General features: G+C 36.1%; 1 protein-coding gene across 1 annotated transcript; it reads left to right on the forward strand.

Annotated features, from left to right (window-relative positions):
- The first annotated feature begins 38038 nt into the window (after positions 1–38038).
- ADAM29 (ADAM metallopeptidase domain 29) lies at positions 38039–40825 on the forward strand. The gene has a single exon (XM_047090464.1). The coding sequence runs from the start codon at positions 38120–38122 to the stop codon at positions 40823–40825; it is 2706 nt and encodes a 901-aa protein (XP_046946420.1). The 5' UTR covers positions 38039–38119.
- The last annotated feature ends 31264 nt before the right edge of the window (positions 40826–72089 follow it).

Genomic DNA, 72089 nt, shown 5'->3' on the forward strand with positions numbered 1-72089 from the left:
AATCTACTTGGGTTTGATCGAATTTGCACCTGAGAGATGCATTTGAAAAGTCTGATTAATGTGCCTCATTCTAACCCATTGCTTTTTACTGTGGGCTGCACAACTGTTGAGATGTTTTAAGGTAATTTAGTTAAGCTTCATCTCTAGAGATTCTGACTCAGAAGTTCTAGGGTTTTATGTATTCTACGGGAGATGTTGGCGCATAGATAAAATTGGAAGCCATTGTTAGAGTTCAATTTATCAGCATTTTATCTAGTGAGTCTGTTCTTTGGAAATGAGATCTTCAGCTTGGCCCACAACTAACGTTTCTGATAGTAGATGCAAAAAGATAGGCTAAAAGTGACATAAACAATACCCTATTTCCTTAGAAAGATGTACCTGCTAAGTAGAAGTAATCCTTTCAATTAACTATTTACTATATATTAAATTACTTGAATGTATAGATAAGGAAAAATAGATGGACACATACATACATACACACATACTATAGTTTATAAATATATTTGCATATCAGAGGCTTCATAGACATGAAGAGAAAGGATTGCCGGATCTGTGGATTTTTTTTCTTTAGTTTCCAAAGTACCTCAGCTACACCACAAGGCATCCTTATCTGGAAAAGCCAGTTAATCTCCTGGATAAGGTCTCTATTTTGTCACCTCTCAACTGAAACAGTTTTATAACACATACATAATAGAAGTGTCTGCATGTAGTACAAGACATATCATAAGAAATGCATTGAATGCCTATTATATGCCAAGGTACCTTCCCATAGGAAATTCAGTTCATAGTGAGAGTAAAATATGTAAATAAGAAAAAAAATAAGCAAAATAAGCACATGTACACACAGTACATTTTTAAAGCGCTTTGAGATTTGGAACCACAGGGAACAATTCTTGGAAGAGGTTACAAATGGATTTCCTTTCTGTCATATTTCTTTATTCAAATGTAATATAATACAATCTAACGTTGATAACAGTTACGTCTTTTGTGAAAAACCAGACCCCAGAGAACAATGCAGGCTGAGTAATATAGCATGGAATTTGTGCAGCATTCCAGAGAATTAAAGTACATGCTTCATTATCATTAAAACTATACATAGTAAAACAAAACAAAACAAAAACAAAAACAAAAAATAACAAAAAAAACCTATAAATAAAATCTTACAATTGGAGTTTATCTCTCACAATAAATATATTCTTATAAAAATTACATTTTGATTAGTGGGCAAGCACAGAATAAGTACAGGATTTAACATTATGATTAAAAATACATTTTGTAGAGTCAATTCTCCATTTCACAGAAGCACATATTGATTTTTCAATATTAGGTATGCAAATATGTTGGGACAAAAGTCATGTCAATACTCACAGATGTATTTTTGTTGAATACCTATGTTCCCTTTGAAATGGGAGCATCAGAAATGAATGAGATGTAGGCCCACCTCTTAAGGAGCTTGCTTATACTTCTTACTGAATTAAAATGTTTTCCCTTAAAATAAGCCTATTACCTTATGCATAGTTAGAAATAAGATTTTTTTTCCCTTTTGCTACTTTCCAATACACTTGAAGATTAGGGTATCTGGGAAACAAAATAAAATTTACAAAATTTGGCAGGTTAATCTGGTTGTCCTAATACATATAGAGGTTTTTATTAAATGGGTTCACAGTGTGGCAGTCCCGTTGATTACTCCCTTCTTTGAATGTCTAATACACTACTTTGCTTCATCATCCATTCAATAATTATTAGAAATGCTGTATAGCACTTTGATAAAAAAATGGACTTCTGAGTCATGATATTTGGGTTTGCTTTTCGACTGTATGAATCACATAGTTATGTGAAGTAATGTGAAGACTTAGTTTCATCATTTGGAAGTTGGGCATAATCATAGAACTTTTAAGATTGCCTGGGAGAATCAATTCAATAACCTACATTGGACTCATTTCAAAGTTACGCTTCATCTCCCTGCTCACGTTCTCTAACTAGAGACTTGCATTTTATGTATTGTTAGTGGCACAATCACTAACCTAGTCTCTCAACCTACACCTAGGAACTCTTTAAGTCTCTGAATTCCCTTGGGGCGCCTGGGTGGCGCAGTCAGTTAAGCGTCTGACTTCAGCCAGGTCACGATCTCGCGGTCCGTGAGTTCGAGCCCCGCGTCGGGCTCTGGGCTGATGGCTCGGAGCCTGGAGCCTGTTTCCGATTCTGTGTCTCCCTCTCTCTCTGCCCCTCCCCCGTTCATGCTCTGTCTCTCTGTCCCAAAAAAAAAAAAAAAAAAAATTTGAATTCCCTACTGGGCTTACCAACTAGTTAAAATTAAATCAATTTTTGGGGCGCCTGGGTGGCGCAGTCGGTTAAGCGTCCGACTTCAGCCAGGTCACGATCTCGCGGTCCGTGAGTTCGAGCCCCGCGTCGGGCTCTGGGCTGATGGCTCAGGGCCTGGAGCCTGTTTCCGATTCTGTGTCTCCCTCTCTCTCTGCCCTTCCCCCGTTCATGCTCTGTCTCTCTCTGTCCCAAAAATAAATAAACGTTGAAAAAAAAAATTAAATCAATTTTTAATATCTCTTGGCAATGTCTTCTCTGTTCTTATAACTCCTCTTGTACATTTCCTCAAATGTGAATTACTGAAGAAGCCTTCATACACATTGTTTAAAATGAATGGTCTAAAATACCTATCTTAAGAGATTTGTCTTAGTCCATTTGGGCTCCTGGAACAAAATTACCAGTTTAAACAACAAATATTTATTTCCCACAATTCTTGAGGCTGAGAAGTTTAATAAGGATGCCAGCAGATTCAGTGTCTAGTGAGAGCCTGCTTTCTGTTTCACAGATGGTGTCTTCCCTTAATGTTCTCACACGGTGGAAAAAAACAGCTCTCAGGGCTTTCTTTTATAAGGGCACTAATCCCATTCTTGAGGGCTCCACTTCCAATGCCTAATTACCTCCTACACGCCATCACATTAGGGGTTATGATTTCAACATATGCATGTTGGGGAAACAAATAATCTATCACATTCCATACATAGCTTCCCCCCAAATTTATTCTTTCTCACGTGAAAAATACATTCATTTTATTCTAGTAGTTCCAAAAGGTTTAACTCTTTTTAGCATTAACTCTAAATTTCCAAATGTCATCTAAATATCATCTAAGTTAGATGGTGTGAGACTCAGGGCATGATTTGTCCTGAGGCAAATTTTCTCTTTAGCTGTGAATGCATGATATCAAACAAGTTATGTACTTCCAAAATACAGTGTGCGGCAGGCATAAAATATGGCATTCCCATTCCAAAATGATGAAATAAGAAAGAAGAAAGGGATCATGGATCTCAAGTAAATCTAAAACCTAATAGAGGAAATTCTACTAACTTCCATTAAAACTTAAGGCTCAAAAACAATCCTCTTTGGCTAGATGCTCTGCCTTTCAGACTCAGTGGGGCAGAGATCCCACTTTGTGGACCCACTGGAGTGGAGAACCTGTTTTTTGGAGCCACTGGACAGCATGTCACTCCCACATCCCAATGGGGTGCTGTTCATGCGGTGGTTTTCTTGTTTTTTCTTTTCTTTTCTTTTCTTTTCTTTTCTTTTCTTTTCTTTTCTTTTTTTACCTTTTTTTAATGTTTATTTATTTTTGAGAGAGAAAGAGAGAGAGACAGACCATGAACAAGGGAGACACAGAACCTAAAGCAGGCTCCAGGCTCTGAGCTGTCAGCACAGAGCCCCAAGCAGGACTCAAACCCAAGAAATTTGGAGATCATGACCTGAGCCAAAGTCAGATGCCTAACTGACTGAGCCACCATGGCGTTCCCATGAAGTGGTTTTCTGAGGTGACCTCACCCCTGCATGCTTCTGTTGTCAGGATGGGAGTTGAGCTGGATCCCCATAGCTCCCTTGGATTGTTGGCCCCATCCTTTGAAACTAAGATGGACGTAGCCCTGTACCTGGGGCCTGTGTACTCTAGGTCTTTGATGGGAATGGCAGCCACAATGATCTCTGAATCACCTTTGGCATCCTTCTCTTGCCTTGAAGAGTAGTGTATGTTTACATGCAAATAGCTTTATGAGCCCCCAGGTGCCCCACAAATATTATAGTTCATCCACTCTACTAGTGAGAAAAAAATTTTTTTTTCCAGTTGGGGCAATTTTAAATAATGCTGCTGTAAGCATTTTTGTAGTTGTTTTTGGTTGAGATAAACACTTGAACTTGATGAATGCAATCCATCTCTGAATACTAAATATTTTTCTGAATTAATGTAGAATTCTATACTAATTAGAATTGTTTTAAAAGTTTTCTTCTGTTACTGAATTATCTCAGTTCCCTTCAGCATTATCAATTGTTGCCACATTGGTCTTTTTTAGTATTGTAAGTTTTTCTCATACCTCAGGTCACCTTTAGTTATCTGTACTTACTTTTGAATGCAGGATATATAAGTTCAGTACAGATAGTTTTAAAGGGTTATTTTTGTAGACACTTATCAAATTTCTTCATTGTACAATTGCATGGTTGATATGTCAACAATAATGTACTCATAACTTAACTCTAGTGTGAGTAGAAAGCCAATAGGCATAAAAAGGAAAGCTTTGACATGTTAAATCATGGAAGACTTACTCCGGGCATTATATCCACATTAGGGTGTCCTGACCTTACCATGTGGTCAGTCAGTCTTCAACCAGTTCTTTGGTTCCAACCTGTGGTATATATTTCCCCATTCACACTGAAGTGAGCCAGTAGTTATCGGGAACACATATACAGATAGATATTTGTTTACATATCATTATTATTTCTATCTCAATTTTCACTTTTTTTCTTCCTCTTTCTGGAACTTTTAATGAGAGTGTGGTTTTGATTGCCCACTTTGACTCTTCTTTGAGTTCTGGCTATAACACTATGGCTACGTATGTATTCTGTCTTTCAAACATTTATTATTTTGGTCTTTTTTAAAATAAGTTTTTGTTTCTTTTTTAAGTAAGTTTGCATTTAAATTCTAGTTAGTTAGCATACAAGGTAATATTAGTTTCAGGTGTACAATTTAGTGATTTAACACTTACATACAACACCCGGTGCTCATCACAAGTGCCCTCCTTAATGGCCATCACCTATTTAAACCACCCCCCCACCCCCCCTCTGGTAGCCATCAGTTTTTTTTCTCTATATTTAAGAGTCTGTTTTATGGTTTGCCTCTCTTTTTCTCCTATGATCATTTGCTTTCTTTCTTAAATTCCACATATGAGTGAAATCATATGATACTTATCTTTCTCTAACTTATTTCACTTAGCCTAATACACTCTAGCTCCATCCATGTCATTGCAAATGGTGAGATTTCATTCTTTTTGATGGCTGAGTAATATTCCATTGTATATGTACACCACTTCTTTATCCTTTTATCAGTCGATGGACATTTGGGCTCTTTCCATAATTTGGCTATTGTAAATGCAGTTATACACATCAAAAATCTCCCACCCCAGTGGGTCCTGAAGGTGTAACTGTAGAGGCAGCTTTTAGGCAACAGGCTTGAGCAATGGAAACTTGATCAAGGCAAAAGGTCCCACAGTGACCACCAAGCCGAATGCAAATAGGCTGATTAAGTGACCTACCTGGAAATAGCCATACAACCTAACTAACCAATGGGCTACTTACAACCAGACATAGTTACAAAAATAGGGAAAATTCTATACCTTCCCATACTCCCTCACTCCCCCCTACAACTGTGGCCCTTACCACTGCCTCCTAGTAGACAATCTCAGCCTTGCTATCCTGCCCACCTGCTCCCTCATGGTGTATTTAATAAACCTCTATCTCCTTTGTTCTGCTTCCAGTGAATTCTTTCACTGCCCTCATTGCTGGCTTCCACCTGATTGGGTAGCTCCACATTTGGGGGCCCCCATCTGATCGGGAGAGATACCACAGTAACTGCCACCCCAATTTTCAAAACTCAGAACCTAAATGAAAATAGATCCTCTACCTAACTGAGCACCTTGAAATGTTCTTGACTCTGATATTCTCTATTCTCTGTTTAGAACTGGTAGTTTCTTCCTTAATGTGCCCAAGACTATTGATGCTTTAGACCATTTCTTAAGGCATGTCATAATCTAGTATCACATTCTACAGCCAATTACCTTTAGACTCACCTCAACATTCTCTTCAGCATCCCCTTTGTACTAGAAGTCATTCCTCTCAACCAAATGCCTTCTCTCAACCTCTCCCAATGGATATTCAATGTCTCATTCTTCGAAAGTCATTCCATCATTCAAACTTAAGCACACATCTTTCCCTTACCAGTTCTCTGCAGCTACATTAACGGTTGCTTCTTCAACATTTGTATATATTGCATTCAGGAATCAATTTGATCTCATTAATATATATTTACTTGTGCTTTTGTTTAATATTTTCATAAATATGTATTCAAATTTCTAAAAAGAGATTTTATTTACTGTGACATATAAGACCCAATAAGAAAAAATGCCCATAGATAAATCTCTCCAAATCCATATATGTTTTTTAAAATGGGGAGTGCCGTGGGGCTCTGTGCTGACAGCTCAGAACCTACTTGGGATTCTCTCTCTCCCTCTCTCTCTGCCCCTCCCCTGCTCATGCTCTCTCTTTCTCTCTCTAAATAAATATACCTTTAAAAAAATGTTTTAGGGGCACCTGGGTGGCTCAGTCGATTAAACGTCCAACTTCAGCCCAGTCTCATGATGTCCTGTTGGTGGGTTGGAGCCCTCCTCCCGCTCTGTGCTGATAGCTCAGAGCCTGGAGCCTCCTTTGGATTCTGTATCTTCCTCTCTTTCTATGACTCCCCCACTCGTGCTCTGTCACTTTCTCTCAAAAAATAAATAAACATTTAAAAAAAGTGCTTTAAAAATATGGGGAGGGAGTGTGTGAAAATGAGTTAGGACTATAGCTTTCTTTTGATTTATGTTTGCATACTATATATTTTTCCATTCTTTCACTTTGAGTTTGCTAGTGTCTTTAGGTTTGAAGTGAATTTCTTATAGACAGCATATTGAGAGTCTTGTTTTCTATTCATTCAGCCACTTTGTCTTTTCATTATAGAATCCAGCCCATTTTCTTGTGTGTGTGTGTGTGTGTGTGTGTGTGTGTGTGTGTGTGTTTTCTTTAGTGTAATGTTTAGATTCTTTCCTCATTTTCTTTTGTGTATTTACTATCAATTTTTTTCTCTGAAGCTACCATGAGTTTTTTTCTGAAAGATTGCCACCATCCTAGCTTACATTTTTTTCCACTGCATTTGTGTAATATTTTAATGACTACATAAAGAGTTTGCACAGCTGTAATGTCTCTCTGAGCTTACCCTTAACATTTAGATAAACTTAAGGTTTTTTCCCGCCCAATTTTAGTACTTCATAAATAATCAAATAAAATTGTGGGAAATTTAATTAAATCTAGGCATAGTTAACATCAGGCTGTGTCAGATATTTTATGATTTTGTGGCTATCAGGCTGATCATAGCAAGATATATTTGCTGATCTTCTTTGGGCTAATAATCTAGATAATTAGTCAGCTAGTGGTATGTAAATATTAATACTATTCATATAATTCTTTAGGAAATAACTCTATAGGAGGAAAATGGTGAATTTTGAAAGGAACAGGGGAAACATGTTATAATAATAATATTATTATTTTGCAACTGATAATATAGGCTTTCCAATGACAACAGAAGATATTTCTGGAAATACTGGTTTCAGAGTCTATGAAATAAAGCTTTTGTAATGAAAATAGTTGATGTAGTTTAGGGAAAACCTTCATAGAAAAGTATTTATTATTTATTAAATGTAATAACTGTTATGCCTTTCACTCATGTATTCTAATTTACTAATCAGGGATTTTCAAATTCATGTTTGGCAATATCTACTAGAAAATATATAAGTTTGAAGAAAAAGGTTTATCTATTATAAAGTTTTAAAAACTAAATGTTTTGATTAGTCATTGATTATTCCTATATAAAAAAGGCAGCTTAATGTTTTAAACATGAAAGTGTAATTTATTAAGGTGTATTTTTATTTTTCAAAATAATTTTTTTCTTTTTTATTTATATATCCATCTATTGTTTATATATTTTGTATTTATAGATAACATTGATTAATAGATTTGAAAGGGAAAACTTACAAGATTACAAGCTTTTAAATAAAATCCAAAGTTTTTTTAATGTCATTTAATTTTGATAAAGAGAGTGCATGCAGGGGCAGGGCAGAGAGAGATTGAGAGAAAGCATCCCATGCAGGCTCTGCACTGTCAGCACAGAGCCTGACTCGGGGCTCGAGATCATGAACTGTGAGATCATGACCTGAGCTAAAATCGAGTTGGACGCTTAACCAGCTGAGCCACCCAGGCATCCCAACAAAGTTCAAATTTTTAAAAGGGTATGTTTGCATTATACATCAATGTCATTGAGATAATAGCTGATATGTATGTACTTTTACTCATTTTTAAATTACTTTTCAATCTTATGTTATCATAGGTCATTGGGATTTCCCTTTCTCCAGAGTGAGACTCACAAGTAGGTTAAATCACAACAAGACGTTGAATCATAACCATTCATAGAACTGTTACATGTACTGAATTTTGACGTTCCAATTTATATGTTGAAACCCTAATCCCAGATGTGATGGTACTTGGAGATAAGCCCTTGGGAGGTAATTAGGTTTAGATGAGTTCTTGAGGGTGGGATTCTCAGGATAGGATTAGTGCTTTTATGAGAAGAGATGTGAGAGAGCATGTTTTTGATCTGTCTCTGTGAACACGCAGTGAGAAGGTGGTCTTCTGCAAGCCAGGAAGAAAGCTCTGACGATGTTGAACATGTTGGCACCTTGATCCTAGACTTCCTAGTTTCTAGAATTGTCAGCAATTGGTTTCTCTTATTTCAGTTACCCAGTCTTTGGTATTTTGCTCTAACAACCTGAGGGAAGACAGATTTTGGTACTGAGAAGTAGGAGTGCTAAAAAAAAAAAAAAAATACCTCAAAATGTGGAAGCAGCTTTGGTACCAGGAAATGATTAGAATCTGGAAGAATTTTGAGAACCATGCTAGAAATGTGGACATTAAGAGAGAGCCTGAGGAGAACTCAACATACATGCATTTATCAATCAATAAAAAGCATTAAAGAGAAAGTTTCCATCTTCCTCAATAATACATAAATAATAATGTATAGTATGTTGGTTAGAAATATAGTTGCAAATGTTAAAGGTCACTCTGGTGAGGTCTTACATGGAAATGGGAAACGTTATTGAAAACTGTTGGAAAGGCAATTTTGTTATAAAGTGGCAAAGATCTCTATGGAATTATCTATGTATTTTGGTGTTTACTGGAAGGTAAAACTTGGGTGATGAAATTAGATATTTATCCTACAGAGTTATAAGCATTTCTAAGCACTGAAGGAGTGACTTGGTTTCTCCTGACTAAGTAAAATAAGAGAAGAGGGACTATTAAGGGAAGAAGAGATTGTTAAGCAAAAAGAAACCATTATTTAAATGCTTCAGAAATTTCTCAGGGCACCTGGGTGGTTCAGTGTGTTAAATGTTTGAGTCTTGATTTTGGCTCAGATCATGATCACATGGTCGTGGGATTGAGCCCCCAAGTTGGGCTCTGCACTGAGTATGGAGCCTGTTTAGGATTCTCTCTCTCCCTCTCTCTGTTCCCCTCAAAATAAACATTTGAAAAAAAATAAAATAAATATTTAAAAAATTCTCAGCCTGTACATATTGCAAAAATATGAGGCAACATTTTCAGAAAACACTTGGAGTGTGGCTGGAATATCACTTGATAAGGAGATTATGAGGTCATATAAGCAATAACATTGCCACTTGAACTGAACAGGATTAAGAGAAAAAATGCACTTGATCTTAGCCAAAAGGCCGAGAAGTGATTAAGAGAAAAAATGCATGAAGGCTGCAAGATTTCTAGATTCTGCAGGACTAAACTGTGGAACTATTTGGTGTGAACATTTTCTTTCTTGCTCTTTCTTTCTTTCTTTTTTTCTTCCTTCCTCCTCCCTCCCTCCCTCCCTCCCTCCCTCCCTCCCTCCCTCTCTCTTTTTTTTTTTTCTTCTTTATTTCTTTTTTAACATATGCTTTCTTCTCAACTTGCTGATGTCTACCTCTGGCTGTTCCTCACATGACATTTTATTTATGCATGTACATTCATGGTTTTTCTGTGTCTTATTTATTTTCTTTTTATACATACAATCACATGGTATTAGGACTCACACTAAGAGCCTCATTTTAACTTAGTTAACTCCTTAAATTTTTTTTAAAAAATTGTAATTGCAGTATAGTTAACAGCGTTGAGTTAGTTTCAGGTGTACAATATAGCAATTTAACACTCCCATATATTACTTGGTGCTCATCAAGATAAGTGTACTTTTTTTAACTTAATTTTTTTTAATTTATATCCAAATTAGTTATCATATAGTGCAACAATGATTTCAGGTAGATTCTTTAGTGCTCCTTACCCATTTAGCCCATCCCCCCTCCCAAAACCCCTCCAGTAACCCTCTTGTTTGTTCTCCATATTTATGAGTGTCTTCTGTTTTGTCCCCCTCCCTGCTTTTATATTATTTTTGTTTCTCTTCCCTTATGTTCATCTGTTTTGTCTCTTAAAGTCCTCTTATGAGTGAAGTCATATGATTTTTGTCTTTCTCTGACTAATTTCACTTAGCATAATACCTTCCAGTTCCATCCACGTAGTTGCAAATGGCAAGATTTCATTCTTTTTGATTGCCAAGTAATACTACATTGTATATATATACCACATCTTCTTTATCCATTCATCCATCGATGAACATTTGGGCTCTTTCCATACTTTGGCTATTCTTGATAGTACGGCTCTAAATATTGGGGTGCGTGTGTCCCTTCGAAACAGCACATCTGTATCCCTTGGATAAATACCTAGTAGTGCAATTGCTGGGTCGTAGGGTAGTTGTATTTTCAGTTTTTTGAGGAACCTCCATACTGTTTTCCAGAGTGGCTGCACCAGCTTGCATTCTCACCAACAATGCAAAAGAGATCCTCAAGATAAGTATGCTCTTAATTCCCTTCTATTTCATCCATTTACGTACCCACCTCCCCTCTGGAGTCTGAGAAAGACAAAAACCATATGGTTTCACTCACATGCAGAATTTAAGAAGCAAAACAAATGAACAAAGGGAAAAAAGAGACAAACCAAAATACAGAATCTTAATTAAGTTTTTAAAAGCCAAATGTTTAAATATAATCACCTTCAAAGGTACTGAGGGTTAGGACTTCAACATGTGAATTTTGAGAAGACATATTTCAGTTCATAGCAAGTTCCTTTAATTTTTAAAAACATAGTTTATGGAAAAAATATTATACGGGACAATACTAGTATTTAATCAACAAATAACATATTACATCCCACTTCCATCAGATAGTCTGCTAATTTAGTTACAAAAAGTAGTTGAAGGGGAAGAATAAATAAGGCCAAATCATGTTTTAATTTTTATTATTTTTCTCTAAACAAGTTTTTTCATTTTGTTTCTGCCATTTAAAACATCATATTTAACAAAATTATTATACAGTTTTAAAAGTATATTTGAAACAGTGATCTAAGTACGATGTACCCCCTTATTACCCAAATTATCAAGATCCTGTTATATGTAATTTACATATACCTTTCTTTGCTCTAAAGCATTTAAACAAATTCCACACATCAGTTTACAAGTGAACTCTGAAAAAAGTGTATATTGGTATACAACAGTAAAACTAGTATTATTTCAAACAAAATTATCAAGTGGTTCGTTGATTTGAACTAATACTGAATCGATAATCAAATTTTTCTGAGGTCATAAAAATACACCATTTGTTTATGTGCATCAGGACCCATGGTGGTCCATATATTATATTTACATTAGGTTGTATCTCTTAAGTTTCTTGTATTTTAATTCTGTCTCCCCTCCCTACTTTTGGTGTTGTTGCTGTCAATGCCATTGATTTATTGAAGAAACCAACACAGTTGTCCTATAGAATATATCATGTCCTGGGGCACCTGAGTGGTTTAGTCAGTTGAACATCTGAGTCTTGATTTCAGCTCAGGTCATGATCCCAGAGTGGTGGGATCAAACCCTGCATCAAGCCCCACATTAGGCTCTGTGCTGAGTGTGGAGCCTGCTCAGGATTCTCTCTTTCCCTCTGCCCCACTCACTTTCTGTCTCTCTCTAAAAGAAAGAAAGAAAGAAAAAGAAAGAAAGAAAGAAAGAAAGAAAGAAAGAAAGAAAGAAAGAAAGAAAGAAAGAAAGAAAGAAAGAAAGAAAATATATATATATATCTCACATCCTGCATGTGCTGTTAATTTTTTCAGGTGCATTTAAAATTTTTCCTGTTCATCTGTTTTTTCCATGTAAATTGAAATTGACTCTCATTCATTGTTAATTCCAATTTTGCCAGATGGAGTGAAGGCATAATACTTTCCATGAGGCCCTTTAGAATTCTGACATGAAGGTTTAAAAATAGTAAACAGTTACAGTTAGGGTTTCTTCCTTAGGAATCATCTCTGCCACCAACATTTGTAGTTGCAGCCCTGGTCCTGTGAGCACCACCTCAAGTAGGAGGAAATTTTAGAAGTTGAGGTGACGTAGGGGAGAAAGAAAAAAAAAACAGTTGTTAAAATACGTGTGTCCTCCCCAACTTGGCGTGAACTGCATAGTCATATAGCTCCTGGTGCTCTTCCAAAGTCAGTCCCAGGGGAAAAGAGTCTCCCTGCTTTTGAATTTCTCCTTTTTGCATTTCCCAGGTATGTACCTTCCATGAGACTGTATAGACCATTTCCATTTTATTTTGTACCTCTTCTAGGCATTGTCATTCCTATGAGAGCATTTCTCTGACATCACCCAAAATATTATAGGTATTTCAGGTTTCAAGATAATTTATGTACTTCAGTCATAAGGGCATCTTCAATTAATGTCTGATAGCAAGGTAATAAATGTCCATCAAATGGAAATTCTTTAGTCCAGAGTTCCAGCGATTGATCGTTGTCGGGAGACACTAGCAAGCATTTGCTGTAATCCCCGTTCTTAGCTCCACAAAGGGCTATCACAGAGAATTTGTTCCTACCAGCATGCCAGCTTTTATTCGGTTTGGGCTCAGGCAATTATACTGGTTCCCATTTAGCATGTCCAATTAATATTGCTTGAAGGGCAGACTTCAAGGGCATCATTCCCCAGTCACATGCATTGTCTATCCCCATAATACAATTAGGTTAAAAAAAAAAAGACACAATTACTTCACATAAAGCCTGTTCACATGACCAATTATCTTACAAACCTTACCTTAATTCCATCAATCCTTACATTCCTAACTATAGAATAGAACTTCATCGATAGATTTTGATTTTATAGTAGGAGATAGGGGAAATGCTCCTCAGCCAGACATAATATCCATTCCCATAAGAACTTATTTCCATACATTCAGGTAAAAGAAACACTACATGTTTACATAAAACCTATTTAAACATTCCCACTTTTGTAATGCTATCAACCCATATAATTTTTGGTTCTTTTAACCTAATCGTAGCCTGAGTCAAGGCGCATACAATGGATTTTGTACCACAGTGCATGGAGCTCATATATCAAGGAATCCTGGGAACTTCTCTTCTCCATCCCCTGACCATTTAATCCTCTCACCAGCAAAAGGCTTTAGGTTCCCAGCTAGGGGTGGAGCCAAGAGACCCTGGCTCTTTTGTCAATCTTTATCTGGTCAATTTGTCCTACCACTATCCCAAGCAAGTGCTGGTCAGGTTTCTCATTGTAATCTCTGCCTCTGGCTTTTTAAATTTCTCCAAGCTGGGGTAAATATAGCAGACTTGTTTGGGGACCCTTAATGTTAGGGAACCTGTTAGGGGCCTGTCCAACCTTTGTTAATGCTGTATTAAAACCTTTGCTTTAACCCCATCAATGCCTGCATTACTCATTGCATTATTTTGTTTTTAAATTAATGTTTGTTTATATATTTATTTGGAGAGAGAGAGAGAGAGCATGAGCACGCACGTGCACGTACGCATGCAAGCTGGGGAGGAGCAGAACCTTGAGATCATGACCTGAGCCAAAATCAACTTCACCACTCAAGCCACCCAGGAGCCCCACTCATCACATTTTTTTTTTCTTTCTTTCTTTTTCTTTCTTTCTTTCTTTCTTTCTTTCTTTCTTTCTTTCTTTCTTTCTTCGTTTCTCTCTTTCTAATGTTTATTTATTTTTGAGAGAGAGAGAGAGCAGGGGAGGGGCAGAGAGAGAAGGAGACACAGAATCGGAAACAGGCTCCAGGCTCTGAGCTGTCAGCACAGAGCCCGACACGGGGCTGAACTTACCAACTGGGAGATCATGATCTGAGCGGAAGTCGGCCGCTTAATGGACTGAGCCACCCAGGTACCCCTCATCGCGTTTCTTAATAACTATCTAAAGGTTTCCATCCTTCTGGGGTAAGACTCCTGACTATTCCTTTTCTGTTTCCTCTTTGCTACATTCTTACCAGTATGTGCTTTATTCACTTTCGTTAGTAATAACTGTTTTATTCCACATTGTTAAAAATAATCCCTTGACTTTCTTCTCTCCTTTCTCTTTTCTCCTGTTAATCAACCTAATGTTTTTGTTGGTATCTGAAGATCCAGGAGGAGAAGCTCAGAGAGAAACTTTCATAAAGGTTTCTGAACTGCCTTTCAGTTGTGCTGTAAAGTTTCATGGGGTCTCTCTTAACCACAGCATTTATCGTGGCCTGTGTAATGGGCATATTTGGTGGGTGATTATCCCAATTATCACAGAGCATGGTACACCTGGCTTGCTACATATGAACCATATCAGCTGCTTCATCTGGAGTGTTCCACTTGGCATTTATAGGGGTAGACAGTTTCCCCTCTAAGGGTAAACAGACCTTATGGTGGCTTTTGTCCAGCCTATCAAGCTGGCTGTTTCCTTGGGAATAACCTGCTCTATACCTAGATCATGGAAAGTCATCTATGATTGTTCCATAATGAGCTATGGATCTTGTATCAACCCAAGCATACTCTTCCATCCTGTAGCATTCAACACCGGAGAAAATCCCCCTGAATTACTCTTAAAATCCATTTTGGTAAATGTTCTGATTGCTATACACAAAATGAAACAACTCCTTCACACCATATCCCTGATTTTAATAGTTGGTTTTGCTCCCACCTGACGTGGACCATTTTCCTAGTCTTACGGATACATTCTATTGACCCTAATAATTTTTTTTCCCACAGAAGCCAGCTTTAAGGTTAGTGGCTGAAGCTTATATTAAAATCTGAATATGGTCTAGCATCCATATTTGAGCCAACACTCTCTTTTAATTTCATTTTAGCTATTATGGATACCAGTAACCAAGCGATTAAATTTTTCTCCTTTTTCTTGTTATTTTGCATTTCCTTAGGCATCTGGTGAACCAACTCCCCAGGAGTCTGATCCATCTCTAAGTTCGATTAGTAACTTTTACCTTTATGGTAATCCGTTATGGATTGCTGCACAGCTGGTGCTGTATACCGGGGGGGGGGGGGGGGAACCACGTGGCCACTCAGGAATTAAAGATTCCTCATTTCTTGCCCTTTTATCTTTCTCTTCCCAAACCTCATATTTCTGTTAGCTAGGGCCATGCTAATAAACACTACCTCTCTGATATCAAATGTAAAGGAAACAAAACAGAACAAAACACTCCCCTACCATCAATACTCTATTCACAGAATAGTCTATTTCACTTCTTCTGATCACCAAATATGTGGGCTTAATTCTCACACCAAGCAACTCTGCAACGCCAACTGAGTGTTCTCCAATTTGACTTAACTCTGATGCTGTCTACCCAGAGATAGTATCAGATCCCACAGATTATGTGCTCAGTTCCACAAGACACCCCCTCCCTACCCTCCTCATAGTCAACACCAATCTCAAGTTCTGGTTATCATGTGTGTTTTGGACCAATGGACTATAAATCAGAAATTTCCATGGACACCCCCTTGTACTTGATTTATGTGCTAAAGAAACTCACAGAACTCAGGAGAACATTTTACTTACTAGGTCATGAGTTTATTATAAAGGATATAACTCAAGAATTGTCAGATTGAAGAGCTGTGTAAGGCAAAGTATGTGGAGAATTGCATGGAGCTTCCATGTCCCTTCTGGCCATGCCACTTTTCCACCTCCATCTGACCAATAACCTGGAAGCTGAGTGGTATCATTTTTATTGTATGATGTTTTGACGGGTACAATAGAAAAATGATAAGAACTTTACATTTCAAGAAGAAAAATTCACCAAGAAAGAGAATAGGTACAGATTATAAGATAATGGAATGAGTTCCTAGAAAGATGAATGGAATAAGAAGAGTGTGGTGGGTAGAATAATTGCCTTCCCAAAATATTTGTGTCCTAATCTCTGAAGCCTGAAAATATGCTAATCTACTTAGGAAAGGAAAAGTAAGGTTGCATATGCAATCAAAATTGGTAATCAAATGATCTCAAAATAGATTATCTTGCAAAGCTACAAAACTTTCCATAATATATTTCCATTGCACTATACTTATCCCATCCTTCTTATGTTTGGCATCATATAAATCCCACTCTTTCCTATCACAAAAATGTCCTTATGTATTTATCCTTCTGGAAATCTATGATAATTTAAGTATACTTATCAGGGAACATGATTTCTAGATCTGACAGTGTATATATATGTGATTTTACAAAGTACAGCACCATTGTTTCACCAAAATCAGAAAAGAAAGGATTATCAGTCTATATTATTCAGAATATTCCAGATATATATGCTGTCTCTACATACGATCTTCCTAGCCCTAGAAAGAAAACTACATATTCCCCCCAAAACATCCCATCCATGAATTAAAAGTACAACTTCAAAAAAAAGGGAAGTCTGTATCCTTTTATGTAACCATATTAACAAAAGAAAAAAACCTGATTATTGAAAATATTCTAATTATTAACTATCTGGTAAGATCATATTATCATTGCAACATTTATTTGGAAGTTCTTTACTACACCGAAATTAACAATCAGTAGGACTTACTGTGGTGTGTGGAATACAGAAAGATTTGGCATCTAGGGACATTTTGTCCGTTGGTTTGAGTTATTTTGAAAATGATACTTATAAGCCTTAACTGATGAAGAACTGATGAAGAATTTGGTATAGAAAGATTTTTTTTGACCACTACATTAAGAATTATTAGTTCCCTAGCTGCTTTCTCCAATAGTTGTACCCAGAATATTTTTAACACATAACTTCTCCTTAAGATTTAGATTATTGCTCTTCACATACATTTGAACTTCCTTATCTCTCTCCCTTATTTCATTTTAGTTTATTAATTTAGGCTTCTCCAATCTTTCAGATTAGTCACAGTAATGTTTTCTTCTGTAGCTTAAATTAGGGTAAGTGTAAAATTGCGTAATTACCCCATCCCTTATTGGAAATCTAGAATATATTTGACTCTAAAATCTCTGGGCAAAAAAATATATTGATATCTAGAAATGAATCTAAAATGTAGTTCAGTTAGGCATCATTTAGATCACAATAACTCATGAACTGTAAAACTGATATTTGAGCTCTTAAATATGACTTCTAAGGGTTTTGTAAATTTCCAATAATTATGTAATTAAAAGCTTCAGGTTTAACCTACTAATCTATTTCTCAGGTTTTACTATTAAAATAGCAAAAAAGATAAAATGGTTCAATTTGATCTTAATGAAAATAATAAACATAAAATATTCCATTATAATTTATAATTTATAATACTTGTTTCTATGGTTATCGTGAGTCTTTTGTAATAGCAGAGACAATTTTGTAAGGATATAGTTTCTACATAAGCATTAGTCCCTTTAATTAAAACTCAACTACACATTTTTTGATTTATGGATTCACAAGGATTTAATACTGGTGAAATCCCAAACCTTATGGCTTTTATTATGTTGATTTATGCTCATTCACACCCAGTTTATTGACAGCTTTTATTATGAATCATTCTTGAATTTTCTTAAATTATTTTTCTGCATCATGAGAGGATTGTGTCACTTTTCTCTTTCATTTTATGAATGTGATGTTACACATATATTGATTTGCATTTGTTGAACCATACTTGCACCCCAGGGATGAACACACTGTGATCATGGTGTATATTTTCAATGTGATGTTTAATTCAATTTGCTAGTATCTTTTTGAAACTTTTTGCAACTATGTACTTCAGGGATATTGGCCTAGAGTTTTCTTTTCTTGTAGTGTCCCACAAGACCTTGATATCAAGTTTGGCCTAGTAAAACAGTTTGGGGACTATTCCCTGGTTTTCAACTTTTCTAATAGTTTGAGAAGGATTAGTATTAATTCTACACGTTTGCTAGAATTCACCAGTGAAAACATCTGGCCCTGGGATATTATTTTGTTGGAAGGTTTTTCATTATTGCTTTAGTAATTAGGTATTATCCTTATTTAATGGTCTGCTCAGATTTTCTATTTCTTCATAATTCAGTGTTGGTAGATTGTATGTTTCTACAAATGTATCTATTTCTTCTAGGTTATATAATTGTGGGTGTAGAGTTATTCATGGTGATTTTTAAAGATCCTTAGTATTTCTGTGGTATCAGTGATATCGTCTCTTCTTTTATTTCTGATTTTATTTACTTGAGTCTTCTCTCCTTATCTTTTTAATGGAAACCTCTTTATCATTATATAATGATTTTTTTGTCTGTTTTTATCAATTTTAACTTAAGGTCCATTTCTTCTGATATAAGCATAACCATCCCTGCTTTCTTTTGGTTACCATTGCTTGAAATATATTTTTCTATTCCTCCACTCTGTGCATGTGTGTCCTTAAAGCTAAAGAAGGTCTTTTGTATGCAGCATACCATTGAATCTTTTTTTTTAATAACTTCAGCTATTCTATTTCTTAATTAGGAACTTAATCCATTTATACTAAAGCAATTATTGATAAGTAAAGATCTACTGTTGCCATTTTATTGTCTTCTGTTTTGCAGATCCTTTGTTTCTTGCCTTCTTTCTTGCTCTCTTCCTTTGTGATTTGATAACATTTTCTAGTGGTATGATTTTACTCCTTTATCATAATCTTTTTGTGTATCTGCAGGTGTTTCCTTTGTGGTTACCATGAGGCTTACATAAAATATACTTGTAACATTCTATTTTAGACCAGATCAGGCATGTTCAGGGTGGTATGGCTGTAGACTATAACATTCTATTTTAAGCATATAATAACTTTAATAGCATACAGAAACTTTATACTTTCATGTCTGCACTACCCCTTCATATGTTAGGTTATTGATGCTACATTTTACATTTTATTTATATTATAGATTGAACAACAAAGTATTGTTGTTATGTTTACTTTTAATATTAACAATTTTTAGATCAAAGCGTCAACACGGTGGAGAAGTAGGGGGACTTGAAGTTCCCTCATTCCTCAAACACAGTAGTATTGAGACCAGAAGACAGAATTCCAGGAATCTGGGTTACAGAGTAACAGAAACATTTCCAGGGGCCCACAGGAATAACTTGACGGGTGATAGACATTTTTAATCTATTATTTTTACACCTTTTCTGTATCTCCTTTTTTTTTCCCCCCCCTTTCTCTCTGGATTAAGCTGTATAGTTTCTCTGATTCTCTGCCTGGTCAATTTTCTTTTCTCTTCCTTTCCCTTGCCCCTGTCATTTCTCTCTTTGTATGAGATAAGACTTCTTCCACCACCACCCCTTTTAAAAATTTTTTCCAGGGTTACTTCGATGAACAAATCAAAGCACACCTGGTGGAAGGTCCAAACCACCACTACAAGTAGGGAGATAAAGCAACAACAACAGAGAGCACTCAATGGACTCCAAAAACACCTTTTGAAGGGCCAGGCCCTAAACTGTGTATGACCCCTTTTTACTATAGTAGTACTCACAGGAGCAGGACTGATAACAAAATATTAAAATACATATGGGATAGAAAACTAGCCAAAAATGATGAAACAGAAGAATTCTTCTCAAAAGAAGCTCAAAGAAGAAATGACAGCTAGAGAGTTGCTCAAAATAGATATGAACAATATATCTGATCAAGACTTTAGAATAATAGTCATAAGATTAATAGCTGGGTTTGAAAAAAGCATAGAACATAGCAGAGAATCTATTGCTGCAGAGATCAAGGAACTAAGAAATAGTCACCATGAATAAGAAATGTTGTAAATGAGGCAGAAAATAAACTAGTTGCACCGACAGCAAGGATGGAGGAAACAGAACAGAGGATAAGTGAAATAGATGATAGGATTATGGAAAATTATGAAGCCAAGAAAAGGAGAGATAAGAAAATACTAGCCCATGAGGGAACAATTAGAGAACTAAGTGATTCAGTGAGACATAATATCTGTATCAAGGAGTTCCAGAAGAAGAAGAGAGAGAGAGAAAGGAGAAGAGGGTTTACTTGAACAAATTATAGCTGAGAACCTCCCTAATCTGGGAAAGGAAGTAGACATCTAAATTCAGAAGGCACAGAGAATTCCCTTAAGATTTAACAAGAATAGGTCTTCACCATGGCGTATCTTAGTGAAACTGGCAAAATACAAACATAACAAGAGAATTCTGAAAGCAGCTAGGGAAAAATTAGTCTTTTTAAAATTTATTTATTTTTAAAATTTTTTAAATGTTTATTTTTGAGAGAGACAGAGACAGAATGTGAGTGGGTTAGGGGCAGAGAGAGAGGGAGACACAGAAGCAGAAGCAGGCTCCAGGCTCTGAGCTGTCAGCACAGAGCCCGACGTGGGGCTCGAACTCACAAGCTGTGAGATCATGACCTGAGCTGAAGTTGGATGCTCAACCGACTGAGCCACCCAGGCGCCCCGGAAAAATTAGTCTTAGCCTACAAGGTTAGATACATAAGGGTAGTGGCAGACCTGTCCACTGAAACTTGTCAGGCCAGAAAGGAGTGGCAGGAAATAATCAATACGCTGAATGGGAAAAATAGACAGCAAGAATCCTTTATCCAGCAAGGCTGTCATTCAGAATAGAAGGAGAGATAGAGGCTTTCCCAGACAAACAAAAACTGAAAGTGTTCATGACCACTAAATCAGCCCTGCAAGAGAGTCTAAGGGGTCTCTGTGAGTGAAATACTGCAAAGACTACAAAGAACTAGAGACATCACCACAAGCATGAAACCTACAGATAACACAAGGACCCTAACTCCATATCTTTCAGTAATAACTCTAAATATAAATGAACTAAATGCCCTAATCAAAAGGCATAGAGTATCAGAATGGATAAAAAAAAAAAAAAAAAACAAGATCCATCTATATGCTGTCTACCAGAGACCCATTTTAGACCTAAGGACACCTTCAGATTGAAAGTGAGGGGATGCAGAACCATCTATCATGCTACAGGAAGTCAAAAGAAAGCTGGAGTAGCCATACTTATACCAGACAAACTAGATTTTAAACTAAAGGCTGTAACAAGAGATGAAGAAGGGCATTATATCATAATTACAGGGTCTATCCATTAAGATCTAACATTTGTAAATGTTTATTCCCCCAACTTGAGAGCACCCAAGTATGTAAATCAATTAATCACAAACATAAGCAATCTATTGATAACAATACGGTAATTGCAGGGGACTTTAATACTCCATTTACAACAATGGACATATCTAGGTAGAAAATCAATAAAGAAACCATGACCTTGAATGATACACTGGACCAGACAGACTTGACAGATACATTCAGAACTTTTCATCCAAAAGCAGCAGAATACACATTCTTCTCGAGTACACATGGAACATTTTTCATGATAGATCACATACTGGGTCACAAAACAGCCCTCAATATATATAACAGAATTGATATCTTACCATACACACTTTCAGATCACAGTTTCAGAAACTTGAAACCAACGACAAGAAAAAACTTGGAAAGCCTCCAAATGCATGGAGGTTAAAAGAATGAATGGGCCAACCAGACATTTAAGAAGAAATTTAAAAATATATGGAAGTAAATGAAAATGAAAACACAACAAATCCAGGCCTATCTCAAGAAACAAGAAAAATCCCAAATATTAAATCTAAAAGCACACCTAAAGAAACTAGAAGCAGAACAGCAAAGAAACCACAAAGCCAGCAGAAAAAGAGAAATAATAAAGGTTAGAGCAGAAATAAACATTATATAATTTTTTAAAAAGAGTAGAACAGATCAATGAATCTAAAAATTTGTTTTTTTAAAAAAATAAATAAAATTGATAAACCCTTAGCCAAACTTATCAAAATGAAAAGAGAGAATCCAAATAGGTGAAATCATCAATGAAAAAGGAGAGATCACAATAAACACCACAGAAATACAAACAATTATTAGAGAATACTATGAAAAATTATATGCCAACAAACTGGACAACCTGGAAGAAATGGACAAATTCCTAGACATACACATACTACCAAAGCTCAAATGGGAAGAATCAGAAAATTTGAACAGACTCATAACCAGTGAATAAACTGAATCAATTATCAAAAATCTCCCAACAAATAAGAGTCCTGGGCCAGATGGCTTCCCAGTGGAATTCTACCAGATATTTAAAGCAGAGTTAATACCTATCCTTCTCAATCTGTTCCAAAAAATAGAAATGGAAGGAAAGCTTCTGGACTCACTCTGTGAAGCCAGCATTACCTTGATTCCCAAACCAGACAGAGATCCCACATAAAAGGAGACTCACAGGCCAATAGCCCTGATGAACATGGATGCAAAAATTCTCAACAAGATACCAGAAAATCAAATTGAACAGCATATAAAAAGAATTATCCACCATGGTCAAGTGGAATTCACTCCTGGGCTGTAGGATGGGTTCAATATTTGCAAATCAATCAGTGTGATACATCACATAAATAAAATAAAGGATAAGAACCATATGATCCTGTCAATAGATGCAGAAAAAGCATTTGACAAAATATAGCATCTTTTCTTAATAAAAACCCTCAAGAATGTCAGGATAGAAGAAACATACCTTAACATCACAAAGGCCATGTATGAAAAGCCCATAGCTAATATCATCCTCTATGAGGAAAACCTGAGAGCTTTCCCCCTGAGATCAGGAATATGACAGGGATGTCCACTCTCACCACTGTTGTTTAAGATAGTGTTGGAAGTCCTAGCCTTAGCAATCAGAAAACAAAATGAAATAAAAGGCATCAAAATTGGCAAAGAAGTCAAACTCGCACTTTGTACAGAGGATATGATACTCTACATGGAAAACCTGAAAGACTCCACCAAAAAGCTGCTAGAACTGATACAAGAATTCAGCAAAGCTGCAGGATACAAAATCAATGTATATAAACATATAAAATATCTATATGCTGAAAACTATAGAAAACTTACAAAAGAAATTGAGGAAGACCCAAATAAATGGAAAAACCTTCCATGCTCATGGATTGGAAGAACAAATATTGTTAAAATGTCAATACTACCCAAAGCAATCTACACATTCAATGCAAACCCAATCAAAATTGCACCAGCATTCTTCTCAAAGCTAGAACAAACAATCCTAAAATTTGTATAGAGCCACAAAAGACCCTGAACAGCCAAAGTAGTGTTGGAAAAGAAAACCAAAGCAAGAGGCATCACAATCCTGGATGTTAGCCTCTACTACAAAGCTGTAATCATCAAGATAGTATGGTATTGGCACAAAAACAGACACAAAGGCCAATGGAATAGAGAACCCAGAATTGGACCCACAAATGTATGACCAACTAATCTTTGACAAAGCAGGAAAGAGTATCCAATGGAGAAAAGACAGTCTCTTTAGCAAATGGTGCTAGGAGAACCGGACAGCAACATGCAGAAGAATGAAACTGGACCACTTTCTTACACCATACACAAAAATAAACTCAAAATGGATGAAGGACCTAAATGTGAGACATGAAACCATCAAAACCCTAGAGGAGAAAACAGGTAACAACCACTTTGACCTTAGCCGCAGTAATTTCTTACTCCACACGTCTCCGAAGGCAAGGGAAATAAAAGCAAAAATGAACTGTTGGGACCTCATCAAGATAAAAAGCTTCCACTGCAAGGAAACAATCAACAAAACTAAAAGACAACCTACAGAATGGGAGAAAATATTTGCAATGACATATCTGATAAAGGGTTAATATCCAAAATCTATAAAGAACTTACCAAACTCAACACCTGAAAAACAAATAATCCAGTGAAGAAATGGGCAGAAGACATGAAAAGACACTTTTCCAAAGAAGACATCCAGATGCTCACCATCAGGGAAACACAAATCAAAACCACATTGAGATAATACCTCATGCCTGTCAGAGTTGCTAAAATCAATAACTCAGGAAGCAACAGATGTTGGCAAGGATGTGGAGAAACAGGAACCCTCTTGCACTGTTGGTGGGAATACAAATTGGTGCAGTTGCTCTAAAAAGCAGGGTGGAGTTTCCTCAAAAAATTAACAATATAATTAGCCTACAACCCAGAAATATCACTACTAGCAATTTATACAAAGTATACAGGAGTGCTAATTCATAGGGGCACATGTATCCCAATGTTTATAGTAGTGCTTTCAACAATAACCAAAGTATGGAAAGAGCCCAAATGTCCATCAATGATGAATGGATAAAGAAGATGTGGTTTACATATACAATGGAATACTACTTGGCAATGAGAAAGAATAAAATCTTGCCATTTGCAGCAGTGTGGATGGAACTGGAGGATATTATACTAAGTGAAATAAGTCAGTCAGAGAAAGACAGATATCATATGCTTTCACTCACATGTGGAACTTGAGAAACTTAACAGAAGACCATGGGGAAAGAGAAGGGGAAAAATAGTTTCAAACAGAGAGGGAGGCAAACCATAAAAGACTCTGAAATACAGAGAACAAACTGAGAGTTGGTGGGGGTTGCGGGGGAGAGGGGAAAATGGGTAATGGGCATTGAGGAGGGCACTTGTTCAGATGAGCGTTGGGTGTTGTACGTAAGTAATGAATCATGGGAATCTACCCCCAAAGCCAAGAGCACAGTTTTATGTTAGCTAACTTGACAATAAATTATATTTTAAAAAATAAATAAATAAATTACATAAATAAATAAAAGGCAGGAAAAGAAAAAATATTAAAAAAAACTTTAAATATAGATTTGTAAGTTATTTATGTACCATCATTACATTATTAGAGTTTATGTCTTAGACTACATATATATCACCAGTGACTTTTACACATTCCTATATTTTTGTAAGAATAATTAACATCTTTTTATTTCCACTTGAAGGACACCCTTTATCGTTTGTCAGATAGTTCATGGATCTGTGTTTCTGGAGATGACCAGTTTTTGGAGACTTATTAGTTTTCTTTGTTGATGTCACGTTTATCTGATTCTTCATGAGTTAGTTCCTTGCACTTGTATCTTCACACTTGAGTAAGCAATCTCTTCCTCTAGACTTCACAGATTTGCTTTGGCAGGGATAGTCCTTCACCAGTCACTTTAGCTTGGGACTCTATATGCATCAGCAGATCATGTCCTTGGGCAGCCAAGGCTGGCTATTGTAGTTTTCATTTGGGTGAGGTTATTGCCCATTCTCTGAGCCCGGGGGACTGTTGCTGGCTGGGCTCCATAGTTGGATGGGCATGGTGACTGGGTTTTGTTTTCAGGCAGGGTACTGCTGGTTTGTTTCTCTTTCCAAGTGTGACTATAGGATTGGCTCTGTGGCTACCCCAGAATTTCTGGTCATACTTTCTGGTCAGGTGAGACTGGAAGTTATATTCAGCAGTCAGGCTAGACTTCAAATTTGCTTCTCTGTGCAAGGCCGTAGGATGGGCTCTGTGGCCACTACAGCTCATTTGCTGGGGATGTGAGTGGGAACTGCCCAAAGATCCTTGTTTAGATGGGGCTACCAGCTTGGCCCTACAGATGAACAGAACTACTGATTGAGTTCTCTCTTTGGGTGCTGCCACAAGTGTAGCTGTAGAATGGACTACACAGTTGCCTGGATTCTCTGGTTAAGTTTTTTGGTCGGGTGGAGTTGGGGCTGTCTCCAGCTGTAGGTGGAACTTGAAATGTATTTTACTGCCTGCGTGGGGCCATAGCACAAGATCCATATCTGGCATACCTGATGAATCAAACCAGGTAAAATTGCACACTGAGCTCTCTGGCTAGATACAGCCACTGGCTTGGCTCTACAGATGGGATGAGATGCTAACCGGCATCTCTGCTCAAATGGAGTTGCCTAGAGGAATGTATTTTGCCAAGGTCTTAGTACTGGTTGCTGTAATCCCTGCTCCCTTCTCTATCTTATCCTCAGTGACCAAGTCCCACAGATTTCCCCAGTGATCCTTATGAGGTAAGACAAAAGTGGCTTCCTGGGAATTACCCTGCAATGCTTGTGGAGCTTGATGTACACCTTGGACTCCTTAATCCCTACTAGAGAAAATGTAGGCCCAAGTGGGCCTTCTCTGGAAAATGTGCTGGCCCAGGGTAAGGATTGCTGGCCAAGGATCAAGGTAATTTAGTAAGAGTGTAGCCACTGCTCTTTGTTTTATAATGTGGTCTCTCTTGGTCTCTGTGTTCTAAGGGGTTGCTTCAGCCTCAGCCCTTGGTTCTGAAACTTTTGCAATGGTGTTTTGTCTTTGGATAGTTGCTAGTTGGTTTTCCTGTGAGGGGAGCTGAAGTCAGAAACAACCCATGTCTCCACTTAATAATATCAGACTCTAAAATGCATTTTCAAGATAACTTTTGTATATAGTGTGCAGTAAGGGTTTAAATTCACCTTTTTGTATGTGTACTATTGTTCTAATATCATTTTCTGAATATATAGCCTTGGCAACTTTTACTTGCCAATCAAAGATTAAATGACTATGGGGGTAAGGGCACCCGGGTGACTCAGTTGGCTGAGCATCCCACTTCAGCTCAAGTCAGGATCTCATGGTTCTTGAGTACAAGCCTGCATTGATCTCACTGTTGTCAGAGTAGAGCCTGCTTCATATCTTCTGTCTTCCTCTCTCTCTGCCCCTCCCGTCCTGTGCTCCCTTTCTCAAAAGTAAATAAACCTTTAAAAAAGGATTATAGGGGTTAATATTTATCTCTGCATCTTCAGTTCTGTTTTATTTATCTACATGTTTATCCTCACACCTTTACCGCACTTTTTTGATAGCTGCAGGTTTATATTTTCGAATCAGGAAGTGGTAATCCTCCAACCTTGTTTTTTCTCCGAATTGTTTTGACTATTTCAGGTGTTTTGTTTTTCATGTAAATTTTAGAATTACTCAATATCTAAAAAAAATCCCTGATGAAATTTCGATAGGGATTGAGGTGACTCTATACATTGAGAATGATTTCCACCTTAATAGTAGTGAATCTACTAGCGAATGAACATAGAATATCTATTTTATTTAAATCTTCTTTTGCTTCACTCAGGAAAGATTTGCAATTTTTAGTGTACAAATCTTGATTTTTTTTCCTGTCTTTGTTAAATGTTTCTAAATACTTAAATTTTTTTATGCTACTGTTGCACAAATTGTGTTCTTAATGTGAATTTTTGATTGTTCATTGCTCATAGAAATGTATTTAATTTTTTTATATTGATCTTGTATCCTGTGGTATTTCTGTACTTAGTTTAAGTTTTTGGTGTGTTTCCTAGTACTTTTGGTATACAGGATCATGCCATTCGCAAGAAGTTTTACTTCTTTCCAATCTAAATGCCTTTTATTTCCTTTTTTGCTTAATTGCACTATGTTTGTTGCATTATGCTAAATTATTTCCATATAGTAAGTATGCTTTTTTCCAGGCAAGTTACATGGGAGGAGTTCTAAATTTGTGTTTTCTTATTTTTCTTTATATTTCCTGTTTTCATTGCATAATCAGTGAATTATCATAATTTTAAAAATTTTACTTTTCTTTTATCCATATTCTTTTGATTATTTTCCAATTATTTCAATGGAAATTACTCCAAATGTTGTATATGGGAAGGAAAATGGTACTCGTGCTGAAGAAAAAAGTGTTTTATATGGTATAAATCAATTTATGTTATATGTGTACAAGTAACATATTTATACATGTGTGTAAACAAACACACACACATAACTAAATGGTAATAAATAACCTGTTAATTTGCATATAAACTCAATCTGTTTATTATCTTTTTTGCTTCAGAATTTACATTCTTGTTCTTAACATGATAGTATACTATTGTAGGATGAATTACACCACTAAAACAGTCATACGTTGGTCCAAACTCCAAGTACGTCATAATGTGACTATATTTGGAGATCCTTTAAGGATCCTTAAAGATCCTTGAAAAGAGGTCATTAAGGTGTGCTCTAATCCAATATGACTGGCATCCTTATAAGAAAGGGAAATTTGACACAGACATTTACAGAGTGAAGGTGATGTGAAAATTCAGCCAGAAGAGAGCTTAAAGGTAGCTTGGGAGAGAAATGATCCAGAACCTTCCCTCATGCCCCTCAGCAGAATCAACCCTGCCAATACCTTGATCTCAGATTTCCAGCCTCCAGAACTGTGAGAAAATAAATTTCCATTGTTTCAGCCCCCAGTCTGTAGTACTTTAATATGGCAGCCCTGGCAGACTAACACATACTTGAATCCCAACAGAGTAGTGTACATCTGTCTGAAAAGAATTATATTTTTGTCACTTTAATTTCTTTAATAACTAGGACAGTGATGGTTCTTCAGCCCTTAATTGAAAGTCATCAAGTGTCAGAGAAGGGATTCTCTGCTGTTCCTCTAATTCTAGATGTTCCAATTGATGTGTAGAAACAATTGTCATATTTTTAATGCTAAGAAATTTTTGTAATTGCATTGGTTTTCTTATATATTACATCTATATATTATTATACATCTATATATAATGTATATTATATATATCTCCATATATAGATATAGATATAGATATAGATATAGGTATAGGTATAGATATAGATATAGATATAGATATAGATATAGATATATGCAGGTCAGACTTAAAGAATCACAGGGTCAAGGCAACCTCTCCATGCTCTACACTTAGCTTTGAGATAACCCTCTAGGCTTTATACCGTAATTTTCTGGGAAGATAGGCAATTATCAGACTTTCTGATGCAATCATTTCTTGTCCATGGCATAAAATTAGTTACTCAAGTATAATAAGATCTGTGCTTAGTAACTCAAGCTTCTTAATTCATAACACCTAATTAAGTAATTGACAGAATAAACAGACATGTAAATGTTACGTGTGACTCAGCCCAACTCAGTGCATTCATATGTATTTCTAGACAGTTGTTATTTGTAAGATATTTTGTGTGGCATAATGGTTCTAGGAAAAGGATACCTTAATTGGGAGAAATAAAAATCATGATCTTTTACTTCATGTAATATAAATTAGTTTGAGATAAGGTTATAGATCTAAGTAAGTTTATACTTATTTGCTTAAATAAGATTTATGTAAACCTTGCTATACAAGAGAGGCTATGGTGAAAGAGATAAATAAGTCACCAATGTGGTATCTAAATAATGTTTTTAGCCTCTTTGAACTTCCCACATTCTCTTCATTGTTCTCTGTTAGGTGACAACCTTGCTTCAGAATTTACTAAGAAATATAATCCAACAGAGAAGAAAATCTCTCATAGTACCACAGATAAATCTAGAAATAAAAGGTCTGAGGATTTCTTCACCCTAGCAAAAACCATTTTATTTCATTTGGTTTGATATTTCATTTTAAAACATCATTCTCTTTGGTTTTCTCCAATATCCTCTCCAGTTTTTTTCAAAGATTTTTTCCTTTGAGTATATGACTCTGACTCCCTCATCCCCTTCTCCACTTTACTGGCTCCCTGGTCCAACATTATAATTTGTCCTTTCTCTACTGGCTCAATCTTTTCTGTACACACTATGCTGTGTCTCCAACATCTAAAATCACAGCCTTTACTACAAACACTCCTCTTCCTATAGCCTTTCATAACCTTGACAGTACAATTGCTCTAAGGGATATCTTTACACATGTGCTCTCTTCTTTCTTTCATGCCCTAGGGTGCCTATCAAAAAGGGAAAACTCTTCTTATCAAGGTACTGCATAATTTCTAATCCATCATGTCACAGGGGCAGTCCACTCCTCATCTTCCTGACATGGAAGACTTTTTTTTCCTGGTTTTCATGAAAACACAATCTCTCATTACTAATCCATTGTCGGCTTTGTTGCTTCTTCTCCTTTGCTTTCTTTTTTTTTTTTCTTCAATATATGAAATTTATTGTCAAATTGGTTTCCATACAACACCCAATGCTCATCCCAAAAGTGCCCTCCTCAATACCCATCACCCACCACCCCCCTCCCTCCCACCCCCCATCAACCCTCAGTTTGTTCTCAGTTTTTAAGAGTCTCTTACGCTTTGGCTCTCTCCCACTCTAACCTCTTTTTTTTTTCCTTCCCCTCCCGCATGGGTTTCTGTTAAGTTTCTCAGGATCCACATAACAGTGAAAACATATGGTATCTGTCTTTCTCTGTATGGCTTTTTTCACTTAGCATCACACTCTCCAGTTCCATCCATGTTGCTACAAAGGGCTATATTTCATTCTTTCTCATTGCCACGTAGTACTCCATTGTGTATATAAACCACAATTTCTTTATCCATTCATCAGTTGATGGACATTTAGGCTCTTTCCATAATTTGGCTATTGTTGAGAGTGCTGCTATAAACATTGGGTTACAAGTGCCCCTATGCATCAGCACTCCTGTATCCCTTGGATAAATTCCTAGCAGTGCTATTGCTGGGTCATAGGGTAGGTCTATTTTTAATTTTTTGAGGAACCTTCACACTGTTTTCCAGAGTGGCTACACGAATTTGCATTCCCACCAACAGTGCAAGAGGGTTCCCTTGTCTCCACATCCTCTCCAGCATCTATAGTCTCCTGATTTGTTCATTTTGGCCACTCTGACTGGCGTGAGGTGATATCTGAGTGTGGTTTTGATTTGTATTTCCCTGATGAGGAGCGACGTTGAGCATCTTTTCATGTGCCTGTTGGCCATCTGGATGTCTTCTTTAGAGAAGTGTCTATTCATGTTTTCTGCCCATTTCTTCACTGGGTTATTTGTTTTTCGGGTGTGGAGTTTGGTGAGCTCTTTATAGATTTTGGATACTAGCCGTTTGTCCGATAGGTCATTTGCAAATATCTTTTCCATTCCGTTGGTTGCCTTTCAGATTTGTTGATTGTTTCCTTTGCTGTGCAGAACCTTTTTATCTTCATAAGGTCCCAGCAGTTCATTTTTGTTTTGTTTTGTTTTTTTTTGTTTTTTTTTTATTTTTAGGACAGAGAGAGACAGAGCATGAACGGGGGAGGGGCAGAGAGAGAGGGAGACACAGAATCGGAAACAGGCTCCAGGCTCCGAGCCATCCGCCCAGAGCCTGACGCGGGGCTCGAACTCACGGACCGCGAGATCGTGACCTGGCTGAAGTCGGACGCTTAACCGACTGCGCCACCCAGGCGCCCCTCATTTTTGCTTTTAATTCCCTTGCCTTTGGGGATGTGTCAAGTAAGAAATTGCTATCGCTGAGGTCAGAGAGGTCTTTTCCTGCTTTCTCCTCTACGGTTATGATGGTTTCCTGTCTCACATTCAGGTCCTTATCCATTTTGAGTTTATTTTTGTGAATGGTGTGAGAAAGTGGCCTAGTTTCAATCTTCTGCATGTTGCTGTCCAGTTCTCCCAGCTCCATTTGTTAGAGAGACTGTCTTTTTTCCATTGGATGTTCTTTCCTGCTTTGTCAAAGATTAGTTGGCCATACATTTGTGGGTCTAGTTCTGGGGTTTCTATTCTATTCCATTGGTCTATGTGTCTGTTTTTGTGCCAATACCATGCTGTCTTGATGATGACAGCTTTGTAGTAGAGGCTAAAGTCTGGGATTGTGATGCCTCCCGCTTTGGTCTTCTTCAAAATTACTTTGGCTATTCAGGGCCTTTTGTGGTTCCATATGAATTTTAGGATTGCTTGTTGTAGTTTCGAGAAGAATGCTGGTGCAATTTTGATTGGGATTGCATTGAATGTGTAGATAGCTTTGGGTAGTATTGACATTTTAACAATATTTATTCTTCCAATCTATGAGCACGGAATGTTTTTCCATTTCTTTAAATCTTCTTCAATTTCCTTCATAAGCTTTCTATAGTTTTCAGCATACAGATCTTTTACATCTTTGGTTAGGTTTATTCCTAGGTATTTTATGCTTCTTGGTGCAATTGTGAATGGGATCAGTTTCTCTATTTGTCTTTCTGTTGCTTCATTGTTAGTGTATAAGAATGAAACTGATTTCTGTACATTAATTTTGTATCCTGAAACTTTGCTGAATTCATGTATCAGTTCTAGCAGACTTTTGGTGGAGTCTATCGGATTTTCCATGTATAGTATCATGGCATCTGCAAAAAGTGAAAGCTTGACTTCATCTTTGCCAATTTTGATGCTTTTGATTTCCTTTTGTTGTCTGATTGCTGATGCTAGAACTTCCAACACTATGTTAAACAACAGCGGTGAGAGTGGACATCCCTGTCATGTTCCTGATATCAGGGAAAAAGCTCTCAGTTTTTCCCCATTGAGGATGATGTTAGCTGTGGGATTTTCATGAATGGCTTTTATGATGTTTAAGTATGTTCCTTCTATCCTGACTTTCTTGAGGGTTTTTATTAAGAAAGGGTGCTGAATTTTGTCAAATGCTTTTTCTGCATAGATTGACAGAATCATATGGTTCTTATCTTTCCTTTTATTAATGTGATGTATCACGTTGATTGATTTGCGAATGTTGAACCAGCCCTGCAGCCCAGGAATGAATCCCACTTGATCACGGTGAATAATTCTTTTTATATGCTGTTGAATTCGATTTGCTAGTATCTTATTGAGAATTTTGCATCCATATTCATCAGGGATATTGGCCTGTAGTTCTCTTTTTTACTGGGTCTCTGTCTGGTTAGGGATCAAAGTAATACTGGCTTCATAGAAGGAGTCTGGAAGTTTTCCTTCCCTTTCTATTTTTTGGAATAGCTTGAGAAGGATAGGTATTATCTCTGCTTTAAACATCTGGTAGAACTCCCCTGGGAAGCCATCTGGTCCTGGACTCTTGTTTATTGGGAGATTTTTGATAACTGATTCAATTTCCTCGCTGGTTATGGGTCTGTTCAAGCATTCTATTTCCTCCTGATTGAGTTTTGGAAGCGTGTGGGTGCTTAGGAATTTGTCCATTTCTTCCAGGTTGTACAGTTTGTTGGCATATAGTTTTTCATAGTATTCCCTGATAATTGCTTGTATCTCTGAAGGATTGGTTGTAATAATTCCATTTTAATTCATGATTTTATCTATTGGGTCATCTCCCTTTTCTTTGTGAGAAGCCTGGCTAGAGGCTTATCAATTTTGTTTATTTTTTAAAAAAACCAACTCTTGGTTTCATTGATCTGCTCTACAGTTTTTTTTAGATTCTATATTGTTTATTTCTGCTCTGATCTTTATTATTTCTCTTCATCTGCTGGGTTTAGGCTGTCTTTGCTGTTCTGCTTCTATTTCCTTTAGGTGTGCTGTTAGATTTTGTATTTGGGATTTTTCTCGTTTCTTGAGATAGGCCTGGATTGCAATGTATTTTCCTCACAGGACTGCCTTCGCTGCATCCCAAAGCGTTTGGATTGTTGTATTTTCATTTTCATTTATTTCCATGTATTTTTAAATTTCTTCTCTAATTGCCTGGTTGACCCACTCATTCTTTAGTAGGGTGTTCTTTAACCTCCATGCTTTTGGAGGTTTTGCAGACTTTTTCCTGTGGTTGATTTCAAGCTTCATAGCACTGTGGTCTGAAAGTAGGCATGGTATGATCTGAATTCTTGTATACTTATGAAGGGCTGTTTTGTGACCCAGTATGTGATCTATCTTGGAGAATGTTCCATGTGCACTCAAGAAGAAAGTATATTCTGTTGCTTTGGGATGCAGAGTTCTAAATATATGTCAAGTCCATCTGATCCAATGTATCATTCAGGGCCCTTGTTTCTTTATTAACCGTGTGTCTAGATGATCTATCCATTGCTGTAAGTGGAGTGTTAAAGTCCCCTGCAATTACCATATTCATATCAATAAGGTTGCTTATGTTTGTGAGCAATTGTTTTATATATTTGGGGGTTCCCATGTTCCATACATAGACCTTTATAATTGTTAGCTCTTCCTCGTGGATAGACCCTGTAATTATTATACAATGCCCTTCTTCATCTCTTGTTACAGCCTTTAATTTAAAGTCTAGTTTGTCTGATATAAGTATGGCTACTCCAGCTTTCTTTTGACTTCCAGTGGCATGATAAATAGTTCTCCATCCCCTCACTTTCAATCTGAAGGTGTCCTCAGGTCTAAAATGGGTCTCTTGTAGACAGCAAATAGATTGGTCTTGTTTTTTATCCATTCTGATACCCTATGTCTTTTGGTTGGCACATTTTGTCCGTTTACATTCAGTGTTATTATAGAAAGATATGGGTTTAGAGTCATTGTGATGTCTGTAGGGTTCATGCTTGTAGCGATGTTTCTGATAGTTTGTCTCACAGGATTCCCCTTAGGATCTCTTGTAAGGCTGGTTTAGTGGTGACGAATTCCTTCAGTTTTTGTTTGTTTGGGAAGACCTTTATCTCTCCTTCTATTCTAAATGACAGACTTGTTGGATAAAGGATTCTCGGCTGCATATTTTTTCTGGTCATCACATTGAAGATTTCCTGCCATTCCTTTCTGGCCTGCCAAGTTTCAGTTGAGAAATCGGTCACGAGTCTTATCGGTCTCCCTTTATATGTTAGAGAATGTTTCTCCCTAGCTGTTTTCAGAATTTTCTCTTTATCCTTGTATTTTGCCAGTTTCACTATGATATGTCATGCAGAAGATCGATTCAAGTTATGTCTGAAGGGAGTTCCCTGTGCCTCTTGGATTTCAATGACTTTTTCCTTCCCCAGATCAGGGAAGTTCTCAGCTATGATTTGTTCAAGTACACCTTCAGCTCCTTTCTCTCTCTCTTCTTCTGGAATTCCTATCATACGGATATTGTTCCATTTGATTGCATCACGTAGATTTCTAATTCTCCCCTCATGATCCTTGATTATTTTTTTATCTTTTTCTCAGCTTCCTCTTTTTCCATAACTTTATTTTCTAATTCACCTATTTGCCCCTCTGCCTCTTCAATCCACACTGTGGCTGCCTCCCTTTTATTTTGCATTTCATTTATAGCATTTTTTAATTCATCATGACTATTTTTTAGTTCCTTGATCTCTGCAGTAATAGATTCTCTGCTGTCTTCTATGCCTTTTTCAAACCCAATGATTAATCTTATGACTATTATTCTAAATTCTTGTTCCGTTATATTGCTTATATCTGCTTTGATCATTTCTTTAGCTGTCACTTCTTTCTGGAATTTCTTTTGAGGGGAATTCTCCCATTTCATAATTTTGGCTAGTTTTCTGTCTATTATGAGTTTTCAAAGCCTTTTATGTGTTCTGCATCTGTGAGCAATGCTATATTAAAGGGTGATCATCTACCATCCAGGGCCTGGCCCTTTAGGAGGTGTTTTTTGGAGAGTGTTACTTTCTTTCTGTTGTTGTGTTTGTGGTTATTTTATTTCTTTACTCGTAATGATGTTTTGGACCCACCACGAGGTGTGCTTTGATTTTTTTCCTTGAAGTAACCCTGGAAAGGAAAACAAACAGATGAACATGAAACAAAGACACGCAAACACACAAATAAAACAAACAAGTAAACAGATACACACACACACACACACACAAACAAAAACAATCCAAAAGCAAAAAACCAGAAACAAGTACAAGTAAAGAACAGAGTAGAGGTGGTGCTGATGGAAGAACACATAGAAAGAGAGAAATGACAGGGGCAGGGACCAAGAGAAAATAAACATTGACAGGCCGAGAGACTAAATGGCTTAAACCAGGGAGAGAAAGGAAAATAAAGAAGGAGGGGACGGGGACGAAGATAATGGTACCCAGACAGAGAAACTATACGGCTTGATTATTCCAGAGAGAGAGAAAGGAAAGCAGAGAAGGAGGTGTAGAACATGTATGAAGAGAATGGATTAAATATGTCTGCTTAAACAAACCAACAACCAGAGTAACCAGCTAGAGGAGGGAAGAGATAAGAAGGGAGAATACATCTAAATAACAAAAATTGTCCTGGAATTAATCCAGGCTAGGCAGCATCACTGGTCTGGATGATGGAGCCATCTGGTTGCACAGCATCTATCTGCTACAGCAGATGCACAGTTACCCGGCATGGAGGGGAGTGGTTTGGTGTAGGCTGGTCCCACCTCCACTATAGGTCCTTCCTTGGTGGTGGTAGGGGTGGAGGGGGGGAAATGGTGATACCCAGTCCATTCTCCACGACCTGGTGGACTCCATTCAAATTGTCCTTACTGTGTTGCAGGTGCAGAGGGGGCAGTCCTTCTGGCTTCACTGACTCCCCTGACCCTGTGCTTTGCTAGGATTCAAAGTCCCACTCTGTGCACTCTCGCACTGAGGAGGTGCCTCTCTGTGCAGCTTGAGATATGGTCCCAGCTGGCTTTTTCTATGCCGCAGCACTTCAGGGAGCACTTCCAGCTGTGGACTGCACCGCTGACATAGCTGCCAAGCCTGGGGGTGGCGGACACAGCAGGCTTTGTTCTATCCGACAGCACTTCAGGGAGGGGACCACTTTCTCCTACTGCAGCCTGCACCCTGACCTACCACAGAACCTGGCTCCCCTCCCCAGGTGCGCGAATGGGGCAGCTGGCCCCAGTCCAAAGAAAGCCCCACAGTTAACTATGGGATCTCTCTCAGTCCCAGTCCAAGGTTTATCTCTTGTCCATATACAGTCCTATGCTTCCCCAGCCACTCTTTCTCTTCCCTTTGTCTTTCCACAAAAGGGGATCCTTCCCCTTGATACCTATGCAGCCCATTTTATCTCTTCCAGTTCACAATCACCCACCTATATCCCATCAAGGATGTCCCGGTATCACCTTTTAAGACTCAGTCTCTTTTCCTCTCAGACTTCTGGGGTTCAAAGTCCTTTGGCTTGAGTACTTCTTTGTTTGAGAGATGCGGGAAGTACAGATACTTCTATTTCCCTGCCATGTTGGCCCGCCTTCTCCCTCTCATTGAATGTTTTCAGGGTATTTAGTTACATTTAGAGGGAACAAGCAGAGAAACTGAGTTTATATGACCTTGTTGCAGAAATTAAATTGGCCAATTTTTTTGAATGATGTTCTATATTAAAAATGTAATAAAGTATAAACACTATTGAGTAACATTCCAAAGAACAATAAAAGTCAAGTCAACCATTTTTTATTACGTAAAGAATTAAGATAGGCATTATAGGAGATACCAACATTTGTGAAAGGCACAAATAATGCTCTTGAGTATTTCTAGTCTGATAAGCCTAGTAAGAATAATGTAAGGAAGAAAAAAGAAATAAACCTTTTTGCTTCAGGGAGGTATGTGGTAAGCACCATGAAAAATATTAAAATTAATATTAAATTAATCTTAAATTATATTTATATTTATGTTAAATTAATATTAAAATATAATAATATTAAAATATTATAAGTGCTTTTTACAAAAAAAAATGTCTCTTAACTAATCAGTTGAGTTTGAAAAACAGAAAGAGGTATTACTATTTATGCCAATTTAACATGTGTAAATTGAGACAATCTCAGCAATATATGGTCACCTAACCCTAAGACCCTTCTGTTTTAACTATTAATTTTGGAAATGTTCATGCATATGCATATTTATAGAATAGTACAATAAATCCTTATTTTCCCATCATCTAGGTTTAATAACTATAAATATGTAGCCAGTTTTCATTCTTCTATATACCCTGAGTCCCTTTTTGCTGGATTAATTCTTAAGAGCAAATTCTAGGAAGTTTCCTGGGTTATTCCTTGAGCAAACACTAATTACTTTTATTGCATGCCTTTTTCTTTTTCTTCACCAGGCATAACCACTTCCATCCACATGTTGCTTTTTGTTTTACTTATAGGGGTGATACTGTAATGGTTCAACTCTGCCAGAACACAGATCCCAAATGATTAGCCCTTGATATTGACCAGCTCAGGATAAGAAGCCAGAGCATCTGGACCAATATTTCCATAATGGTGGCTTCATAATGACTGTGATTAAAGGTCTGCTATACATGAAGATCATATTTCTGCTACACTGGTTTGGGGTGTGTCTGTTCTTTTGTGGACACACCCAGGCTGAGCACCCCCAGTATAATAGTCCTCCAGAAGTGGTGATTCCTTTGAGGATACCTGGCACTGGCAGAGGCATGAAGCCTTCAGGCTGGCTCTCTTACAGCCTGCATTTTGCGGGCAAGAGACACATTGTCCATATAAAGGTCAAGAAGCATTTGCTGTCCAGACACCTCCCAGTGTTCACCTATACAGACCAGGGTGCTCTCCTTGAGGACCAACCTTTTGTTCAGAATGACTGCTACTATCATGGTTATGTGGAGGGAGACCCAGAATCCCTGGTCGCCCTCAGTTACTGTTTTGGTGGTTTTCGAGGATTGTTACAGATAAATGACATTGCTTATGAAATTGAGCCCATGACTTTCTCTACTAACTTTGAACATCTGGTATATAAAATGGAGAGTGAGGAAGCCCAATTCCCAATCATGAACTCTGACTTTATGCGAGAGAAAATTGTACCCCAATGGGAGTCTCAAGAGATTAATAATTCTACTCAGAAACAAAGTTCTTATATGGGCTGGTGGCTCCATATGTTTGTTATTGAAATAGCAGTGGTGGTGGACCATAGTTTATATCTTCATATAAAAAAGAACATTTCAAAGTTTAATGAAGACCTATATACTATTGTAAATATAGTGGATTCCATTTATGACGTCTTGGGTCTTAAATTGCTATTGTTTGGTTTGGAGTTCTGGACTGAAAAAAACTACATTGAAGTAAATGATATAAGGAGATCTCTGAGATATTTTTGCCTTTGGAAAAAGGAAAACCTTGATATCCGCCTACCACATGATACTATACATCTTTTTATAAATAAGACAGTACGAGGAATGAGTGGCTTAGGCTACGTTCAAGGACTGTGTCAATCACACATTAATTGTGCAATTGTTACTAATGTAGAAAAAACCTTGGGCACTGTTGCAATTGCAATGGCTCATCATATTGGCCATAATTTGGGTATGATTCACGATACTGACTTTTGTACATGTGCAGTGCCTAAATGCATAATGCATTTTTCAAACCCACCAATAACTAAATTTAGCAATTGTAGTTATTCTTATTTTTGGAGATATTCTATACACCAGGTAAAATGTTTGTTCTACACTATCCACACAAAGGACATATTTTCACAGACACGTTGTGGGAATGGTATTGTTGAAGATGAAGAGGAGTGTGACTGTGGACCTTTACAGAGTTGTGCAAAAGATGCCTGCTGTCTGTCAAACTGCACTTTGAGCTTTGGGTCTACATGTGCTTTTGGGCTTTGTTGCAAGGACTGCCAGTTATTACCATCAGGAAAAATATGTAGAAAGCAGGTCAATGAATGTGATCTTCCAGAGTGGTGCGATGGCATATCCCACATGTGCCCAGATGATGTCTATGTGGAGGATGGAATTCCTTGTAACGAAAGTGCCTATTGCTATGAGAAGAACTGTAATGACCGCAATGAACAGTGTAAGCAGCTTTTTGGCCAAGAGGCAACGAGTGCAAGTCAGAGTTGCTACAAAAAAATAAACACTCTTGGTGATCGTTTTGGTAACTGTGGTCTCAAAAATGCTACATATATAAAATGTAATATCTCAGACAGCCTGTGTGGCAGAGTTCAGTGTAAGAATGTGACAGAAATTCCCACTCTGCACGAACATTATACTGTGCATCAATTTCACTCCAATGACGGCGTCTGCTGGGGTACTGACTACCACTCTGGGATGCCCATACCTGATATTGGTGAAGTGAAAGATGGCACAGAGTGTGGCCCAGAACATCTCTGCATTGACAGGCAGTGTGTCCATATATCTCGCTTGGATAGTAGTTGTTCACCTAAGTTCTGTAACTTGAGGGGAATTTGCAACAATAAGCATCACTGCCATTGCAACTATTTGTGGGATCCACCCAACTGCCTAAAACGGGGCAATGGAGGTAGTGTTGATAGTGGACCACCCCCGAAGAGAGAAAAAATAAAGAGGGGTTACTTGTTAGCATTCTCACTTCTTTGGTTGCTTCTCTTATTATGTTGTCTTATTTGTCTTTGCCTGAAGAAAAAATCAAAGGAAAAGGAAGCTGAAAGTGCAAAACAAACACAAACGTTTCCTTTAAAACAAGTGCAAAAGGTTCCTTCAAAACAGATGCTAAATGTTCTTACTCAACCTGAAAAACCAGCACAAAATGTTCCTCCAAAACCAGAGAGTAAGGCTCCTTCAAGACAAGAGAGTAAGGCTCCTTCAAGACAAGAGAGTAAGGCTCCTTCAAGACAAGAGAGTAAGGCTCCTTCAAGACAAGAGAGTAGGCCTCCTTCAAGACAAGAGAGTAGGCCCCCTTCAAGACAAGAGAGTAGGGCTCCTTCAAGACAAGAGAGTAGGGCTCCTTCAAGACAAGAGAGTAGGGCTCCTTCAAGACAAGAGAGTAGGGCTCCTTCAAGACAAGAGAGTAAGGCTACTTTAAGACAAGAGAGTAGGGCTCCTTCAAGACAAGTGAGTAAGGTTTCGACTCAATCTGCAAAACAACAAAAAGCTCAACCCTCAAAACCACCACAAAAACTTCAGAGTCAAGCTAGCCTATCGCTTCAACAGGGTAAAGGTGGGAAACAAAGGCCATCACTAGTAAAAAATGTACCCAAATAAGTATGCATTAAACAAGGTTCTTCCTGGAATGTTTCTCCTTGTTCTTCATTATTTTAAACAATTAGAAGATCCATTTTGCCTAAAATTTCTTTCTTTATATTTTCTGGGAAAAAGCATGGCACATGGGTTGTGTACCAGTTTTCAAGTTACTCAGCTTCAAATCCCCTTCCCATTTTGTACACTTCATCACAGGGACCATATTCTGCTGTACCAGGCCCTCTTCCTATAGGGATCTGCAATAAGGGGAATGAGTGAGAGTTTGGAAACCTGGGAGATCTGTTTGCTTCCTGTATGTCAATATCACCTCAATAACATGTTTTACACTGTCAGTTATACTTCGTTTACATATTTTTTCACTAAAATATTTATTGACAATACTTATTTCTTTACTTATTTATGTATATTTTTTAAATTCACTGCAGACCAACTTTACTGTCATCCAGCATCAGTGTGTTATCCTGAGAGTCCCGAGTTGCAGATCGTTGAGCTTCCTACCAGTATCCCAAATCTTCTGCACCAGCTTAGCACTACCTACTGTCAGAGTTCTGGGTCTCAGATCCACGCAGTCAGACCTACAGTCTTCTAGATTTCAGTAACCCTCAAGCTCTTCCCTTTGCTCCTTAGCTCCTTGAAAGAAATCACCTTTTAACAGTTAATATTTCATGCCTACTAACAAGTTAGTAGCACATGACTCCCTTTTCTTGTTCTTCAATATCTATTTACCCAATTCTTGTACTTAATTCTATCCCTCTAAAATTACTGATGTGTTTTTACTTTTTCTTTTTGTAATGTTATTTATTTTTGAGGAAGTGTGAGAGACAGAGTGCGAGCTTGGGAGGATTAGAAAGAGAGCGAGAGAGAGAGACAGAATCCAAACCAGACTCCAGGCTCTGAGCTGTCAGCACAGAGCCTGATGTGGGGCTCAAACCCACAGACCATGAGATCATGACCTGAGCCGAAGTCAGATGCCCAACTGACTGAGCCACCCAGGTGCCCCTAAAATTGCTGATGTGGTTTTACTTTTTCTGACTCAATACTGACTGTTACAGTACTAATCTTTGTGTAATGAGGAAAGTGAAAGTCAGGAGGTGCCAGTTTTTGTTTGAGCTTTTCTTTACCACCGACCTTTCCCATCTTAAAATTACTTAAATGTACCTCAATTTTCCAACCAAAAAAAGAAAGAACAGGATGATAATAAGAATTGTCTCTCAACCTTTGGTGTTTCTTTGGTTATAAAATGAGATAAAGAAAATGCTTTCATTTTTAGGTAGGTCTTGGTAGATAAGTTTTTTCTCCCACTGAAAACAACAATAAAAACAACTGTGCAATACCAAACACATTTTTTAATTATATGTTTAAAGTATCAGAGAACTATGAAGGAAATGGAGATTAAAAGACTTAAAAACTACAAGGAAAGGAAAACAATGAGAAATATCAGTACTTTTTCCCCGGGAACAAAAGTGACTGTTCCCTGTAATGTGATGATTCTGAATACAAATTAAGGATCAACTTGGCCATCCCAGTTAGAAAGCCTCTGTTGGAGAACGAGAAGCCTGAAGCTTCTTAGTGTATATAGGAGACCAGATTGATAGATGAGACACTAAATGAGCATCAAATTCAAAATCAGTTTTGTGTATAACACATTTGCTGGATTTAGGTTCTCTCTGGGAGGCGGGGGAGACAGGTTGAAGCCTTTAAAGGAAGAAATCTCTATAATCTGTTGTACTCAAGAATCAAAGATTTGGTGGAAAAGGAGGATTTCCTTAGGACATGTCCTACCTTCCCTTTACAATGTTAGCCTGATTTTGAAGGAGTTTGGAAATAGGTTAGAGAATTGAGTTTTGAAGATTTGAATATCAGAACATAATCACCAATTGCTTTTAGAGCTGAAAAAATAGAGGCATATGGGCTCTCAAAAGAAAGTACAGCAAGATATATGTGTCTTACTAAAACTACACTATTTGCTGACCAACTCAGTTGCTAATTGTATTGGAATTATCAGTCAGCCTATCTTCCAAATGTAAGACAGATGAAAACTTCTTAAGTCAAAGGTAATCTCAAAGTCTACCCTGAACTTCTAGGGTTCTTTATACATAACATGGAGCAGACTATAAAAAACAATTATCACACATATCAAGAGGGAAAAATTATGGCCAATGATAAAGAGAAAACACCAACAATGACAGTAAAAGAGATGCTAGAAGCCATCTAAAAGATGATTCAGAGAGTGGAAAAGACAATAATGAACAAAACCCCACCATGATTACTATTTTAGAGAAAACAGAAGAAAAATAAACTATGTGAAAGAAGATAGATAAATTTCACCAGAAAATTAGAACCCTATTCAAAGTTATCAAAAAGATATTCTAGAACTAAAAAAAATAAAGTAACTAAATGCAGGGAATTAGCGAACATTTTGCATTATAGACTGCTTTCTTCAATTAACTGCATTAGTTAACTAGAAGAGCAGTCAGTGAAAAAATATCAATTACACACATATTGAAAAATAAAGATTAGGATACAGATTAGTGATATGTGAAACAGATCAATAAACCTAAAATTAGTAAAATAGAGCCCCAGTTGAGGAGGAGAAAGATAATTGAATAGAAATAATAAAAAAGATATGTCAGAGAATTTCCTAAAAGCATGGAAACATACCATCTCACTACTTCAAAAAACTGAATGAATTTCAAGCGGTATAAATACACAAACTCACACCTAAGAGTAACTTGAAAACCAGACACTGAGAGATCTTAAGAGCAGCCAGATATATATTTCTTAAGAGGAATGACAATAAAATAGATGGCTGACCTCAACAAAATGAATGTAGAAGATAATGGAATAGGATATTTACTTGGTAAATATAATTACCACACTAGAATTACTTTGTAGAAACAACCTTCAAGAATGAAGAACAAAACTTTCCTTTGGCAAACAAATCATTGCCAGCAGTTAGCACTCAAATATTGAAATTTCTTTTTTGGTAGGTAGAAACATAATACCAGAAAGAAGCATGAATGTGCAGGTGGGTATAAAATGCACAAGAAACACTAAATATGTGGATATAATAATTAAAAATAATGTACCAAACAATACTAATAGTATCTTATGGATTATAAAGATGTGCAGAACAAAACGCAAACGTATTTATCACAAAAGCTGGGAGGTATGCAAATAGTTAACAGGTCTAAGCATCTAGCAGTACGGGGAAGAGGTAAATTAATGATATGCATAGTAGTACATGCCATGGAGAACACATGCTGCAATCTTTAAAGTAACCATGAAGGGGTGCCTGAGTCACTCAGTTGGTTAAACGTCAGAGTTAGGCACAGGTCATGATCTCACAGTTTGTGGGTTTGAGCCCCTTGTCAGGATCTGTGCTGACAGCTCAGAGGCTGGAGCCTGGATTGGGTTCTTTGTCTCCCTCTCTCTCTCTGCCCCTTCCCTTCTTGCGCTCTGTCTCTCACTCTCAAAAACAAACAAGAACGAAAGGGAACCATTAAAATGATAAGATATGTAAATATAAGAAATAAAAGAAAAAAGGCAAAATAAATGGTATTTGATTACTAAAGATATGGGCAAGTGAAGAAGGAAACAAACATAATGCAGGTATGTGAAAATAGAAAAAAAAAACCTATGGTAGATATAAGGCCTATGTAAAATGAATTACATTAAGTAATTAAAAGACTGACATGTTTCAGAGTGTAAAAATCTAGTATTATAAAACCTAGTAGTATGCTGTTTACTAAAAATAAAGACCTAGAGGGTGTAAAAACTTGAAAAATAATTTTTTATGCAAGATTAACCAAATTAACTTAGTGTTAATTCTCTTATTATCTGATAATGAAGACTGGGGAACAAAGCATTACTAGAAATAAAGGGGGATATTTTGTAATGATAAAAGGCAAATCATTAGGAGGTAGGATGTCCTTAATATGTGAGCACCCACTAATATAACTTCAAATATATAAGGGGGGCATCTGGATGGCTCAGTTGATTAAGTGTCTGACTCTTGGCTTTGGCTTATGGCATGATCTCATAGTCATGAGATCAAGCCCCGTGTCCAGCTCCAGAGAGATTCTCTCTCCCTCCCCACAAGCCCTTCCCTCACTTGCACAGGTGCTCTCTCTCTCTCTCTCTCTTAAACTTTAAAGGACAAATAAAAAACAAAGATATAAGGAGAAATATGGAGGTAGAGAAATCCATAGTAAACAAGAGGGAAAATTTTAACCCAATTCTCTTAATAGTGATAGAAAAGATAAACAGCAAATCTGCTGAATAAGATTTTTGGTATATAATTAACAAACTGGATCTATTATATATATAAAGAAAAGAAATACTAAACTCAAAATGGCTAAATTGACTTTGATTCATCCACACATAAACTATTACCGAAAGCCACTTTATGGTGGGCCAGAAAGTCCCAACAAATTTCATATGGTTTTAATCTAGAAGAGTCGTTTCCTAAACCTTATATATTTAATCTACAAGTCAATCGCATTAAAGATAACAGGACAAATTCCAATTACCTGGGACAATTGTGACACTGGTCTCACGTCTGGTTACCAACCAAGATTTTGCACCCAGTTCTAAGGTAGAGCCGTGGTACCCCCACACCATCAAATAATTCTCTTACACCATCTGGGTATTCTACAGTTTAACTCAATCCTAGCACTGTCTCCTGAGAGATAGCTCCAAGTGACACAGGTTAAGGGCTCAGGCCGATAAGACTGCCTGTCCCCTCGTTTGTCATCTGTACTTCTGACAGACCAGCTATAATTTGGAGGTTATAATGACCATCTCCTTGGGTTTGATTACTTTGCTAGAGTTGCTTACAGAACTCAGAGAAACTTTTTACTGATTGTCTTATCGTTTTATTATAAAAGGATATAATCCAGAAAGGGATAGATGGAAGGGATGCACGGGGCAAGGAATGTAGGAAGGGAAAAGGAATGTTCTTCTCGGGAATGTTACTCTCTCCAGGTCTCACCATTCATTCACTAATCCAGAAGCTCTCCAAACCCTGTCCTTTTGGAGTTTTATGGAGGCTTTATTACCTAGGCATGATTCATTAAATCATTGCCCATTGGTAACTGAACTCAATCTCCAGATCCTCTCTCCTCTACAGACGTGATGGTGGGGGACAAGTTGAGACTGGAAGTTCTAACTCTCTAATCACATTGTTGGCTCCACTGGCAGCCGACCACCACCCTTAAGTGGTTTCCAAAAGTAGCCTCATTAATGTAACAAAAGACAACTGTATTGCTTTCTTACTTTGGGAGATTTAAGGGTTTAGGAGCTCTGCCGAAAAGGATGGATGATGACCAAACATTTTTCTTATTAATAAATCAAAATATAATATCACACCTTATATATATTTTTGATAATCTATATGTCAATGAAGATTCAAAACAAAAATTAGGAAATATTTTGAACTGAAATACAAATAACTACAATATATTAAGTTACATAGTATTTAACCTACAGCAGTCTTCTAGGGAAAATGTAGTCATATACCTATGTTAACAACAACAACAACAAAAAAGTGAAGATACATGATTTAACTTTCCATGTCAAAAAACTGGGAAAATAACCACACTTTAGATCTATGGCAATTAGAAGTCATAACAAAACTAGGAGAAAGAGTCAATGAAACTAAAACAAATGCACAATGGAGAAAATCAGCAAAGATAAAATTTGATTAAATGAATTAAAACATTATAAAACCTTCATTTGACTGAGGAAAAAAGTAAAAGTAAGAAAATACAGGTTACCATGAGCAGAAATGAAAATGGGTATCACAAAGGGCATGTGTAATGAAAAAAAATAGGAAGTTTTTTACCAATAAACTTGGCAATTTAGACAATTAAACAAGTTTATTGAACAATATAAATTACCAGGCCAACAGTAGAAATAAATACTAAAAAGATTGAATTAGCATTCAAAGACTCAGACAGTCCCAGATAACTTTTCAGTGAAATCTTCCATAAATATAATTTTTTTCAGAGAAATCTGCCAAAAAATATTTTTCAAGAACTTTGGAGACAAAAAGGAATGGCTCAAACTCTTTTTATGAGTTTTGGGTTATCTTAATTCGCAAACCTGACAAGGGCAAAATTTTCAAAGCAATTGATTTTATGAGAGTAGATCTAATATTCTTAAAATGTTTCTATGACAAATAAATTTCAACATGTTTTTATAAACAATAATGTATCATCATGATCAAATTTTTAAAGTATTTCTGACTCAAAAAAAATCTTTATGATTGATATTAACAGAGTACCTGAGAAAATTATATCTCAATAGATACAAAAATTATTTCATCAAGGTCAGCACTTTGATGTGACTATTGGTGGGAATATAAATTGAGGGTAGGCACCATGGAAAACAGTAGAAAAGTTCTTCAAAAAATTGAAATAGAACTATCATTTAGCAATTCACTTTCAGATGCAGGCATGTCTTGTTTTATTGCACATTGCTTTATTGCATTTTGTATATATTCCATGTTTTACAAATTGAAGGTTTGTGACAACCTTGAGTCAAGCAAGAATATTGGCACCATTTTTCCAACAGCATATGTTCACTTCATGTTTCTGTGTCACATTTTTGGTAACTCTCACAATATTTCAAACTTTTTCATTATTATAATATTTGACTTGCTGTGATCTCATGATAAAACATTAACAGATAAGGAATTGCTTCTTATGGATGAAGGAAGAAAGTGGTTTGTTAAGATGGAACCTACTTCTGGTGAAGACAGTGTGAAGATTATTACAATAACAACAAAGGGCTTAGAATATTACATAAACATCGTTGATGAAGCAATAGCAGGGTTTGAAAGGATTGAGTACAATTTTGAAAGAAGCTCTATTGTGGATAAAATGCTTTCACGCAACATTGCATTCTATAGAGAAATTGTTTGTGAAAGGAAGAGTCGATTGATGTTGAAAACTTCATTGCTGTCTTATTTTAAGAAATTGCCACAGCCACCCCTGCCTTCAGCAACCACCACCCTGATCAGTCGGCAGCCATGAGCACTGAGGTAAGATCTTCCACCAATAAAAGGATTATGACTCACTGAAAACTCATATGATGGTTAGCGTTTTTTAGCAATATAGTATTTTTAAAATAAGGTATGTACATTGTTTGTTTAGACTTGATGCTACTATATATTTTAAATAGAGTGTAGGATAGTATAAACATAATATGTACCAGAAACTAAAAAATTCATTTTTGATCTATTGTGATATTTTCTTTATTGTGGAAGTTTGGAACTGAACCCAGAATATTTCTGAGGCACACCTGTATTTATCCAAAGGAAAGGAAAACATTATGTTAAAGAGGTATCTGCATTCCAGTGTTCATTGCAGCATTATTTATAAAAAGCTAAACATGTAAGCAACCTAAGTGTCCATCAATGGATGGATGGATAAAAAAGAGGTGGTGTGTGTGTGTGTGTGTGTGTGTGCACGTGTGTGTGTGTATCCCTAAAGTTATCTGATGACTAATATTTCCAATATCCACAAAGAGATCCAAAGACATCAGAAAATAAAGGGAGAAGAAACTAATTATAGAAATTAGAGCCCAACTATTTTTTTATAAAACCATACAAAACCGGGGCGCCTGGGTGGCGCAGTCGGTTAGGCGTCCGACTTCAGCCAGGTCACGATCTCGCGGTCCGTGAGTTCGAGCCCCGCGTCAGGCTCTGGGCTGATGGCTCAGAGCCTGGGGCCTGCTTCCGATTCTGTGTCTCCCCCTCTCTCTGCCCCTCCCCCGTTCATGCTCTGTCTCTCTCTGTCTTAAAAATAAATAAACGTTGGAAAAAAAAAATTAAAAAAAAAAAAACCATACAAAACCATTGCATGATTTGTTCAACTTCCCCAAGATTAATTTTTCCTTCCAAGTCTGATCTATTAAATGTAGATAATTGTTCCTTACTGTAGGCATAAGCATACATTTTTGTCTCCTCAGTGTAAAAGTCCTCCAATATACCCCTTAACTAATCAAAAGAACTTCTTGTGTTTATCATATAAACATGTGTTCTGTATATGGACAGGTGGTCTTTGTAAGTACTTATGCAATGCCCTCAGTTTCTCACATTTATTAAGAGCCAAATATAGTTACTTATCAGGAGTGATCTGAGACACTAGATTTTATCTCTGCGTATCAAGGTTTTACTCTGGCCTAAATTTTCTAGATTAAAATATGTGATACACAATTTCTGTAACTGTCCTCCTCCAAAAATGAAACAAATTAAACGTTAGAGACTCAACAGACACATATAACATCAATGGCTAAAATAATCTTAAACAAATGAATAGTTCTCAACTATTTATTGGTCACCAAAACAAAAAACAACTAATACATCTTTTATACCTGGCTAAAGGCTTGCAAACAAGATGAAATAAAAGTAAACTATGAAAAGAAATCCATGCAATTAAAGTTAGTCAAATTAACCCTTCATTTTATCTATCTGATTAAGACTAGAGTGTATAGAAAATTTGATAAAGCCAAATTTTTCACACAGTGCATATTGCTATTCCCATGCATGTATCCCTCCTACCCATCTAATATCCAGGTAAATTGAATGTTCCTATAGAGGCTTAAATTAAGCTGAAAAGATTAAAACCCTCTTGGTCAAATTTTGTCTCTTTGCAAACTGGTTGTGACCAAAGCTATGGAAAAATGAGAAACTCCACTTATGGAAAAGGTATACGTCCATACTTATTTAGATGGAATGGTAAAGGATATTTTCTTTATTGTGGCAGTTTGGAACTGAACCCAGAATATTTCTGAGGTTCTCAAATCATACTGGCAGAGAATACCAGAGAAAACCTCCTCTCTGTCTCAAAGCTAAACCCTCAAAGATAAGACATAGCTAAACTTATTTCTGTGATTTATCCAACCAAATTGCTAAATGTAGACTTCCCAGATTAGCATTTTTAACTGCTAGCAAGTCCATTTACCTATTAAATTTATTCCCACACTATTTTTTTGTTCGCCTCTCTTCTGAATTTTATTTTTGGTTTTTCTTGCTGACAATTCAACAGTTCTCCTTAGAGATGAAGCATATTTGTGTGCAGATACCTAATGTCTCTGAAATATTGTTTGAGAGTAAAAAGAAAAGTAGAGAAGATTATTGATGTGTGTTTTCTTTAGAGAAAGTTTAATAGTGGGGGCAAACTTTTTTTCTAGACCTTCAAGTGTTTTATGATATGATTTAATCTTAAGGAAACAATCTGGGAATAGGAGAACAGTATGAGTGAAAGCACTAAACTGAAGTGCTTAAATAAGCATATAAGATGAGGGTAAGAAAGTTAGTTGGATTTATTCATATTGAGAAGAAATTAGAAGTAAAGCTTGGATGGGGGTGGTGAAGTCACAATTGGGAGGGACTTTAGCCAGTTGCCATGGTGTGTGAAACTGAGAAAGTCTTGTTGCTAAGCAGCTAAATCTTGATCTTAATCAAATGAGAGGCACAGGGGAAGATATTTATATTTCCCTTTGCCATGTGAGGTCTCCAATAAAAATCTTTGTCCATAAGATTGGTGAGACAAACTAAGTATAAGGACTACAGTTGGAAGGGATCATGAAAACCTCACTAATTTTTCTTCTGCTAAGTTATGTAAGAAGTTTAGCTGTGAAGGAGAGAAGCATCCAGTATTTGGTCATGCATGAATATATGCATGCATGAATATATTTGTGCATATATGAATATATGAACACATGCACACATACACACAAACAACAGTATTCTTTCTTGCCAAGTGGTGACATCCCGTTTAGGATTCATGCCATTTAATGTATCTTATTCAGTTGTATTTTAGTTTGTTGAGATGGACAAAAATGTGTTTTAGGAGGAGTTCGTTTAGAAAACACTGATTTAGGCTATGAATGAGAATAAGAGGGAGGTGGTAATTAGAGTACAGATATTGATGAATTTGAAGAAACTGTTGGAAGGAAAAAGCATTTATACAAGATGCATAGAAAATCTAGCAGCATAATTTGAAGTCACTATACTATGTCATTATTACACTTACTAATGAAAATGTTATACTGCTTCAGAAGCTTTGGTTTCTGGAGTCATCAAATACAATAATTAATGAGGACAAAGATTCTGGCTCATGATCTTGAGTTATTTTTATGTGTTCTTGGCATTTTGTATGGTGCCTACACATTAGTACTTGGAAAGTACTTGGGTAAACCAGGTACTTTGTCACCTTAATGATGAGGATGATGTTTACCTGAAGCACATCCTTTTTTCCTATCTACAATCTGATAGTAAAGTTTAATACAAATATTGAAACCTGTATTTAAAACAAGGGTAATGAGGAATTCTTGACTTAAACATTTAAACAACCATGATCAAAAGCCAACAGTAATAAGTTGTGAAGACAAAAAAAAAAAATGTAGAGTTTCAGTGCAGCACTCTGTGCATTAATGAAGAAATTTAGAAATTCAGGAAGTTAAAAAACTGTGGACAACAAAAGGCAAAGTATTAATGTATAAGTTTTGTGAAATAAATATTCATAATTTCAACCTTTTGACTGGGGTATCAAGGTATCATTCTAATTCTGATTGCGTTACTTTCTTTTAAGCATCTTCCTAAACATAGCATGACATTTTCCCAGGAGTGATGGCAGTTTGTTGTAGTAGTGAAGGAATCAGTCCGTTTTAGGTTGAGGAGTTGGGAAAATGGTGGTTGAATTAATGGACTCCACAAAAGGCTGTGAAAATGGAAGGGAAAATAATGTGTTCCTGAAAAGAGTGCAATAAAATGGAAAGAGCAGTTATTTAAGTCCTCTATGAATTTGATAAGTTAATTTAGATTAAAAATAAAAATCGTGGTAAGCTATTTAAGATGGAAGAACCAGGAGAGTTGAGAGTGTGATAATATAATATAGGTCATGGCCATGGGTTGATGGCTAGGGATCAATGAAATTGAGTTTTGGAGGTAGAATAAGCTAGATGTTATATACGTTGTCCACTTGCTTGCTCAACATAGTCAGAATATGGATAAGATGGTGGAGAAGAAATCTATAAAACAGGGATAAAATTCCTTGAGCTGTAAGAGTTTTTTGTTGTTGTTGTTGTTGTTGTTTTTTAAAGAGTAAATAGTGATTTAATGAGATGGCTACCAAGTTTAGTGGTTTGCAAGTGGCTTTGGTAATCAAAGAAAATTATGACCATCTGTCTACTCTGTATGGTATATGGGGATTCTGACTATGGGAATCTTTCCCTCTGCAGGGCTTCAGAATGTTGAGATATAAGTTTTAGTAGGATTAAGTAGGAATAAGGAATTCTCCACGAAGAATAAAGAAGCAATTGTTGCTTTTCATAAAAGGAAGTGACAGGAAAATTATTTCAGAGAGAGAAGAAGTCAAGGCACACTGAATCAAGGTAGAAAAAGTAAGCAGACATGAATAAAGCATTCAGGAGATGGTAGGTGCTGAATCAGGCATCTTTCATTTTTATATCACCTTCTATGAGAAGTGATTTTTGAGTGGTGTGTGTTAGATCTCTCATAACAGACTTTTCTTTTTTTTTTAACTGGGCTAGAGATTCTTACAGTCATTACCTTAAATAATCACATATCATTATAACCTGATAAAGACTGTGGAACCTTTCACTACAAAAATAAAACAGGCACCTTATAGGTAAAATATTGAACACAATTTTACAAGCCCTTCAAGTCTATTCATATCCCAATTACTCTGCCCAAATTTGTATGCTAGGCCTATATCATTCATTTGTTTTTCCCAAGGGTGTAACAGTGTCTGCACCATTTTGTGGCTTTTATTAATTCTTTCACAAAGCAAGAATGTAATGAGAGAATATTCCAGCTAATGTTGTGCCAGTGCCAGATTTCTCACTTTCACAAATATGAGATAAACGCATTTGAAAGTCAATCTCTGGAGCAGGTTAGCTTGCAATTTGAAAAATGCTAGAGTTTAATGATTTTGCCCCAGAAAGACAACCACACCTTCCCCCAACTTTCCCTCGCTCCTTTTTGGATTCATTACTTTTCTCTTCAGTTTTAAAGCCACTTCCTTTTGTCTACACTATCCCTCGATCTCCAACTTTTCTTTTTTTTTATAATTTTTTTAATGTTGATTTATATTTGAGAGAGAGAGAGAGAGAGCAAGAGACAATGCATGAGTGGGGGAGGGGCAGAGAGAGGGAGGCAGAATCCAAACCAGGCTCCATACTCCAAGCTGTCAGCACAGAGCCCAATTCAGGGCTTGAACTCAGGAACTGTGAGATCATGACCTGAGCTGAATTAGGACGCTTTATCGACTGAGCCACCCAGGCACCCCTCCAATTTTTCTTAACTAAGTTAATTTGTTTTATATTTCATATGGCCAGAGGATTTGAAACATGTTCTTTTTTCTTTTTTCTTTTTTTTTTTGTGGCAGAAGGAGAGAATCATAGGTTTTATTTTTAATAAAAAATAAACACTTTTTCCTAATTACAAGAGCAAAACATATTCATTGTAAAATGAAACATGTTATTTTTCTTAAGAATAAAATCAATCATATGGGGTGCCTGGGTGGCTCAATGGGTTAAGTGTCTGAGTCTTGACTTCAGCTCAGGTCATTATCTCCTGTTTGTGAGTTCACTGCTGACAGTGCAGAGCCTGCTTGGGATTCTCTCTCTCTCTCACTCTCTCTGCCCCTCCCCACCCCTCTCAAAGTAAATAAGTAAACTTAAAAAAAAAGAATAAAATTAATCATAAACACAGTTTGGTAACACACATCTAACACCTCAAAATATTTCCCATTCAAATTCTACCATTGTTTATTATTACTTGAAGTAACCAAGCATTACAATGGATACTATTGTTGACACTTTGCAATTAACACATTACAGTTTGACAGGGTTAGAAGAGAAGAGCATGGGGAAAACAAGTAAATACATAATTGTGCCATATAGTATATGTGAACTACCATGAAAGATTTTGTAATATAATTTATGATTAATTTTTGCATATACATCTCTTGAGTTGTGTGACCAAGTAATTTATCATTTGAAATTTAAAGGAAAAACTATTAATATTCATGTGAAGTCAACATATGTAAATTGAAATATCCCCAGAGAACTAAGATTTATGTTCATCTTTTCCCCAAGGCCTTTTTGCTTTAAATGTCAGTTGTGGAAATGTTCACAGATATTTATGTATTAGAGAGCAGTAAAATAATCCATATGTGTTCACTTTTCAGATTTAATAATTATCAATCTGCAGTTAATCACCATTCTCTCCTACTCTTCCAATATCATTCAGCTTCACCAATGTTAAGAACATTTCCAAGGCAATACATTGAGCGATGTCTTGGGCCAAATGCTAATCACTTTTATCTTGGATCCTTCTCTTTCTTCTCCACTCCAGTATGCTCATAACCATCTTCATTCTATACTTCTTTTAATTTTTATAGTGTTTCTTCTCTGATAGTTCAATCTTTCGAAAGAAACATCCTTAAAAATCAGCACTGCATACAGCCAGCTCAGAGGGAGAAGACGAAAAGTGATGTTTCCTGACCTGTCCTCTTTTGTTTTCATCAATGGATCCATATGATTGCTCCATAAGACCCTGGTGCATGTGAGATTATTCTCCCGTTCTGGCAGGAGGTGTTTTTGGTCCTTTCTGGGTGGTCTTTGGTTGGGTGCTCCCAATACCACGGTCTCCAGAAGTGGTAATTCCCTTGAGGGTAAAGGGAATGGGCAGGGGCTTCATGAAGCCTCCATGTTGGCACTCTTACAGTCTGTGTTTTGGGGGTCAGAGACATGTTCTCCATTTGAAAGTCAAGAAGCTTTTGCTATCCAGACACCTCCCAGTGTTCACTTACACAGATCAACGTTCTTTTTTTCAAGGACTAGCCTTTTGTCCAAAATGGCTTACTACTGTGGTTATGTGACGAAGGACCTGGAACCCTTGGTTGCCCTCAACTCCTGTTTGGTCGCTTTCGAGAAATGTTATAGATAAATGATATTGCTTATGAAATTGAGCCCAAAAGGCTTTTTACATTTAAACATCTGGTGTATACTATTGCCAGTGAAGAGACAAAAATTCTACCCACAAACTGTGGCTTAACAGAAGGAGAAGAACAACAAATGAAGTTTTAAGAGAGGGATAATTCCTCTTTGAAATATAGTTCTTATGAAGGATGGTGGAACCACATATATCTTGTTAAACAGACAGTGGTGGTAGACCACAATTGATTTCTTTATTCAGAAAGTAATATCTCATAGATGCAAGAGGAAACCTGCACTGTAGCCAATATAACAATTCTTATTTTGATTCATTGGCAATTGATGTGGTTTTATTTGGGTTTGTGATCTAGAGTCAAGAAAATCTCATGGAATACATGACAAAGTCAACTATGGAAGAATCTTTGTACTTGGAAGACAATCATCTTTAATTCTCACCCGCATCCTAATGTGGCTCATCTTTTTGTAAATAAATATTTTAACATTACTTTGAGTATCACTTACATGCAGGGATATGTAAGCATCAGGTTGATTGTGTATTTGAAAGTTTCCAAGGGGTCAATTTGAGAGATTTTGCATTCACTGTGACTCATGAGCTCAATCATAATTTGAGTATGAAACAGGATGAAAAAATGTGTACATATGAGTAAACAGTGTGTGTAACATATCCAACAAAGTCAAAGACCAGTCGATTCAGTAAATGCTGTTATGCTGATTCTTGTAACACTATTGCATAAAAAGAATGCATGAACAACTCTTAAAATCCAGGGGACATCTTTCTATGGAAGCACAGTGGGAACAGTGTGGTTGAAGGAGAGAAGCTTGACGGAAGATCCTTATAACATCGGGAAAAGGATATGTGTTCTTTCAAACTGCACTGAGTCCTGAGGCTGATTGCGCTTTTGAGTTTTTTTGCAAATACTGCAAATTCATGCCATCAAATGAAATTTTAGAAATGAAGACAATAAATATGGCTTTCCAGAGCGGTGCGATGGGACATCTTATCAGTGGCCAGAAGATGTCTATGTGCAGGACAGGATCCCATGCAGGGGTTGTTATAAAAAGAGATGTAACAGCCATGATGAATAATGTAGGGAGATTTTTGGCCATGGGACAGAGTGCAACTCAAAGTTGCAACAGGGATAAAATGCCCCAAATTGGTCACTGTGGTATGTATGGTTTTATATATGTAAAATGTGATATCTAAGATATCTGTATTGAAGAGGTGAGCATGAGAAAAAAGGAGTTCACTTTTTAAGAGATCATTCTACTGTGCATTAGACTCACTTGAGTGGCTTTAATTGGACTCACTTCAATGCTGAGATACAGACTACCATTTTGGGATGATGTTGGTGAAGTGAAAGATGGCACAGAATGTGGTCCAGAATATATCTGCATCCATATGATGAAGATCCATATGTCTTTTTTGAAAAGGGGTTGTTTTCCTCAGACTTATAATATGAGGGAGATCTAAAGCAATAAATATCAAGGCAATGTCCAGTGGCCCTTCCAAGTCACAAGAAAGGTAATGGAGATAGTGCTGACAGTGGCCCTCCCCTGCCCCCAGACCCTGTCCCCAGAGAAAGAAGGCAGAGTTACCTGCTGATTGGTAACCATTTACCATTTGGTTAATTCCTTTCTTTGTTTTATGTTTATTTTCCTTTTAAAAAAGTGAATGAAACAACCAGAGGAAGAAAAGCAAACATGTTCAGATTTATTTTAAGAAAGAAGAGAACAAATTTATGAGTATAGAAAATAAACCCAATAAATCTCCCCACACCATAAATTTTAGTTTGCTGGCCATAAAAATGTTAGCACACATTTGTACTAACAGGTAATTGATAAACATTATTTCCATTTCTGGCTTTGTTCATTGTTTCCTGCATATTTTAAATGATGTCTATCCTTATTCTAACACAATGTCAGTCTTACTCTTCTTTTTTGTGTTGCTATTGTCAAATATATTACATTTCTACATTATAGGTCTAACAATACAACTTTATTATTTATGTTTTGTGCAAATGATTTTTAAATCATGGAAGGGATGGGAAAATATGTAACTATACTATCTTTTATCATTATCTGAAAAATTACCTTTAGTGGTATTCTTTGTTTTTTTCACATGGAAATGACTATTGATGCTATCATTTCCTTTCAGTATGAAGAACTTATTTTGGTATTTCTTCTAAGGCAGGTCTCCTGAAAATAATTTCTCTCCACTTTTTTTGTGTGTTTTGCTTTATTTTGCTTGTTTTGTTTTTAAGCTGAAGACATCATTGTTTATCCTTGGATTTTGAGGGGTATCTTTGACGGATGTAGGATATTTATTCGCCTTTGTTTTGTCAGCATGCTATGTCATTCCACTACCTTCTGAATTTTATTGTTTTTGATGAGAAGTCAGCTGTCAAGCTTACTGTGCTTTCCTTAGATGTGATAAGTCATTTTTTCTCTTTTTGTTTTCAAGGTTTTCTCTATTACCTTTGCTTTCAGAAGTTTTAGTATGATGTGTCTGCATATGGAACTTTTTGTGTTTGTCTTACTTGGAGTTCACTGAATTTCTAATATGTGTAGATTAATGGCTTTCATCATAGTTGGAGAGTTTTCAGTCATTATTACTGTGAATATCTATTTTCCCCACTTCTTTTTTTCTCCTCTCCTTCTGAAACTCTCATTGTGGGTATGTTGGTACATTTAATAATGTCTTATATGACTTAATTGCAATATTTATTTGTCTTCATTTTTTTGATAAGGGGAGGGACAGAGGGAGAGAGTATCTCAAGCAGGCTCCATGCCCAGCACAGAGTCCAATGTGGGGCTCAGTCTCATGGTTGTGAGACCATGACCCAAACTGAAATCAAGAGTCAGATGCTTAACCAACTAAGCCACCCAGGAGCCCTTATTCTTCTTCACTTTGGATTATTTCTTTTGTTCATATTGTAAATATTTTTTTTATGCCAACTCAAACCTACTGTTTTATTCTTTTAGGGATTTTTCATTGGGCTCATTACCTTTTAATTCTGGAATTTACATGTGATTCTTTTTTATAATTTTTATCATTTATTGATATTCTCTATTTGATGAGTTTTTATTATTATTACCTTTTTCTCTTTTCATAAAGTAGTTTCTTTTAGTTCTTGGAACAGATTTGTAATAGCTGCTTAGAATTCTCTGCTAATTCTAGCATCCAAGTCAAAAGGAGACATTTAGTTAAAATAGTTTATGCCTTTCTCTGACTTATTTCACTTAGCACTATGGTCTCTAGATCCATCCATGTTGTTGCAAATGTTATATAATACATATATATATATATGTATATATATATATATATATACATATATATATATATTCACACACACACACATATATATACACCGACAGTGTACAAGGGTTCCTTTTTTTCCACATCCTCACCAATACTCATTGTGGTTTTGATTTGCATTCCCCTGATAATTAGTAATGTTGACCATCTTTTCAGGTGTCTTGGCTATCTGTATGTCTTCTATGACTTCATTCATATATGGAATTTAAGAAACAAAACAAACAAAGGGAAAAAAGAGACAAACTAAAAAAAACAGACTCCTAAATATAAAGAACAAACTGGTGGTTGCCAGAGGGGAGGTGAGTGGGGGATGGGTAAAATAGGTGAAGGGGATTAAGAGTATACTTACTGTGATGAGCATTAAGTAATGTGTATGAATATTGAATCACTATATTGTATACCTGAGACTAATAAAACATTGTATGTTCATTATACTGGAATTATTATTATTATTATTAAATAAAAGTTTGTACCCAAGACCCTTGGTTCAGTTTTCACTCTGCTATGGGGTGTGTGTGTGTGTGTGTGTGTTATTTGAAGACTTTTTACAGTTCAGGTAATTTGTGATTTTGTCCTGTATTCAACTAGGGACTAGTAGCACTACAGTTATTTTCTTGGCTGCTCCTCAGATGGTGAAACTATTGCCACACTCATCCATGGAAACGTATATGGTTTAGCAAAGACTTCAGATCTACCACAGGTCATACTCTGGTTGCTACTGAGTAGCTGCAGGTTTACATAAATACAAATCTTCTAAACACCTAAGGATGAGTGTGATCTCAGGATGAATCTTGTTTACTATTCCTTTCTCTGGTTCTTTCTGCTAAAGTTCTGCCTGGTCTGCCATTTTGCTTATAGCTATTCAGTTCATTGAGCTACTAGCTCCCTCTTAATTTCTTGCTACCAAAATCTCCATTGTTTTTGACAATGCCCTTAGTCATAAACATTTCTGTTCCAAATAAAGCCAGTCTCTTCAAGAAGAGCTATTCTCATGGCCAAGTTCTTGCCTGGGCAGTACATATATGCCTTGATGTTTGGATGTTTGGAATAATGGTCTACCTCTTCTTCTTTTCAAAAAAAAATTTTATTGTTATTTATTTTTGAGAGAGAGAGAGAGAGAAAGAGAGAGCAGGTGAGGGGCAGAGAGGGAGGGAGACACAGAATCTGAAGCAGGCTCCAGGCTCTGAGCTGTCAGCAGAGAGCCCCATGTGGGTCTTGAACCCATAACTGGGTAATCATGACCTGAACCGAAGTCAGACACTTATCCAACTGAGCCACCCAGGCACCCCATGTGACCTACTTCTTCTGAAGTGACTTTTCCACTCTACAAGAGGGCCTGGTGTACCATATCTTCTTAGTTTACTAGTTCTGACATAAAATCTTGGTATGAGCAATCTGGGACAGATTGGGAAAATTACATCTTCAATATTTTAGGTCTGCTGTACCTAGAGCAGAACCCATAGCCTATGAGTGGAAGATGGGTGGTTGGGCTGAGCCATGAAATCAGAGTTCCTTGCACCTTTTGCATGCTTACATGAAGAGTTCCAGAGGTGGAGCTGAGAGTTGAAATAGGCACCATAATTTTGGCCACACCTGTTCAGAATAGAATTTACATGACATAGAACCTGAGAGGCATAGGAGAAGATTGTAGTTGAAAGGCCACAGATTATTGATGTTCTTCTAAAGATTTAGTATGTTTTATGGGTAAATGTTTCTCCATTTGTTATAGGTAACAGACATTTTTTTTTAAAATAACTTTTACCAGTTAAGTGGTTGGTGGGCTGACAAAGAGGGTACCCTGAGCTTCTGATACAATCAATCCAAAACTTCTACTCCTATGGTAATTTGAAAGAGAAAAAAGCAGGGGATTATACTACCAGATATCCTGAATTATGATAAAGCTGTAGAATTTAAGAGAGTGTGGCACTGACTGATGAAACAGAATGGAGAGCAAAATAGTCTTTTCAATAACTTGTTCTGGGTTAATTGGTTATCCATATAGAAATGATGTATCTTTTTCTCTGCTCACACTAAATACTTAAAACAATTCCAGATGAATTTCAAATTTAAATGCCAGAGAGAAATTTTAAAAATATTAGAAAAAAATAACATAGGTGAACTTTATAATATTGGTAATGGCAAAGATTATTCAAACAAAAAGAAAATCTGTAAATTTAAAAGAAAAACTTAATCAGACTCTGAAATTAAGAGGTTCTCTTTTTAATTGATAAACAGGTTTCATTAAACCAATGAAAATACATGCCATTAGCATTTTTTGGAAAATATATTTGCAAAACATGTATATAAAAAGGGTATATATTCATAATATAGAAGTATTTCAAACCAATGAAGTAAAAGAAAGATCACCCAATAGAAAATTGGGCAAATAACTCAGACACTTGATTGCCAATAAACATGAGAAGGTGCTTAACTTTAATAATTAAGGAAATGGAAACAAAACTGCAAATTAAAACTGATACCACATTACACACACCAATATGACTAAAATAAAAATTTTGGAACTGTCAAATGTTAGTAAGGATATGGACTAATTAGAACTCTCATATATGATGTTAGATATATAAATTTTTGCCTCCACTTAAAACATTGCTTTGAAGTATTTAATAAGTTTGATTGCACACATTCGGATTAAGCAATCCAATTCAAGTTATAGGTCCAATGGAAATGTTTCCATATTTTCCTGAATGACATGTAATGAAACATTCATAGAAAAACTAATTACGATGGCCAAAAAACTAGAAACTACCAAAAGTCCATCAGCAGTAGCCTGGGTAAACAACTTGTGCTATATTCAAATACTGGAGTAATATACAGGAATGAGAAAGAATGACATAAAATCATGTAAAAATGTGAATGAATTTTACAAACAAAATGAATGAAATAACCAGTCACAAGAGAATGCATATTGTAGAATTGCAGTTATATGAGTCACAAAATAAGTGAAACTACTTTATGCTCTTAGAAATCAGCATAGAGACTACTCTCCAAGGAGAAAGAAAAGGGGAGGTTGGGTGGCTCAGTCAGTTAAGTATCTGACTTCGGCTCAGGTCATGATCTCATGGTTTGTTGAATTCAAGCCCTGCATCAGACTCTGGGATTCTCTCTCTCCCCCTCTTTGCCTCTCCCCTACTTGTGCACACACTCATGCTCTCTCTCTCTCTCAAAATAAACCAACTTAAAGAAAAATTTTTTTAAAGGAGGAATATAAAATATGTCTTTGGCATGTTGGTAATTTTAGGATTCTTGAACTCAATATTGGTTAAATAGGCATATTTCACTATGAAAATCCTTTGTCCTATATTTCTGTGATATGTTCATTTTTTCATGCATATTATACTTTAAACAAAATTAAAACCAATAATTCAATGCACTCAAAGTCTTAGACATTTTTTTAAAAGAGTTTTAAAACAAAATCTTCTGAAAACTGTTCTGTTTGCTTCATGGCCAAGCTCGATGGAACTAACCTCTCGCCTTTGTTTGGTTTAGTTATAAATAAAAGTCAAAATTTTTACCCTTAATACATGGTTTCAATACTAAAGCATATGTTTCATTAGGGTAGACAGGAAGTTTTGCCTGTTTTATTCCATTGTATATATATTATTTTAAGTATTAAAATAAAAAAATTTTAAGAAACAAATGGAAAAACTAAGAAAAAAAGGCAAAATCAATTGGGAAATTCCTTTTATAGAATGAAAGTGAATCTCATTTTAAACATATATGGGAATTGTATTAGTGCAGAGGGGACAACTTTTGAATATTAAGAAAAAAGCCTTTTTAGTTAGCAGGATTCAAAGCTTATTAATAGCACTGATATTTTGAAATAAAGATTGACTTGGGAAAGGAGCTCTTTATAAAAGGAAAATTTTCTGGGGTGCCTGGCCGGCTCAGTCATTTAAACATCTGACTTGTGATTTTGGCTCGGACTATGATCTCATGGTTCGTTGGTTCGAGGCCTGTATTGTGCTCTGCACTGGCAGTGCTGAGTCTGCTTGAGAGTCTTTCTCTCTCTCTCTCTTCCCCTCCGTTGCTCTCTCATGCTCTCTCTCAAATAAATAAACAAAAAAAGAAAATTTGCTAATAATTTTTAAATCATTTTTATTGTAAGTAGGGGAAATTAATCATTGCATATTACTCCAGCAATTAATAAATCCTATGTGTTCTATATTCAATAATATTACAGAAGACATTCTTTGTACCATCAATCAGCATGATTAAATCAACATAACTTAATAATATAGCTATTTAATGTGAATTTCATTAGGAAAATTAGAAGGAAGAGGAAGATGCAGTATAGATGACCCTTGAACAACATGGGTCTGCATGGGTCCACTTACACAGATTTTTTGATAAATGTAATACCTATAATTTTCTCTTTCTTATTATTTTCTTAATAACATTTTCTTTTCTCTCAAAATATGTGCTCTCTTTTCTCACAAAATATGTGCTACTTGACTACTTATGGGTAAGATTTCCAGTCAACAGTAGGACATTAGTAGTTAAGTTTTTGGGAATCAGATGTTAATGTGTGTATTTTCTACTGCACAAGAGTCAGGGTCCCTAACTCCCATGTTGTTCAAAGGTCAACTGTACTTGGAATAATTATAATCAAACATGGGACCATTAAGCAAAATGTGAGATGAAAATCTGATAATCTCACTATTTGACTTAGGATTATGCTTACCTCAGATCACAGCTGCCTAACTCAATATTGATCTAAACTTTTTTGTTGGTTTGTTATACTAATAATGATGAAAGAAAAATAGTTGTGAGTCTTTATTTTACTTTTTGTCATATAGACTCAGTGTTTGTAAAAAGAACATCTGTATTTCCTTTAATAATGCAGCATCAGTGTATGATTTTATAACTCCATTAATACATTTTAATTATTTTTACAGGTATTAATCTTGTGACTTTCATTATTTCTCTTTAACCCTAAAATTCTATACCAAATATAATAGCTATGATTTCAAAGAAGCATACAGTAGAAAGTACAAATTTTGTAAAACTATTATTGGAACTTAGTTTAAAATAATCATACAAGGAGACTTAAACTTACAAAAATCATACAACAAGAGTATACAAAGGAGAGATTAAAAGCCAGTGTCATTTCTGAACATGCATGGTATTAAGCAGTAACTTAAAAGTTGTCAGTTATTTTCCCCTGAGGCAGTCTTGAGAACAAAAATTAAATGTAAAATTGATCTAACTCCCTACTTCTATGTTAGAGTGATAAGGTAAACTTTGTTTTCTTTTTTTTTTTTTTGCTTATTTAAATAAATTATTTAAAAAGTGTTTTATTCTATTTTTTAATGTTTATTTGTTTTGAAAGAGAGAGAGAGAGAACAGAGTAGGGGCAGAGAGAGAGAGGGAGACAGAGTTCCCAGCAGTCTTAGCACTGTCAGCTCAGAGCCTGAGGTACAGTTCCATCTCAGGAACCATGAAATCAGGACCTGAGCCGAAATCAAGAGTTGGCAGCTTAACCGCCTGAGGCACCCAAGCCCCCCTAAAATTAATTTTATTTCATTTTTCAAAAAATGTTTATTTATTTATGAGAAAGAGAGAGACAGAGTGCAAGTGGGAGAGGGACAGAAAAAGAGAGAAGGAGACAGAGAATCTGAAGCAGGCTCCAGGCTCAGAGTTGTCAGCACAGAGCCTGAGATCATGACCTGAGCTGAAGTTGGGTTGCTTAACCCACTGAGCCACCCAAGGCGTCCCTTAGATTAGAGAAATATCGCAAAGTTGGTTAGAGTTCCTGGAAACAAAATCCTACACTGAGTTTACACTGTCATTAACTGTTTACATTACTGTGGTAGATTTGTTACAATTAATTTAAAAAAATACTGATACAATATTATTTATTAAAGCCCATATTTTTTTTAAATCTAATTTTACCTGACTTTTTTTTCCTGTTCCAGCTTTCTAGATGAGATATCACAGTATATTTAGTGTCATATCTTCTTAATTCCCCTTGGCTGAGACTCTCAGACTTACCTTATTTTTGATGACCTTGAAATTTTTGAGGTGTATTGGTCTATCATTTTGTGGACAGTCCCTCACTTTGGGTTTTTCTGATGTTTTTTCATGATTCAACCAGGATTATGGGTTTTAGACCACAGAAGTAAACTGCCATTTTCATTACGATGCTGTCAAGAATACATGCTATCAGCGAGACTTATCAATGACGATGTTAACCTTAATTACCTTGCTGAGTTAATGTTTGGTTTCTACATATAATGTTACTTTCTTTATCCTATCTCTTTTTTTTAATTTTTTTTATTATTAGAACATTTTTTTAATGTTTATTTATTTTTGAGAGACGAAGAGACAGAGTGCAAGTAGGGGAGGAGCAGAGAGAGAGAGGGAGACATAGAATCCAGAGCAGGCTCCAGGCTCTGAGCTGTCAGCACAGAGCCCGATGCGGGGCTCAAACCCACAAACCATGAGGTCATGACCTGAGCTGAAGTCAGATGCCTAACTGACTGAGCCACCCAGGCACCCCGCTTTTAGCCTATTTCTAAACTGTACTCTTTGAAAACTATATGTAGCCCACAGTTACGGGGTGAGGAAACACACTCTAACTCCTTGGGGGAATATCTATATAAATTATTTAGAATTATTCTGTAGAGGAGATTGTTCTTCTCCCAATTTATTTCTTTCTTCAGTAATTTATTCCTACCAGTATGTTCTCAAGGATATTTATTTTACACTTTGTCACTCAAATTGTTCTGGCCATTGAGGGATTTTCAGTTAGTTGCTATGTCCCTTTGACATAAGATGCCATGTTTTATTTGAGCACTTCCTTACTCTCTGGCATTATTAGATGCACTGGCTCATTTTGTATACTACCTGTCTCAGTCCTAGAATTAGTCATCTTTCCAAGAAATCATAATCTCTTTTATTGCAGAATAGTATTAGAAACTAAGATATAAAAAAAAAAAAGAAACTAAGATATAGGCTTTGGGTTTGCAAACACACATGCACACATGCACACGCACATACACGAATGTAAAGATGTATTAACTTAATCCATATTAAGCTACAAATGAGTTCATTCTGAGGTGCTGATGTGTCTCATTGTATTCTATTACCACATGGTTTATTCTAATCTCTACCTCTTGATTATCTGTATTCTCTCACCTCAACCAATGCAATAGTGAGGGATCTCATTCACAGCATTCTCTGTTTATTTACTTACTAGTTCAGAATCACTGTATACACAGTGGTTTCAGGATTAATAACATTTATCCTCATTAAGAAACAAATTTACCACACAGTGTTTGTCTTATAGTTTGTCCACCCTTTTCAAAAGTTATTTGGGTCACCACCATTGTTTTCCTTCTCACTTCAGTCAAATTATGTCAGTTTGCAATACAATTAATTTTTTTTTGCTGCTGTCTGTATTCCATTATAGAATTCTACATCTTAATATTGATTTTTGAAAGTTACATGCATAAGTTTTACTCGTGTCATAAAGTTCCATGAGTGTTGGTACATTCAAGTATCATGTATCCTCCATTATAATATCATACAGAGTAGTTTCACTGTTTAAAAAAATCCCCTATGCTTCATGTTTTTGTTTCTCCAATCCTATCTAACCCTTAGGGTTTTTAAACCACTGCTCTGTTTTCCATCTGTATGATTCTGACTTGCCAGAATATCATAAACTAGACTGGACTATCACACAATGTGTTGCCTTTCCAGACTTCCTTTTCTCAGTTAACATTACAAATTTGTTTCATCCATGTTTCATGGATTGATAGTTTATTACTTTCATCACTGAAAAGTATTGCATTGTATGTATGTACCATAGTTTGTTTAAACAGGCACCTATTCAAACCTACCTTTGGGTTTTGGTAATTATGAATAAAGCTGCAATAAACATATGAATGAATTTTGTGTAAACATATGTTTTAAGTTTGCTAAATATCTAGAAGCATGATTGGTGTGGTAAAGGTATAAAATAAATTTAATAGGCGTATTCCCAATAAAATTAATGTGTGCATTTTTTACACTCTTATTTGCAGTATGCATATCTTCTTAATGAGGTATCTTCTCAGATCTTTAGCCCAGTTTTATTGGGTTGTTTGTTTTTTTATTGTTGAGTTGTAAGAGTTCTTTGTATATAATCAATATATCTTTTATCAGGCATATGATATACAAATTTTTTTTCTCTGTCCTAAATTTGTGTTTTTATTATGTTAACATTGCCTTTCTTATACGTTTTTTAAAAAATATTTATTTATTTTTGAGACAGAGAGAGATAGAGTGCAAATGAGGGAGGAGCAGAGAGAGAGGGAGACACAGAATCCTAAGCAGACTCCAGGCTCTGAGCTGTCAGCACAGAGCCTGATGCGGGTCTCGAATTCATGGACCGGGAGATCATGACCTGAGCTGAAGTTGGATGCTTAACTGACTTAGCCACCCAGGCACCCAATGTAAGTTTTTAATTTAAATAAAGTTTTAACATCAATTTTTCTTTCTTGGATTGTGTTTTTTGTGTTGTATCTAAATATTTATCACCAAACCTATGAAAATCCGTATTTTCTCCTAGAAGTTTTTCAGTTTTGCATTTTGCATTTTACATATAGGTTTATGACTCATTTTGAGAGTCATAAGGTGTAAGGTGTAAGGTCTCTGGATGATGATGATGGCGATGATGATTACATATGGATTTCCAATTGATCCAGCATTTTCCTTTATCAAATTGTCTTTGTGATTTCACCAAACTTAGTTGACAATATCTGTGTATGACAATATTTGTGTATGTACCTCTACACATATATTATGTACATTCATAGACACTATATTATGTTCCATTGTTTAATTAGTCTTTTTTTTTTTTTTTTTTTTTTTGCCAGAACCACTGTCTGGATTAAAATTGCTTAACAGTAACTCTTTTTTTTTTTTTTTAATTTTTTTTTTTCAACGCTTATTTATTTTTGGGACAGAGAGAGACAGAGCATGAACGGGGGAGGGGCAGAGAGAGAGGGAGACACAGCATCGGAAACAGGCTCCAGGCTCCGAGCCATCAGCCCAGAGCCCGACGCGGGGCTCGAACTCACGGACCGCGAGATCGTGACCTGGCTGAAGTCGGACGCTTAACCGACTGCACCACCCAGGCGCCCCAACAGTAACTCTTAAAATCAGCTAATGTGAGTCTGGAACTTGTGTTCTTCCTTTTCTGAATTGTGTTGGCTATTTTTGTTCCTCTGTTTTCTGTATATTAGATTTAGTTTGTTGCTATTTCTAAAAACCTTGCTATGATTTTGATGAGGCATGCACTACATCTACAGATCATATTTAAAAAAAACTGAAATTTTAATAATATTGAGTCTTTTTGATACGTGAATATGAAATACAATTTCCACGTATTTATGCCTTATTTATGTCATCAATTTTTTTTTGTAGATTTCTACTTATAATTCCTGCACATAGTTTGTTAGATTTATTACTAAGTAATTTTTTCGGTGTTTTGTAAATGGTATTTAAAAATGTATAAACTGTTTTAGAGGGAAGTTTTAGGTTGACAACAAAATGAAGAGGAAGCTATAGACATATCCTGTTATTATCCCTGCTTCTACACATAGCTTCCCTCATTATTAACATCACCCAACAGAGTGGTACATTTGTTATAATTGATGAACCTACATTGACACAGCATTATCATGCAAAGTCCATAACTGACATTAGGATCCACCTTTGGTGCTATACATCATAGGGGTTTTGAAAGATGTACAATGACATTCTCTATACTGGTATCATACACAGTTTCACTGGCCTTCAATTCTTGTGCGCTCTGCCAGCTCATTATTTTCTGTCCCACTGTCCCTGGCAACCACTAAATTTTTTACCGTCTCTATAGTTTTGTCTTTTCCAAAATGCCATATAGTTGGAATTATATAGTATGTAGCCTTTTCAGATTGGTTTCTTGCACTTAGTAATATGCCTTCATAGTTCATTTCCTTTTAGCATTCAATAATATTCCTTTGTCTGGATGTACCACAGTTTATTTATCCATCCACCTACTGAAGGACATCTTGATTGCTTCTGAGTTTTGACAATTATGAATGACGCTGCTATAAACATCACATGCAGGATTTTGTGTACATAATTTTCAGATACTTAGGGTAAATACCAATGAGCATAATTTCTGGATTGTTTGATGACAGTCTGTTTAGTTTTGTAAGAAACTGCCAAAATGTCTTTCCAAGTGGCTGTATATCAGTTTTGATTTTTATCAACAGAGTTCCTATTGTTTCACATCCTCACCAGCATTTGATATTGTCAAATGGTGGTTTGGATTTGGGCCATTGTAATAGATGTGCAGTGGTATCTTATTATTGTTTTAATTTGTGTTTCTCTGAACATATGATCTGAAGCATCTTTTCATGTGTTTATTTGCCATCTGTATATTTTCCTTAGTAAGAAGATATTTTTCTTTCACTTTTGAAGGAGAATTCTTCTGTGTGTAGAATTACAGGTTGGCAGTGCTTATGCTTATTAAGAAACTTAGTGTACTTCTTTACCTGGTTCCTCTGTAAGGTGTCCCTGTCCATCAACTTATTTCAGAATTTTCTATTTGTCTTTATATCTCACTTTATTATGTTTTTTTTTCTTCTTACAGATATCGCATTATTTTACAAATTGAACGTTTGTGGCAACCTTGTGTTAAGCAAATCTATCGACACCATTTTTCCAATAGCATTTGCTCACTTTGCTTTTCTATATTACCATGTGGTGATTCTTGCAATATTTAAAACTTTTTCATTATTAGTATATTTATTATAGTGATCTCTGATCAGTGATCACTTATTTTACTATTGCTATTGTTTTGGATTGCCATGATCAGTACCTATATAAGACAGTGAACTAAGGAAGCTATGTTGAAGCCAATGCATTCATTTGTCATTTTGAAAACAATAGGCCTCTTAAGAATTATGCTAAATCTACTTTGCCTGTGCTCTATAAAGAGAACAACAAAGCCTGAACGACTGCACTTCCCTTTACAACACAGTTTACTGAATATTTTAAGCCCACTGTTGAGACTTACTTCTCAGAAAAAAAAGATTCTGTTCAAAACTCATTGACAATGCACATGTTCACCCAAGAGCTCTGATGAAAATGTATAGTGAGAGTAATGTTTTCATGCCAGCTAACACAGCATCCATGCTGCAGTTCATAAATCAGGGAGTAATTTTGACTTTCAAGTCTTATTATAAGAAACACATTTAATATGCCTCTAGCTACCACAGATAGTGATTCTTACGATGGATCTGGGCAAAGTAAATTGAAAACCTCCTGCGAAGGATTCACTATCTGATTGTCATTAAGAACATTCATGATTCATGGGAAAAGGTCAAAATATCAACCTTAACAGGAATGTGGAAGAAATTGATTCAACCCTTGCTGATGACTTTGAGGGATTAAACACTTCGGTGGAGGAAGTGACTACAGATGTGGTGGAAATAGAAAGAAAACTGAAATTATAAATGGAGGCTGGAGATGTGACTGAATTGTTGTAACCTCATGATAATACTTTAACCAATGAGGAGTTGATTCTAATGGAATGGCAAAGCAAGTGGTTTCTTGAAATTGAATGTACTTCTGATGAAGATTCTGTGAAGATTATTGAAATGACAACAAACAATTTATAATATTACATAAATATAGTTGACAAAGCACTAGCCTGGTTTGAGAGAATTTACTCCAATTTTGAAAGAAGTTCTACTGTGAGTAAAATGCTATCAAACATCATGGCATGCTACCGAGAAATTATTTGTGGAAGGAAGAGCCAATAAATGTGACAAACTTTATTGTTGTTTTCTTTTTAAAAATTGCCACAGGAATGCCTGGGTGGCTCAGTAGGTTAAGTGTCCGACTTTGGCTCAGGTCATGATCTTACAGCTCATGAGTTTGAGCCCCGTGTCGGGCTCTGTGTTGACTCTGTGTCTCCCTCTCTCTCTGCCCCTTCCCCACTCATCCTCTCTCTCTCTCTCTCTCTCTCTCTCTCTCTCTCTCAAAAATAAATAAACATTATTTCTTTTTAATTGCCACAGCCCCCTCAACCTTCAGCAATCACCAACTTGATCAGTCAGCAACCAAGAAAATCAAGGTAAGACTCTTCACCAACAAAAGTATTTCAGCTCTTTGATGGTTAACATTTTTTAGCATTAAGTATTTGTTAAATAAGTTATTGACATTGTTTTTTTTTATACATAAGACTATTGCACACTTAATAGTTACACTGTAACTATTACAGTTACACTGTAGTGTAAACTTTTGTATGGGGGAACCAAAAAATTCAACTGAGTTTCATATATACATCCTATCTACATAGTAGTCTATTTTAAGTTGATGGTCACTTAAGTTTGAACATATTCTGAAAGAACTACGTTTTTACTCCCTTGCTCCGTGTTATATGAATATGACATATTTTACATCTTTTTATTTTGTGTATCCCTTAAATAACTTTTGTAGATATAACTGATTTTACTATTTTTGTCTTTTAACTTTCATACTACATAAGTGATACTACATAACTACATACTACATACTACATAACTACATACTACATAAGTGATAAAAGTGTTTACCTTTTATTTCACTGGTTATTCCTTCTGCATATTCTTAGCTGGTTACTCTCCTTATCCACAATCAATGCACTTAATTTGCCCCAGTTTTTGATTCTCTTCTAGTCCCTATTTATTTTCTTGTTCCCTCTCCTTCTTCCTCCTTCCTTTTGTGATATCATGGCTATTAACGTCATCAGTGTATCAGTCATTGGTATATCCCCAGCCCATATCTCACATCAGTCTATATCTACATTTATCTGCATATTGGGTACTTTTAATTAATTAATTAATTTGTTTTTGGCATGGACTGCTTATTCAAGTAATTAATATTATATTTATAATAAGGAATAATCATATTTACCATATATTTATACAGGCCTCACAAATTTATAATATTGTCCATTGTAGTATGTCTGTATATGTCTGCATACACATATATAAAAGAAAAACAAAATTTAAATATTCCATAAGGGAGGTGAACTAAATTACTTTTAGCTCTTTTCCAAGATTCAGTATTTCTTTTTTTTTAATTTATTTAATGATTAATCACTTACATATAACACCCAGTGTGTATTAATGAGCTGGAATTTAAATAAAAACTGGGAAAAATATACATATATATATTTGAGGGATGAAGGAAAATATAGTGAAAGCTTTTATCACTTAAATTGTCAGGGTTCCCTTTTATTTTATATGTGGTTTACATATTTCTTTTTCTTCTTTTTCTTTGCTAAAACCTTGAGAGAAAACCACAAATTATATTTACACCTGAAACTCCACAAAACAGACACCATTAAACCATTATCATATCAGACAAACTAAACAGATGTTTTTTTATATCAGCTAATAATAATCAATTTCTCTGATGTTATAACAAAATAACAATATCACTCCACACATTTATGTAAATAAAGATCCATCCCAGGTTCACATTGCATTGGACTTGGTTGTGTTTCTTAAGTTTATTTTGTATTAGAACAGTTGCTCTCTGCGTACTGTTTTTGTATTTAGTGTTGTTATTATCTTTACTTTATTACAGAAACTAAATTGGTTGACCTGAAGAAAATATCATTCTTGGATAAGTGTTTTTGGAGGCATACTAAATTTTTTTTATCACTTGACTTCCATCTAAGTTCAATTAGACTGTCAAGTTTTGATAAGATACAGACCAAGTTTTTTTAAGAAAGATTACATAATAGATTGTTCCATTTGCTTAATATTAAATTGTATCGGGAAGCACACAAAAATTGGTTGTGTCACTTTTGCAGATGCTGAAGTTAATGCATATATTTAGGTGCTAATAGCTAACTGATTCTATTGGTGAAGTACAGCAATTAATTTTTCATGTCATGAGTTTCCCACTGAT

Source organism: Lynx rufus, unplaced genomic scaffold (genome assembly GCF_022079265.1).
Source record: "Lynx rufus isolate CCGP_SWC_20201006 ecotype Redwood Valley unplaced genomic scaffold, mLynRuf1.p SCAF_3, whole genome shotgun sequence".
Taxonomy (NCBI): Eukaryota; Metazoa; Chordata; class Mammalia; order Carnivora; family Felidae; genus Lynx; species Lynx rufus.

What these genes read in the sequence shown, in the direction of transcription:
- ADAM29 (XM_047090464.1), top strand. Translation starts at nt 38,120, where the DNA reads ATGACTGTGATTAAAGGTCTGCTATACATGAAGATCATATTTCTGCTA.